The following is a 72,089-nucleotide window of genomic DNA, read 5'->3' as shown; positions in this document are numbered from 1 at the left end:
CAACTAAACTGAATTCAAATACATTGTATGGGCAGGACGCAAGGCGTGGCTAACGGTTGAGGGAAGCAGAGGCGAACGATAAAGAACAATTGTATCGCTCAGTAGCGCACTTAGTGACGTGCATTAAATCGGTCACTTTTGAAAGTGACGAATGTTTTGAAAAGTATACTCCGAAAGGGAGGGAGAAACGGTTAGCTGAGCGATACACAGTGAGTTCTCCACTAATAGTTCGTGGCTTCTCACAAAAGGGAAATGTCGCGAATTGATTCGTGACAGTAGTAATATTCCATTATTGGTGTGTGCAGACTATTTTGCTCTAATTTGGAGAGCATCTTAGTAGTCAGTGACGTTACAGGAGGCTGTATTTAAACCCCACAGGCTGAATGTATCTTATAAGCTGAAGCAAATCGTCTCAAGGGAGGAAGAAGGAAATGAGAGAGACGTGATAGAGTATAGGGGTTGTTAAACACCACAAAACCCGACGGGTCTAGGTATCTATGTAACACACACACACACACACACACACACACACACACACACACACACACACACACACACACACACTCTCTTTCTCTCTCTCTCTCTGTTCTCACTATCCTTCCCCCTCTTTCCCCCACTCTCCTATGCTGCTTCTCCCCATTATGTGCTTCCTCCTCTTGTCCATCCTTCCCACCCCTCTTTGTCCCCCTGACTCCCTTCTTCCCTTACTACATCTCCCTTACCTCTCTCCCTCCCCCCTAGTCTGCCACTCCCTTCCCCCTAGTCTGCCACTCCCTCCTCTCGCCTCGCAGTCCCCACACTACAGTACTTTCCTTTCTCCTTCTAGTCTATGTCTTTCTTTCTTTCTTTCTCTTCTATTTTCTCTCACCCTCTCCACTCCTCCCCTTCCAGCGCCATAAAACAGAAAGTAACTTGAGCCCCAGTCGAGCTGTGTCATGTGAGATTCATGTTCTATATTTCCTCCCTAAATTACAATTCATGGACTTAGCCAGCAGCAGCCAGTGCAACCTGCTGGCACAGAAAATACATCCCATGGTTTCTCTTCATCATTCTCTCCATATTAAGCTGTGGAATGGGTTGCGGTGCAGTCTGGAGATGTACCATCCACCCGGGAATGGGAAAAATTATGTACTGATTTCCAGCTAATTCCCAAAGAAGGTAAGAATGGAAAAATAAAGTCCGACGCAAAGACCGGGAATCAGCAACAGGTTGGGATGTTATGTACACGTGCTGTACTAGTAAGAGTAGCAGCCTTTTTTTTTTTTTTTTTAGAGTACTCGTGATAAAGTATTACAAGTTGTGAGTGCTTAATATTAGTATGTTTTAAGATTGTTATTAGCTACTTTGTGTTGAAGTGACGTGTTTAGATGAAAGTTGTTTTGTATAAATCTGTGTACTTGTGGTAGGTGTTATAGTTATTAGTGTTATGATGTAGCTATATATTGAAGGTGTTATGATGCCTAGTACGTATACACATTTGTGATGCTATGGTGAAATGGATGTGTATTTGGTGGTGGTACTATGATGTGATGTAGTATGATGTGGTGTGATGTTGGTGCTTTTGGTACACGAACAAGATGAATAGCAAGTGAGGCTAAGTCTGGATACTGTTATTAATATATCTCATCACGTACTCAAATAATCAGTGGCAAGATATTCACAGAAGAAATCTGTGCAGCATGTGAGGTGGTGTGTGGGGTGAAGAGAAGACGACAGCGGATGCAAGGAACAGCATGGTGCAATGAAGAGGTGAGAGAGGCTGTGGCGCAAAAGAAGAAAACATATATTGAGTGGATGAAAAACAGGGGCGTGAAGGAAGTTGAGAGACGGAAGAGTTATATGTAGAGAGGTGAAAAGATTAGTAAGATAGAGTAAGGGGGGAGCGGATGAGGAATTTGGAAGGAATTTGAGGGTAAAGTGGAGGGAATGTAAGAAAATGTTCTGGAAAGAGGTAAAGAGGGTTAGACAGGGTGATAAAGAAGTAAGCCGGGGAATGAAAGATATAAATGGTAGATTGCTAGTGGAGAAGGGAGATAAAACGAGCAGATGGAGAGATCACTTTAAGGAATTGTTGAACATAGAGAATGAAAGTAATGCGAGTATAAGTGGCTGGGGAATGGATCAGAGAAGGAGAGAGGTGAGAAGAAAAGAAATCAGTAGGATGGAAGTTGTGGAAGGAATGAAGAAAGTAAAAATGGGGAAAGCCCCAGGAATTGTTGGAGTGTTTGGTGAAATGCGGAAGCATGGGGAGAGATAGTAGCAGAGTGGATATGGAAGATGTGCAGATTGGCCTGGTAGGAAGGTGGAGTCCCGGAGGATTGGAAGTCAGGTTCAGTATAATTATTCTCCTGTACAAAGGAAAAGGGGAAAAAGAAGGGGCATTTGTCTGCTTAGTATAATAGGAAAAGTGTATGGTAAAATACTTATTGACAGAATTAGGGAAATAACAGAGGAATTACTTGCCGAAGAACATGGAGGTTTTAGGAAGGGAAGAGGTTGTGTAGATCAGATAGTCATTCTTAGGTCTTTAGTGGAAAAGTTTCTAGAGAAGGGAATGGAGTTGTATTCAGCCTTCTTGGATTTGGAGAAAGCATATGACAGGGTGGATAGACAAGGAATGTGGAAAGTATTAAGAATAATACAGTAAATGGGAAGTTGTTGAATGCCTTGAACAGTATGTAGGAGAGTGCTAAGGCTACAGTGCGTGTGGAAAGTGAACTGAGTGAATTTTTCTGTTTGAATGTTGGATTGAAACAGGGATGTGTCATGTCTCCATGGTTGTTCAATCTGTTTATGGATGGGGTTATGAAAGAGGTACAAGGTAGGGCAGTAGATGTTGGAGCAACCCTAATGAGAGAAGGCAGTGTTTGGAAACTGCCTGTACCGTTGTTTGTACATGATACTGTATTGTTAAGTGAAGACGAAAGGAAACTGCGAGACTTGGTGGATGAGTTCGGGAGAGTGTGTAAGAAACGGAATCTAAAGGTGAATGTAGGGAAGAGTAAAGTAATGAAGCCACTGAATGTACAGTGAGGCTGGATAAGGGGGAAATGGAAAATGCGCGTGCGCTTAAGTGCTTGGGTAGTGTAAAGAGTAAGGATGGAAGTTTATAGGGTGAAATGTTTGAAAGGTACAAAAAGGAAGAAAGGTTGCTGGTTCTTTGAAAGCAGTGATAAGAAACAGGGAAGTGAGCATGAAAGTAAGAAAGTCGCCGCATGACAGTATTGTGTTACCAACCCTAACGTATGGAAGTGAAGCTTGGACTTTGTTGGAAGGACAAAATCAAGAGTAGCAGCAGTAGAAATGAGTTATTTGAGAGGAACATGTGGCGTTACGTGGAGGGACAGACTGACAAATGAGGAAGTGAAGGAGCGTTGTGGTGTGGATGTGGATGCAATAGAAAGCGTTAGGAGAAATACATTGAGGTGGTTTGGCCATGTGGAGAGGATGGAGAGCTAGAGACTCACGAGGAGAATGTATGCGAGTGAGGTGGAGGAGGGGAGAAGGTGGGGGAGGCTGAGGTTGAGATAGTGGGATGGAATGGAGAAGTATATGAGAGAGGGGGATGTGAGCTGGGAGCAGGGCAGTGAAACGGCGTTGGACAACGCGACGTGGAGGAGATGTGTTTGTTCCTTATTTCCCAAGTCGCCCCTACTGTACTCTCCTACCATTTTTTCCGACCGTCAGTAAAATTCCGAGGTAATTAGAGTACATCTGATTTGAAATGAGACTGTGTCAGGGAGGAAGCAGGTAATTCAGTTATGTCGCCGTGTAGCCTAACGTGATTAAGGATGAGTCAGGCCTTCAGCGACGGGCTTGCCTTTCTCCCGCATATGCTGATAAACATTGTGTGGTAACAGGAACATAATTATTATTATTATTATTATTATTATTATTTTAGCATGAACTCTTCCCTCCCATTTTGTGTCAGACGATGTAGTGTACTGCAGTGCGGCAATTTCCTGTTCTTCCACGAGCCATGGGAACGGATAGTATAAAGAGAATTGTCACGATATCAGCAGTCCAATGATTTTAGTTTACAGTATAAACAAAGTAAACCTATACGCAGTGCTATGGTGTGCCCCTCCCTCTGGGGTATGGTTATCACCCACATGCCCAGCAGGGAGTGTAAGTTGGTAGGCTGGCTGCTTCAGATGTCATTCTTGTATTACCCAGCACCCTGCCCAGATGGTCAGCATCGTACTTCCATTCTTATGGTGTGTGGAGATAGCGAATGTATTATGTTCTTTCTGAGCCCCATCTTTGTGCCAGGGTCACTTTTAACTGGTTACTTAGCGGGGGCAGTGACTTTTCATCGGGAATTTGCAGTTGCACTGATGGGTGATAACATGCAAGAATCGCTCTGCAAGTGTTATATCGATAGTTATTTTCCCCTTCCTGTTGTCTCCACTGGTCCCCGTTTGCCTTCCCCAGTCGCTTGAAGATTTACATTGTCGGGTAACGGTAGGCGTGGGTGGCCACATACACCAGCTGCACTTGGTTCATACCCCCTGGTCCTTCCCTGGCCCTACACACTGGGTCGGGCCTTGTGGAGTATTGGATCGGCTGTGTCTTTGGGTAAGTGCCTTCTGTGGAGCTGGCATCTTCCTTCCTTAATCCCAGTTCTTTGTCCTCTCTTGGATACCAATTCACACGTTACTGTTGCATTCTACCTTTGTTGGCCTAGTGATTAGGGGTCCGCCATGGCATTCATAGGCTTCCATTGTTTTTAACCCTTAAAGGCATATCTTCACCATTTTGGGATTTTGTTTTTGTAAAACATGTGGTACCTTGTCTTCCTTTGAAGATGCTGGCCAGGCCGTCCAGGTATGTGAAGTGTTTGCCTAGGCCTATTGTGTGAAGTAAGTGTGCTCCCTCTTGTTTTCCCATTGTGGGATTTATTTGCGTTTTTAGTCCATCAGACTCATCGTATGCTGTGCACGACACACGATTTTAGGACTTAGCGTATGCTCTACAAGTAAAACTACTATAGGAGTGTGCCATTATTTTTTTGGAAATATATGTGTATGACTGTTTTTTTGTTATGTATCTTATGTTATTATATATTATATATATTATTTACATTATATATTATAGAAATACTATATATATACTACATATATTACACTTTATATTATACTTTATGTACTATATTATTTTATTGGGTTTTTCCTATTTTTTTTTTTATTTTTTTTGCTGATTATAAGTAATATTATATAAAGACTAAGATAAAGGTGGAACAAAAGACTAAAGTGAAGACTAAAGTGAATATAAAGAATATATCGAAGGCAAAGGACAAAGGAAAAGGAAAAGGAAAGACACTGCTGTCAGACATAGAACTAGAGACTCTTGTGAACACCAGTGCATCAAGTGTGACCTCTCAGTGTGTCTCAGCCACAGCTAAACCCTGTGTACCGATTGTGAGGGGATGTAGGTCAGTAAAAGAAAACTAAACATTGTGTCTTATATTATCGTCATATTATCGTCATATAAAGTATCAGTCCTCATCATTTGGGTCTTAAAATCATAGTTTAGTGTCAAACGAAATTTACAAAGTCATTAGGGTGTATATACAGGGAACCATAACGTCATAAAAAATTTGTATAGTGAAATTTTTTTTTTTTTTTTTTTTTTTTAGGGTGTCTTCCCACAGTGACCCTCATGAGCCAGAAGTGTGAGCCACTTACAGGATACGGCCACGGGACCTGAGAAGCAGCATATATAATCTCAGATCTTAAATCCTCATACGGGCCGAGTAATTAATTTTTTATTCAGTAACGTCAAAAAAAAAAGGCAATTTTGGTTAGGTTCCTTTAGTCACCCATAAAACATTTTTATTTTTCAATAATTACTAAAGTAAGTATATCACAGGAAAGTAGAAGAGTTGTTCTTTCTTTTCATGGCCAGAAACCCAATAAAAATTGATTACAACCATGTGTTTTGATTTTTCAAAAAAGGAGTTGGTTACACTCAACGAATGTCATACAAGACAGGTTAAGGGTCTTTTAACTGCGTCTGGCATCTCCAATGAACGAAATCACTAGCAGTGTACCAGAATACATTTTTATAAGTAACATCAGCATAATGGAAAGATATTATTTTATCCTTTTAATCGAAGTATCCTTCGATACGGAAGAAAAATATCAGTAGAAAGTAAGTGTACAATAGCTAAGAATGACTCACACTTGGATAATTAGAAAATATTTAAACCTTGTATTTATTGTGTTTGGGCTTCTCAGTACTGAATATAATCGTCAGGAGTTAGTGGCGATGTAGTCAGGATTTAGTGGTAATATAGTGACTAAGTATGATAATTACAACTGAGTATCAGAGGGTGAGGTTGTGAGGAGAGAGGGGCGGGATGAGTACAAAATTCGCCTTTCCCACGCCTAGTTTGTACATTGACAACACAGCCAATATGAGCGAAATTCACAGAAAAAAGCTCATAAAATATGTATATATGCATCCTAGAATTGTCAAAACGATATGTTACCCTGATATCGAAATATTTTAAGATTAAAAAAAAAGTATATTTAAGAGGATTTGGACATATCTTCCCAACGCTGCATAATTCTCCTTAATAAATGATTATATGTGAATGTATGCGAATAACTGTGATTCTGAGTTATAATATCCGTTTTGTCTGTTCAAAGAAGAGAATGTATGGGCATGTGTAATTTAAGTGAATATTATGATGTCTGAATGTAAGAATTTATGAATGGAAGTTTGTAATGTCACCTGAGCCATAGACAAAGGTAATAATGACACCTAAGGGTTGTTTTCCCATTTATTTAATTATAATTATATTATGCTAATGCTTGCGAACGTGTGTGTGTGTGTGTGTGTGTGTGTGTGTGTGTGTGTGTGTGTATGAGAGAGAGAGAGAGAGAGAGAGAGAGAGTTCCTGGCCTGGCCTCGGCGATGGCGTCCCTGTTTTCTTTGTCACAGTCAGGTCACTCTCTGCTTCAATTTCTGTACCACACTTTGGTTGCTTTCTGTGTCTCATTCCTTTCTATTTTACAATTAGGTCACTCCGTGCCACACTTACTGCACTTTCTGTGCCACACTCAGGTTGCCTTCTGGACTCTATCTACCACATTGAGACCACTCTGTTCATCGCTGGTTACTTTAAAAAACTCCTATTCAGATCTTCCTTTGTTAAACTAAGTCATTTTCTGTACCGCACAAGGTTATTTTCTGTGCCACAGGAGGTCACTTTCTGTCACACTGAGATCAGTTTCTCGGCAACAAAAACCTGTTGATCATTTTCTCAAACTTAGGTCACTTTCTATGACATTCAGGTCTTTCTTTACTACACTCTCTTTCCTCTCGATGGGTCAGTTTTTATTTTACGCAGGGTCACTTTCTCTGTCACGCTGGGCCACTTTCTCCCACGCAGAATCACATTCTCTGCCGCACTGGGTCACGTTGTGTCACGCTGGTTCACTCTGCCTCATGTTAAGTCACTTTGAGTCAAGCTGTGTCACTTTCTTTGCCAGACTTATTACTTTCTGTCACACTCTTTTAATTGTATTAACTGTGATAATTGCTTGGTTTATTTCAGTCACTATCCCCGCTTAGTAACTACCAGGCACTTTATATTCTGCTAGTACACTTTTCAGTACTTTTCAGTCTTGTCACGTTTCATTCTTGCAGTTCACTCTGCCACATTGGTCGTTCCACCTCATTCGTTACTCTCACAGTTTTCTCGCTCTTCCTTACTAGAGTAACTTCCACAGTCATTGCATTCTTTTATTTATTTATTTATTTTCACTTTGTGTACGCATACCCCAAATCCTCAGCCTTTCGGGCGTGGGCTGTAGTAAGGGAAAATGGGTTTGAAATATATATTAAGTTCATTGCTTAAGGCATTACATTCTTGCTTATACGAAATTATGTAATTCAGCCGAGAAATCCTTACACAGCTAAAGCTGTGATGGATGAACATGAGTGCTTTACTCTTGCCAGTGCCAGATGATCTTGTTCAGCTTCGATAATTCCTGAACAACTAAAGGGTTAAAGTTGTAATGGTTGAACTTGGGTGCTTGTTCTTGCTGCTGCCTGATTATTGCTTAGAGAATCCTTATGCAGCTGAAAGGTTAGAATCAGTGACGTGTGAAGTTGGGTTGTATATTCCCGCTAATGGCAGACAATATTAGGCTGGTGGGTTATAGGTGTGTGGAAAAGGGATTGGTGTTAGTGATGTATCGGATGCCAAATTTTAGAGCTCGGCGGAGGTGGAGCCGGATATCTATTTCTCATAAAATGCGGTTGCGGATAAAACTGCGGAGGTTAAGATATTATTTTTTGCGGACGCGGACACAACTGCGGATTATTTTTACCTCCATGTCTGCGGTTGCTGACGCGGATTTTTTTTTTTTTTTTTTTTTACACATTACGGTACGTTCTTGCAGTTTAAAATGACGAGTTTCAGCCATACCTAAGTGACTCCAGATATGCCTATTTATTAACATAGTAGATGTAACTATTGCGACAGATAGATAGATAGAGAGAGAGAGAGAGAGAGAGAGAGAGAGAAGAGGAACAATGAGAGACGGAGGGAGGAAGAGAGCTAACAGAGAAGAAAACAGAAAGAGGAAGAGGGATTGGTAGGTGAGAGGAACGGAGAGGAGAGTTGTGGATGAAAAGAAGAGAGAAAAAGAATTATGACAAAACGAGAAAAGAGAAATATTGGATGGATGGAGATCAGCAACCTCCGCGGTTCTTTGACGCGGAGGCGGATTATTATGCGGAGCTTTTATTATCTGAAAGCGCGGATGCGGAGCTTTTGTTGTCTGAAGACGCGGACGCGGATAGTAATGCGGACATTATTTTCGCTGCGGAGGCGGAGGTGGATATCCGATACATCACTAATTGGTGTGTTGCATGTGTTAGTAAGGTCCAGTATTCACGTGGGGTTGGCAGGCTCACTAGCGTGTTTCTTACCAGTGTATATTGGGATATTGCACGTTAGACATCGTTACACTTTCGTTGGACATCCTCTCGTATGTTGTGCAGCATATAGCTACCTATATTTAGAAGATATAAATAAAATAGAACATAATACTGGATAGTACTAAGCAAAATACATCACTAAGAAGGTGCCAGGGAGCTTTGAGAGTCTACGAGAACATAACCAACAGTGATGTTAATGTAGTTGAGAGAGAGAGAGAATAACCTGTAAATATGCATAATAGATTACAAAAAAGGTGCCATGGTGTCTGCAAAACCCCTGAGGATAACCCCCCCCCCTTCCTCCCCCGTGTATACCCCCCGGGGTCCGTTGTCTGGCCCGAGGAACAACGACGTCTTGCTGACAGTTTGGAATGTTTGCCACGGAGTTTGACTGAGCTTCGTGTTGGCAGCAGATATTAAAGTTGCCGCACAAGTTTACCAGAGCACTGATTGGTCTTATGTTTATGCTCCCAATATTTACGTTGATGACAGTAGTAAAAAAAATAATGTGTGCACTTTTTAATCTTGCTTCTGTGGTTGGTGATTTTTATGTGTACATGCAGGTGTTTTCGTAAACAGATGGAAGGTAGACACTAATTTAAAAAAAACATTAGTGCGTGTGTTATTGAATGTTTATCTATGTCCATTCTCTTCACAGCAGATGATTATGTTGCACAGACAGATAAATAAATATGTTCGCAAAGTGTGGCGGATACGTAGCGATAAAATCGAATCATGTACAACACGCACTACTGGAGATACAGCTTTCATTGTATTTCACCAGTAATTATGTTTCGTCAGACGGAACTACGAATATAGTTCTTTTTTCACTGTACATTAACAGTTCACTTGCGTCATTGTCTCCAGGGTTACATGCTTTTCTTCATTATAGGACTGTATGCTTTCATCAGACATGTACACGAAGTGAAAAGAATGGTATGACACTGTCTGGGGAGATGAAGCATTCCTGTTGTCTGTCTGTCATCAAACTTCGCCTTGACACTTGCCATGCACATAGTATTGACCAGTGAGTGTCAGGCAGCAGCCAGATTGGTGGGGTATCATGTCTCTTGTTTCTATGAGTTATCAAATTTCTAAATGACTGAGAGGAATATAATGGAACATGACATGACATGCTGAAATAAACACCACACCACCGTAGCAATGAGCCTACCACAGCGAGGAAGTAACACAACAGAAAACCCACATGATGCTTGACCTTCCTCTCCCGTTGTGGTAGTACTGCAATAGTCATTGTTGTAGTCCCAGGTTCAATTGAAATATGAATTCATTGGACTGCAGACTTTAGTGTCCTTATCCTGCAGTCTACCATCCTCCTTTTGAGAGAGAGAGAGAGTGGAATAAGGGACATTTGTGTGACTGGGCAGCTCGACATCCCGGTTATATCAGTGCCATCACATGAAGGGATCCCTTTCATCACCCCCTCTGTGGTCGAATCAGGTAAATGGATTGTCAGGCTCAGGGTTTGGAGAACAGCCCGTGGATTATGTTTATATTCCACTGAGTGTCGAGAACCATGTTGCTTCAGTAAAAGTTGCATCAAAGGAACTCCAGTCAGCCAGCCATTTAGGACTGACATACTTTTTGTCAGTGTCATTCACCCTACTGTGAGAGCAAGAGCCATACTACGCCCACAGTGCCACCATGTGTACCATCCCCACAGATCCCGCTTATACCCTTAGTGCCATATTACACATACGACCCACAGTGCCATTTCATGACCACTCACACATACTCATCATCATCATAAATGTCAGACTCACCCACAAACTTCATTGTCCTCCATGATGCCCGGTTTGTCACCAAACACACCGAGGACGCAGCTTTTGCTGCAAGATAAGACCATAACAAGGTGCCTTGTGCATATGTAACGTCCTCCAGCAGACGACACCAGAAGAGGATCCACAACTGTAGGAGAAAGACATGTTTAAGCTCCTAGCAGAGGAACTACTATCTTTAGACAGAGGTATATTTGTGCATTTAGGTTAAGCTGTAATGTCTTGCAGCTCTAAACTGTCATCTGTTTGACCACCAGTTTCAGTTGCACCACATTGTACACAAACACTTATTTTTTGAAGTAAGCCCCTTTCACTTTCTCATGTGCCCTCCTTTCTCCTCTAACAAGAGGAACTATGTTTTTTTTTTTTTTTTTTTTTTTTTTTAAATATAAAATCACAGCCACAGTTGGATCAACCTTTCTGGAAAATGTATTGACATTTGAACGGTTTCTCAAGTGGAAGTTAGTCACTTGAGTTAATTGGGTATATTTCTGAATAATTTACAAATGTTGCTTCTAACCAAGGCAATAATAATTATTAAAGTAGTTGTTACAGTAGTAAGTATAATAATAACGTATATCCAGTTATTAATGTTACGTTATTTTTTTCAGGTAAGTTGTTTTCTACTTTCGCCACAGTTACGACAAAACCTGTAAGTATAAGAGCACACAATGTTGATTCATTAGTGTAATGCTTCCCCAAGTTCTGTGCTGTCACTCTGTTATCCAGCATTGTCTGACTCCTAAACATTGTGTTGTCACTGTGATATCCAACACTGCCTGAACTCTGTGTACTGCACCTGTCACACTGTAATTCCTGACTCCCAAACACTTGTCCTTCTCTCTTTATTACCCTCATTACCTAACTCCCAAACACTCTTCTCGTCACTCTTTTCCAGCAGGACCTCACTCAAAAACTCACTCTTATACATTGTCTTTGTCACTGTTTTCCATCATTGTTTCCACATGTCCATACCACCTCATTGTGTGTGTGTGTGTGTGTGTGTGTGTGTGTGGAGTGGTTGGATAGCTGGCACTGATGGAATATGTGTTTGTTGATAGGCTTGTGAAGGATTGGCGGCATGATGTGCTGGTACTTTGGAAGGCAACTGGATGAGTGGCTGACCATCGCATGCTGACACTGAAAATAAGTTAAGGTAATTTACGAAGGACATATGTTAGTATGCGTGGATTCAAACACATTATCAACCCGCTACGCCCTCGTGGGGAAAAAAAAAAAAAAAAAAAAAAAAAACCAGAGGAGAAAAATCTTTCGACCTTGACCTATGATATGGAATGAGATCCGAATGAGCGTGGACAGCTCATCAGGGACGAGTTAGGATCAGCGACATGAGCGACAATGTCTCAACAGAGTCAGTGTTTATAAGGGATCCCAACATTACAAGATAAGCAGATCTCCATGACACATTTTTGTTATTATGGATTGTTTGTTTGTATTTTGTTTGCATAAATATTCACTCATACTTTGATTTTGAAGAATTTGTTGGCTGCATGAGCGAAGATAAGGGTATAAACAGGCAATCCTCTGCACTACTTATAAACAGGCAATCCTCTTCACTACTTAAGCTCAGGAAAGTTTATAACGGCATCCGGTGGTCATCAGCTCACCAGAACAACATAACCTAATTGTCGCGCTGGGCGTCCTCGTTGCCTGTGTCCCCGGCTCGGCCATGATGTGCACCAGATAATTGTGGCCAAATGTGTATGACATTTTTGTCGATCAGGACTTGCAGTTACCTTCTCTGTCTACTGGTGCTGCCTCTCGTCTCCTCTCAACATCATTCCTCCTTCTCCATCTCTGCCATTATCATTCTTCCCTTTTAATTCTCTCTCCCTCTCCTCAATACCCCTTCCTTTCCCCTCACCGTCATTCAGACTTCATCTCTCTCCCCTCAGTACCCATTCCTCAACCCTCATGAGCTCCACCCTCCGTTTGGTCCCTTCCTCTCACAATATCAGCTGTATTTCAGAAATATCAATAGTGAATGGATAGTAAGACGATGAGTACTGTCGTCAGCTTTTAAGTTTGTGGTTTATACTCACTCTTGCTGAAATGTACAGACGATAATAACATGGCGTGATTGATTCTGACTCCGTTCCGAACATGATCACGTGGCCCGTGTTGTGGTTAGAACTGCTTTTTGTGACGTAACACATAGGTCATTAATGCCCGTATCATTGATCATTATAAATCCAGGTTATATTCTCTGTGCTGACGTCAGCGTTGGTTTTCCATGCCATTTTCTGCTGTATATGTATCAGTTTAAAGGCTTGAATAAGGTGACGTGTTTTTCATGATATTCTTGGCATCTAAGACGATTCTATCTGTACAGCTTATGAGACCCATTTCGAGGTGGAGGGGTTGGGTACAGCCAACATTAACCCCTTCACTATTTGGTGGATCTCCTAACCTGACTAACATTGTGTGGAGGCAGCAACAGTGTAAGGTTTGTGTCGCCATCAGGCTTTTAGTGGTTCATTGATTATCCCTGATAGTGTAAAGCAAAACCTTAATTGAATAGAAGCGTATGCAAATATCAGAAGTAAAATAATTAAGAATTATGTCATCATTCGAGGGTAGATTATCCTTGTTTCTGAATGATGATAACCATAATAATACTAATAATAATAACAATAATAACCACCGCCGCCGCCGCTACCACTGCTGTTTTCACCTTAATGTTCATCCCAACTCCGACTAAAAAGCAGCACAAAACGAGCACCAATACACTGGAGTAGTATCGTTTGTACTTACTGCGTTTTTGTTGCTGCGACATCGAAGGGAAACTTGGCATTAGTGAAAAGATATTGAAGTCTTAACCGGACAAGCGACTGGGGATCCATGTTGTGTGAGATCGATGAGGAGTACACACGTGTGTGTGTGTGTGTGTGTGTGTGTGTGTGTGTGAGAGAGAGAGAGAGAGAGAGAGAGAGAGAGAGAGAGAGAGAGAATCTAAATATTCCTATCAGTTTGGAATATTGTTTGGATTAGTGAAAAAATGTTGGCTGTTCCTTCTATTCTTGTTACAGCCCTAGCAGATAAGTTCAAGCCTTTTTTTCAGTCACTTTTGATCCTTCAAAAATCACTTCAGGTACATCAGAACAGTTTCGGTCAGTGGACGGTACATCGACACAGACAATGTCTTTGTAGACGTGTTGAAAAGATCAGGCCTGCCGGTGCTGTGGTCTCTGTGACAGTGTAGGTCTTTCAAGTCCCTTCAGATCCGCTTGATCCAATCAGGTTATACTAATGAATGTGTCGAGTCACACATGTCTGCTGCCTGGGATGGGTGGAGTGAAGTGGGGGGCATGGGTGTAATGTGTGTGAGGTGCAGGATAGGGTAAGCATAGCCTGTGATGGTGGGCATTGTTGGTCGTACGTTGTGGTGGGTGGAGAGGAGTGGACAGGATGGGTGGGGTGATGGTGGGTGGTGGGTCGTGGTGGGAATCAGACACTCTGGGAAGATGGGTGTTGCAGGTTGGCCGCGATTTATTTCAAAATTCGAAGAGAAGAGCATGCATTACTTTGATGTGCTTGGCATCCCACGTATCAGGTTGTTGTTGTTGTTACTTAACCCCGGTTGGTGAGCAGACCCGTCTATCACAGGTAAACAACTGCTTCTGTATGGTCATTTTACACGTACAGTGCAGTACATACCCTGTGTAGAGAATCGGCGGCCAGTTGTGGTAGTCAGCTCGTCGTCTGGGTTGGACCAGGTTCCTACTTGTGGGGAGGTACAGGGAAATATGAAGATTGGCTCCCGGGTGGACGTCGTAGCTGCCACAACGTGTAGGCTCTTCGTCAGCGCCTCTTTATGCAGGTAGAATTAATAAATGGTTTGGCCACATCGTTGTTGGAATACAACCATGGTAACTAATTGGCCACCCTAAAGATGGAGTGAGAGGAGGATGCAGACAGAATCCCTACCACATTCTCCACCACACTACCACCATCCTCACCACCACAAAATTGGAGGCGCGGTCCTGACTGACGGATGTGAAATATTCGAGTGGAAGTTTTTTAATAAAGAACATTTTGTCACCCCGCCGGCACCACCTCTCTCGGGTATTTGCCCAACTTCTTACATCCAGCACGACCTGCCCGCCAGTCCCGTGGCAGGCAGGCAGGCAGGGGGGAGGAGGCAGGAGGAGGGTAGGCAGAACCGTGATGGGAGAGGAAGTCTGAGGGTGCATGAGGGTGGAGAGGCAGGCAGACAGGGAGGCCGTTGGACAACTTAGTGATGGAGGATGAAGACTGAGGGTGAATGAGTGACCTGAAAAGGAAAAAATGATTAATGCCCATCTACTACACGAGGTTGACTGAGACAGACAGCGTGTGTGGTCTTAATTAATTTTTATTTGGCCATCTTGGTTATGAATGACACTAAACTGATATCACTGGGCCAGTTGGTTGTGAAGGAGCTCAGTGAGTATGAGTATTAACACCCTGAATGAACCCACCTGGCCCTGTATGACCCGGAACCTATTTACTGCACATACTTGGGTAAATAACATTTTCTTCTTTTATTATAATTAATCATTGGTCTGCCGAAAATACAGGTGTGTACCACCACGCTCCCCCCCCCCTCCAAATCTGAGACTGTGTTGTGGAAGAGGACGAGACAGACCATGAAGACGGTGAAAAAACTGGGATGTGGAGGGATGAGGAATTTACTCATACTCTGTCTTTCTCTTTGAGTACCTCCCACCTCATTCCGGGTGCCTCACACTCTCTGCCACTCCGCGATGCTCATAATTTCTCAGTCTAACTTCCCCTCAGCTTCCTCTTCCTCTTCTGTCTCCCCATCTTTCTTCCCTCCCTGGCATTCCCACTGCCTCCAGTCCACCAGCAATTTACACTAAATCGTGACCCCAAATTACTTTAAATTATACTAGAGGCGGTGGCAGAATCGGTAGAGAGGCGGCCTGCAGTACGAGTGTATCCAGGTTCGAAACACGGCTGGGGCAGGGAACAGTTTAAGGATTTGAATTTCTTAAAAAGCAGACTTTTCTGATATACCAGATGACCTGCCGACATGTCATAAGAGTACCCCCGCTAATACCAGTACACCAGTCCTGGGAGAGACTTTTCACTGAAGGAGTTAAATCCCGCGTTCAGTAACCACTTTCAGTACACCACGCCATTACAGTAGTTGAATAAAATCATCTGGAGGTAACAAAGATAATATTTATAAAGCGCAGTTTAGCGGAAGAGGATAATGACATTTCACGGGAGGTGAACATATTAAAACTCCCAATACCGTCCATGTCCTGCTGATAAACAACACTCCAGAACAAAACAGTTTCACAGACCAAGTCCTTTGGTTTTCACAGCCAGCCAAATAAAACCCGTGACTGTGTGTACCCGCCTTGGTTGCAGTGCCAGTGCAGCCAGCGTCAGTCTCCTGTGGTTTATTACCCACTAAATACTGATGTCAAACACATGTATTAACCCTCAAATGGACGCCACAACTCTTTTATTCTATTTCAACCACGGCCGGACAATTTTCTTCTGCTGAGAGTGAATCACAGGAGACGGTATCAAGGCTGGCACCATTAACCTTCTCATGGTCGGGTCAACTCTACCATTCTACTCCATCACTGCCACATGATTTTACTTGTATCAGTGAGCCAAACAGTATCAAAGGATTACTCACAACATAATGTTGTTGTTTTTTTTTTTTTTTACGTGCCTGACCCTAGGCAAAGGCTTCAGGGCCTATTCCCAAGTCCCAGCAGTCCTCCTTGGGGCCCAGTAGTCCTCCTACATTTCCACATGTCACCACTTCGGCGCTAACACCCACCATCCATTTTGAGTACGTGCTAGGGCTGTCTCATACAAGACTTATTCAACTTTGTTCGTCTAAGAGAACCCAACTGAAGTAAAAGTATGTCATCCCACTGGAGGGTTTGAGGAAACAACAGTACAAGTGTAGTTTGGCAAGACAAACACCAACAGAGAGAGAGAGAGAGAGAGAGAGAGAGAGAGAGAGTTGATGCGACTGTGCAAGGGTAAAACATGTGAATGGAAACTACTCCTGCATGAAATGATCGACTTTAGGAGAGAGAGAGAGAGAGAGAGAGAGAGAGAGAGAGAGAGAGAAAGGTGAAGTGTATGATGAAATAATGGAGGGGAGGGCTGGAGAACTTGTAGCTCTGAAATATTATTTGGGTTTTGACGTGCAAGAATCTGATAACAAAAAATAAAGTATTCAGTGAAACATATCACACAGTGGCTGGCGCTTGCAGACTTGGGGAAGAGAAAGGATGAAGCGTATAAGAGCGAGCCTTTATTGTTTTTCTGTCGGCAAGAGACAAAGCTGCCATTTCTCGTTGGGTTATTAGAGTCACATACAGTATACGCTGTCTCCTCCCTTCCGGTATATTTCTTGCTAACCTGGCACGTTAACAGTGCCAAGTATGTCCATATTGAAACTTACATTATGTTGACGCCTTTTTCTTATTAATGACACTACTACTACGGGATTTTATTAAGCGATTTTCTTCAAGTTTAGTATGGATGACGCAAATTTAGAATATATCAAAAGCCTTCATATTTCAAATTCTCCTAATTATATTAAATGAAATTGTCTGAAGATGCCAGAAATGAAAAGAAAATGAACTTCCTCGTAGTCGAGGGATAATTACCATGAAAATAGCATAAAAAAAGACGCCACAGAGGCGTAATGTACAACATACCGCTAAGGAGGTGGGGCAGAAAGCCTTCGAAGAGAATGAGGCTCCAAGACAATTCGCTGATGAAAACTTTGCCTGAGTCGTCTTACCAACGCACACCCGAACGACAGTGGAAACGGGAAAACGCTGATGAGTATGCGGTATATTTGGTTCACAAAAATTAATAATATTTCCTTGATCAGTCATATCAGTGAAGTAAGGAGATTGGTACTGTTGTCTCAGAGTCGTCCCCCATACCATATAGGGATATTTAGCATGTGTGTCTGTGTATCATCAACTCCTTCACAGCTGGGAAGATCGGAATGAAATTTGGCACATAATTGTTTTTGAAAAATCTGTGTCCGTCAGAAATGGATGTGTTGTTGTGTCCCCCGTGGGCTGACCACCATCTTCTGACAACACACATAAATATCAGACACACAATATATACATAATTCCAAACTCACTCGTTCTCACATTCGCTCTCACATTGTTTCGTACTGGCAGTAATTCACACACTCGTTCACCGACTCACCTTCTAACAATAACATTCATTCCCAGACATTCACCCACTTACACTGTCTCACATTGACATTCAGTCACCCACTTACATTGTCTCACAGTAGCCCTTATTCACACACTCATTCACCTACTCACACTGTCTCACACTGACATTCATTCACTCACTCACATTGTCACACGTTAGCACTTATTCACACACTCATTCACCCACTCACACACATGTTCTCATATTGGTATTCATTCACATTCACATTCTCTCAGAAACTTTCTTATGCCAAATCACTCTCTCACACTCACTGTCACTGGCTTACACACCTACAAACTCACTTTCTTACTCTCAGAGTCACTCCCTCATACACTTACCATAGTTTTACTCTCATTTTTTGTTCATTGTGTTCAGATGGGAGGGTATGTGACTTGTTTCTCTCTTTCTCTCTCTCTCTCTCTCTCTCTCTCTCTCTCTCTCTCTCTCTCTCTCACACACACACACACACACACACACACACACACACACACACACACACACACACACCGCTCGCTGGCTCAGTGGTAACGTTGTCGCTTGCCATCTGGCAGACGGGAGTTCGCGCCTCGCTCAGGCTGCGAAAAGTTTCACTGACGAAGTGGGCGGTTACTGTCCCCCCTGAGCAAGGGGACGGACTATATGAGCTCTCAGCTCCCTTCCGGGAGGGTAAAAGCTGACGATCACGACCATCAAGTGATTCTGACCGACCCGGTGAATTACACACACACACACACACACACACACACACACACACACACGGAGTAGCGGTGGGACTTAATGTTGTTGTTGGTGCCTTTGTAATGATGCACCAATAACGAAGGCTAAAGTTAGCACCCTTTTTTTTTTTTCTCCGTCTGGCCCCTAGCGTTGAATAGCTGGGTGAGCAGGTCAGACTTCAGTGTCTGAGTTTGATGATAATGTCATGTTAGTGTGTGTGTGTGTGTGTGTGTGTGTGTGTGTGTGTGTGTGTGTGTGTGAGCAAATAAAATAATATGAGGGCTTACGTCAGGTGATCGTAACATCAAATTTTGGTCAAGCACCCTCTGTCTCAACAAGTTTCCAGATAACAGCTGTTGATGCATTATCAGCCGCCACCATTCCTTCTCGTCTGATCTGCCAACACGGAACGACCATAAAATAAAACTTATATTACATTTCAAATACATTGTGTAATATTGTGTGGTGAGGGAGCCGTTCCTAAGCCACACAAACAATACTCCAGACTGTTATTTTCTCATAATACATTTTTTTTTTAAATCACGTAGAAATTAATCACATTTTCACTCATTTTCATTGATGTTATTACCCCGGTAATGTGCACGGAAACAGTCACCGAGCACTATATGTTGGCTATTGCTGACAGAATTGCATTTTTATTGCCTTTTGCAAGCAGCACACCGGCAGAAAAGTGGGAAGGTGGTAACGACGGAAGGGTGAAGTTTGCAGTCTTTCATAGATACTTACTCTCGTTTCCAAACATGGGTGAGGTTTGGGAGGGAGCTTCCTGGTTTATGAAAGATGTGAAATGTAAAAAGTAAGTAGAAACACAAAGGAAATTTAACTGTTACCGACTAGTGGAACTAATAACCATCAGAATGCTAAGCTGGAGGTATACCGTAATTATTATACTGGTATTGATATTACATAGCTATTAACTAACTCACCTTCATAATGTCAGCTGCTTTTCGTCCGCTTTCCCACCATTTTCCCCACTCCTTCCCTTTCCTTCTCATTGAAATTTCTTTTCCTCCTCACCTGTTCCTTGTTCTCACTCATTTGTCCCTTCACTCCTTGGCTCTCTCTCAGGTCTCCCTTTCTTCTCCCTCATTTTACTCCTTCCCTCTCATTCCCTCAACCATATGCTTCCCATGTTTCTCCTCCACCATTCCCCCACCTATACCAACTTCCACTCTCAGTCATTTCTTTTCGTTATCCCTCTCATCTCCTTCAATATATTCTTCACCTCTCCCTCTCTCGTCGCGTCCACCTCTCAGTTTTTGTGTCAGAGGTTGGTGTGTCTGGCCGGTGTGTCTTGGTGCCGTATTCTCATCAACATGTGTTAAAGGACATAGGAGTAATGACACATAAGGAGCGACATAGGACCGTACAGGTATACTGAGTGGTATGAGAGGCTGGTGGCATCTTTTTCTATTGATATGTTCATATTTCATCCTAAAGTCTCGTTCCGTTAATACCGGTATCGTTTTAATATCGAGATAGTTTGCACGAATGACGCGCAAGTAGACGTTGTGGTGTAATGTGCAGAATAAATCGCTCAGGCAGAGGTGCTACACAGCCTGCTATGCCACTTACAATACGACCCACAGTTAGTAATACCTGGTATTGGCAGCTTCCTATGCCACTTACAATACGACCCACAGTTAGTAATACCTGGTGTTGGCAGCTTCCTATGCCACTTACAATACGACCCACAGTTAGTAATACCTGGTGTTGGCAGCTTCCTATGCCACTTAGAATACGACCCACAGTTAGTAATACCTGGTGTTGGCAGCTTCCTATGCCACTTACAATACGACCCACAGTTAGTAACACCTGGTGTTGGCAGCTCAGGTAAGTACACACAGCCAGGTGACACACGGGCAGGGACAGACGGGCACAACATCCGCTGCTTCACCAAGTTATCACCTTTAACTCAACACTCGTAATTTTGCCTGATATTTTCCCTGGCCAAAGCACCTTGAGGAGTCAGACGGGGCGAGGCAAGGAGCGTGTCGGTGCTGCATACCATCACGTCATTGCATCACATGGCGAGGCAAGGAGCGTGTCGGTGCTGCATACCATCACGTCATTGCATCACATGGCGAGGCAAGGAGCGTGTCGGTGCTGCATACCATCACGTCATTGCATCACATGGCGAGGCAAGGAGCGTGTCGGTGTTGCATACCATCACGTCATTGCATCACATGGCGAGGCAAGGAGCGTGTCAGTGCTGCATACCATCACGTCATTGCATCACATGGCGAGGCAAGGAGCGTGTCAGTGCTGCATACCATCACGTCATTGCATCACATGGCGAGGCAAGGAGCGTGTCGGTGCTGCATACCATCACGTCATTGCATCACATGGCGAGGCAAGGAGCGTGTCGGTGCTGCATACCATCACGTCATTGCATCACATGGCGAGGCAAGGAGCGTGTCGGTGCTGCATACCATCACGTCATTGCATCACATCAACGGTTGCCAGTGTATTTTCTCTGAGCAGTGACCCTCAGAATCGCAATTTAATGTTCCGAGCCGAGCAAACTTCTAAAGATATGTGTTTCATAACTCTTAAAGCAAAACGTGGAGCCATATTTGCTTAAACTAATGTATACTTAGTCCTCGTTATAAATCACTGTTAGACGCATTCTTTTCTATATTCATTTATTAAATATTAAATGTGAGGGTTAAAGTAGGGGTAATTGACAGTATCAGTTGTGTATAAAAAGCTGATATGATTGAACTTATCCCTGACGTATGATGATGACTGACAAGATTCGAATTCCATAAGTGGCCTGAAATTTTTACCTGCGTCTTGAGACACCAAAGTATGAGTGCAACACGTACGTATAGTGTTGTTGTTGTTGTTTTCTCAAAATGCAGCCAGGTATGTAGACAGGTCTGGTATGGCTTAAATGATCTGGATTATGATGTGTATCCTGTGACCCTCCCACTCTCCAGAGAGGTAACACGGAAGTGGCTGTTACCGTGTCAGAGCACAGTTCTACGGGTCAGGTCACAATATCCAAACATTAAGCCAAACTGCCAAGCGATAAAGTGTTGTGGACAAAAACGCGGCGCCGAATTGGGCCGTATTGACAGCCGTGATTAGCAGTAACGAAATTTGTCCAGTCAACATGGCTGCTGCTACGCCAGGTCTCCATGGGTGCGAAGATATTTCTTTTTCATTCTTTCATTTTTCTTTGTCATTTTTTAAGACCCGGAAATTTTCCTTCATTTTCCTGCATGGAGATGAGGACTAGCGATCCGGTGCACGTGGAAAAAGCGAAATGACGTCGTGAAGGAAACTTTGACGAAGTATAAACACAAAGAAGAGGTAAAAGAAGCTACGTGATAAGGAACTTTAGCACTCTGCTTTCATACTGGCGGGATGGTGGACGGGGGTTGGGGGAAAGGTAAGGGAGGAAGGGCGAGGGAGGGATAGAGAGAGGGTTTGGGGCTGTGGCTTGCAGGGGAGTGGGGGGGGAGGGGGCAGCATACAGCAGCATACGGGAGAGAGGGAGGTTGGAGAAGGTGAGGTAAGGGAGGGATGGCGACGCGAGAGGGGGACATGGGACATTGACTTGGGGCAAGAGGGACAGTGACATGGGAAAGGGGAAGCAGAACAGAGCAACACTTGGTCACTCACACAAGCTCACTCTGTACATGTAATTAATTACCATACGAGATGGGTTGACACCTGCCGGTACGCCATCACCTGATACGATCCAGGTGGATCCTGGATTCCAAAGGATAATATGACGTTTGTAAAATTGTGTGGGTCATTTCACAGGGCAATGGGGAAGATGTTTAATTGCTCTCCTAGTTTCCTGCTTTCTGTTTCTTTGTCTGCGGATCTTACCCGGTAACTCACGATATTATTCAGATCGGAATTTGGGTTGGAATGGCGATGCTGATGATGATGACGATCACGACCAGGCAGAATTTATATAAAACACTCTGCGTGCTCTGACACAGAGCCAAAATTATGACATATTTTTTGCAAATTATTCCTTATAAAGGATAATAATTCAGCAGCAGATCGTAAATGTATGAGAAATGTTTGCCCCGCCCTGCCAGTTGGTGTTACCGCGGACGTTGTATCGTTTCTGTGTAAATCCCTGGTAACTGCAGCCTGGACTGAACACATGGGATTTATAGCAGTGGATTTTGAATGCACGTAAGCCGTCAGCCATGCATCACTCACTACACTTAATAGTCTTCGCTTATATTCACGGTTGGTTCTACTCTGTAATTCTGTATTATTTTAACACTTCATTATTTTCACCATTATTTCCTTGAACGAAGCTTTTCGAAGGCAATGTTGAAGAATGAATGGAAGCGTAGCCCATTACACTGCCCACCATATTGACATCATCATCATCATTATGATTTTTTTTATGGAAGGAAGAAGGAACGAAAGGTCAGTTGCCCTCAGGATTGTTCCCTTGAAGAAACAACAAAAAACAAGAAAACAGAGAGCCAGATTCAAGATCCGTTCATTTCGAGATGCCTTGACACACTGCGTTTAATAGACTGGAGGTCTTAGGCGGGAGGAAATACAGACAGAGGAGGACAGAACCAGAGTTGACCCCTTGTATACTCGAAGGAGTGGGAGTAACGGCTAACTCGTGCATTAGATAACTAGACAGATAAGGGATGATAATTTGTTGCTAGACGGGTGCTACGATTCCGCCAGCTGATGTGGTGGAGGGATGCATGCAGACAGTTCAGAAAAGCAGTAAACATTGAAATAGCGATAGAATAAAGATGCAACAATGCGGTGAAGAGACAGAGGTTGATGGGACCCAGTAAGAGGAGAATTAAGAGGAGAGAGAAACCTGTACTGTACACAGGAAAAATCTTCTGGTAAATTACCAGTATGCTGGGAATCGAACCAGGGACTCTCAGGTGAGAGCCATGCAGCATATCACTACACCACGACCAGGTAAAAGTTAATTCACGTTGTCACAATCTTGTAACCAACGTCCCTCCGCCCCCACTGTGGGCATCAAGAGGATGAGTTAACCCCCTGGCACTCTACTTGCCCGAGTGCCAGGGGGTTAACTCATCCTTTTGATGCCCACAGTGGGGGCGGAGAGACGTTGGTTACAAGATTGTGACAACGTGAATTAACTTTTACCTGGTCGTGGTGTAGTGGTATGCTGCCTGGCTCTCACCTGAGAGTCCCTGGTTCGATTCCCAGCATATTGGTAATTTACCAGAAGAGGAGAGTTAATGAGACGAAAAGCCTTTGACTTCACCCTGTTGAAAAGAGCTGTATGTGGGGATCCGCTCCACACATGAGAGTTTTACTCTATACTAGCGAATAAAACCCGTGTATAAAGTCAATAACTGTGCAGGGGTATAGAAGGCAAGGAGTCAGCTTAGCACACCTAATCTATTGGAAGCAGATTTTCCGAGACGTAATATGATCTTTCCAAGATAAATCTTGGGAGAATGTAACCTCAGGTATGTTTAAAGATGATGCTGGATTAAGCTTGATATTGTGTAAAAAAAAAATTAGAGGATACTCGTGGGGATGATTTTGATGGGTTGAAAGGTGTAAGAACTGAGTTTTTGATGCTTTAAAAACAACAAGATTACTTTTACCCCAATCATAGGTATGAACCCAAGTCGACATGATTCATGCCATAGCCTCCCATGTCTGTTGACGTATTTGCTGAGATGCATGCTGCGATATACGAATGGAAAGGTGAAAGGTGGAGTCATCAGCGTTTGAGTAGGGTTAGATGCACAACTTAGAATGGCACTGATGAATAGAAGGTGAGAATTGGTGATAGGACAGAGCTCTGAGGAACACCACTGTTGATAGCTCTAGGAGAAGAACGGTGGCTGTCAACAACAGCAGCTAGAACGACCAGAAAGGAAGTTAGAGATGAAGGCAAAGATGGAAGGAGAGAAACCATAAGAGGGCACTCTGGAAATTAAAGATTTATGCCAGACTCATGCAAAAGCCTTTGAGATGCCAAGTGCAATGGCAAGGCTTTTGCCGGAGTCCCAGAAGGAGAATGACCAGAGTCTGGAATGTAGGTGAGAAGATCGCCAGTGGAGTGTCCCTGGCGGAACCCATACCGACGATCAGAAAGAAAGTTGTGATAAGATAGGTGCTATAAATTTTTTTCTTAAGAATAGATTTAAAAACTTTAAAATACAAGATGTTGAAGCAATTAGGTGATAGTCAGAGAGCTGGGAATGTTCACCCTCCTTTGGTGCAGGCTGAATGAGAGCAGACTTCCAGCAAGAAGGAAAGGTACAAGTTGATAGACAAAGGCAACTAGGGAGGGTGTAAGCACAGAAGCACAGCACTTGAGGACAACAGGAGGGGCCCCATCAGGCCCATATTCCTTGTTGGTATAGTATTGAGACCAGTGATGGCAGAAAATACATCAGTTGAAGAAACTTTAATGTCAGCCATGAGGAAGTCAGAGGGGGGAAATGGAATTAGAGGAGATAGTGTGTGTGAAGAGTTCAGTTTTAGCAGTGGCAGAAACAGTTACAGCACCATCAAAGTGGAAACGAGGAGGGAAGGATGATGAGTTAACGTTGGTAGAAAGGTTTTCGGCAAGGTGCCAGAACGAGCAGGAAGAATTTGAGTTGGAGAGTTCAGAGCACTCAGAAAAATGAAAGTATTTTTAGCAGAGTGATGAACAGATTTAGCACGATTATAGGCAAAAATATTAGAGATGAGATTCAGGGATGAGTTGACTCCGGTACTTTTTATAGGCCCTCTGCTTGTTGTAGACAGCATTGGAACAGGTGTGATTAAGCCTTTTTTTTTTTTTTTTGCATGAGTCACAGGATAAGAGAAAGGAATGTATGCTTCCATGCCTAAGAGAATAGCCTCCACAATGCACAAGGCACACCCTGATGCCTGTCGGTCATAGAAGCAATAATCATTCCAGGGAAACTCAAAGAAGTACTGCCTGAGGGCATCCCAATCAGCAGCTCCAAAGTGCCACAGCCACTGCATCTTGGGAGGGTCCACAGACGTTACTGGAGCAATAGGACAGGATAAGGTGATTAGGCTGTGATTGGGGGAGCCCACTGGAGAGAGAAGATGAACAGTGTAAGCAGAAGGATTCGTTTCTAATGAAGAGGTCAAATGTGCTGGAACTTTCTCCAAGGCGGTCAGGGACACGGGTAGGGTGCTGTGCAAGTTGCTCTAGGTCATTAAGGATAGAAAAGTTGTAGACTTGTTCACCAGGTGGAACAGTGAAAGAGGTGGTGAGCCAAAGGTGATGGTGAACATTGAAATGGCCTAGGATGGAGTTCAGAGAGAGAAGAAATCGATAGGTTGTGTTCCATCTTAGACCTAAGATAGTCGTAGAATTTTTCGTAGTCAGTAGAATTAGAGGATAAGTAAACAGCACACATATATCTAGTCAGAAAATGACAGGATAGCTGAAGCCAAAGAGCAGAGAATATATGAGATTCATGTTCAGAAACACGAGAGCAAGATTGGTTGTTGCGTACATATACACAACAGCCACCTTTGGCTTTAAAGTGAGTATTGAGAAAGTAGGAGGATACAGAGAAGGAATCGCCATCAGTTGTCTCAGTGAGTTGAGTTTCGGTGAGGAAGACAAGGGAGGTTTAGAGGAGAGGCGATCATCGTCTCCACCACCACCACCACCATCGAAGCATTATTTTCTTCCGTGAAGACCATGATAGAATAGCTTCCAATGTCTTTAAGATTTTTTTTTTTTCATCCTGGTCCCTCGCCATTCAATTCTTTATGTGACCTTTAGTCTAAGTGCATTCCTCAAGTATTTCTGTGTCATCTCATCTCTGCTGATTTCCCTTGATCCATTCAGAGAATCCACTATCTTGATCTTGTTTTCTGTTTTTCCTTTTCAGACTGGTCATGAATTACTCTTCTAACTACATCCTTCCTGCTTATACCCGTAGCTGTAATGAAAATTGTTGTTTCTACAAATTGGAACATTGAGAAATTCTTTTGGTACTTCCCAGCTTTCATTTCAACAGTTACACATTTTCACACGAGTTTCCCTTACTCTCCAAATCAGACATTTTTTCCATCGTATTATTGTCATGTTTTCTGTATTCTTCTCCCCTGAACTGATCTCTCTTTAACTTAACACTAATTTGGCATTTTTACACAATACAGCTGCCATATATTTAACACTATACACCGCCTGAAGTACGTCACCTCCCATTAACTCTGCTGTCATAAAGACTTTGTAGTTACTTGTAGAGAAGTTATATATATATTAGACTTGTGGACGAGCGGTTGTTATACTTGAGTAGCTTTGTAAGTAGATAATCTTCTTTCCCATTTGTCATGTAGTGACAGGAGAGGTAAAGAATAGTATGGGACTATTTTTATTTGTCTTGGAAATATTAACAAGTCTCTCACACAGAGCGAAGTATAAAGTAGAGTCCCTGTCTCCCTGTCTGTTCTATGGCTAGCTTCTTTCTGAGTTCTCTTTCCTAAATTCTGGTGAAACAGGAGTCGTATCACGTGTATTCCCTGTGATTGGAAAGTTCTAGAAGCCTGTGTGTATGTGTGTATGTGTGTGTATGGTCAACAAGGCTTTGTTCACCGGTGAATTGCTGACAACTAACTGCATCATCTCCTTACTGGCTACTTCGTAATCTGTCGTCAGCTTTTCCTCAGTGTAACTTGCAAGATCATTTCCCATTCCCAGGCTCGCATAGAGCTGTCTATCTATCTATTTATCTATCTATCTATTATGATTTGTAATTATAATATGGAGTCCTAATATATGCTCGGTCACGCGAAAATGGCGTACCATCGACAGTTAATAGTCATAACATATTAATACATATTATATACACATTATAATGAACTTATAAGCTAATTAAGTGAAATACATAATATTGTAAAAGTAACATAATTGTATGAATAGTGTATACATATAATATTCATAGTAAATAGTGATTATTCAGTAATATTACATTTTAAATAAGTTGTATACATATTTGAATAAATGCATTAAAAGTAAATTATTTAACTGTAATACAGTATGTACTTGGGTTATTGTAGTGAAATGCATACATGCAAGAAAAAAAAATAGTTTAAAATTAAGATTATGGTAAGAGTTATTAATATTTCATTTAAAGATAATGGTACTGGTATGCCATACATGGGTCATTCTTCTTTGCATTTTTTTTAATTATATATATATATATATATATATATAATTAATACTATATACAAAATATGTACACTTCATTCAGGGGGGTTAACTTGGATGTTAACTCTCCCCCCACTAAATAATGACTCCAAATTAGCAATTCTTGCATGCATTCTGTGCATTGCGAACAGCAGTACTGCAACTACAATGAAGACTATTATAAAGAGAGTAGGTGCTGGGCTATACACATAATATGGGTTGAACATACTCAAACTCAAATCTTCCCAGGGCTTCATTGTTTCATTGATCAGTTGCATAGTTTCAAACTTAGGTGAAGTCAAATTAATACTTGTGCTCATGTTTAAGTCCATATCAGGCAGTGGGTGGAAATGTTTGTGTGTATGATTGAGAATGGCGTAGTGATTGATGGTGGATAAAGTAGACATGGCTGGTGTAAATACCGCACAGTAGTCTGGTGCTATGTATAATCCTGATGCTGAAGTATGAGATGGTGGTATATCTGGACAGACTATGTAAACTGATGTGTTATGAGGGAAATAAAAAAACTGTGAGTGTCCAATGCGTTGATGGTGTACAAGTTTATCTGGAGCAAAAGTGAAGTTGCAGTGATGATGAATATTGTCATTTCTGATGATAGCCATTTCACAAGGGACTGTATCAGTAGGCTGAAACGTGAAAATGTACGCAGGACAAAGATGAACAGCATGTAAGGATGTGCGGCACTTTCGTTCAATCGTTGATTCACTTGCGATAGTGACAGTGTCCCGTCTCTTGGAGACCATGATGAGTTCGGTGTCTGTGTTGATGTTGATGATGACCAAAGTGTTGTTATTTTTATAGGGGAAGGGGTGTATTTGGTATACTGTGAACAGGTCTTCATTGATGAATGGTACATGAACTACTACTGATGTTGGTGTTAGTGTTGCTTCTAAATATGGGTAATATTACATGAATTCCCTACTGCGGAACAACGGCTTCAATTTATGTTTATGTATGCCTTGACTAACTATCTGACGTAGCTCATGAACTGGGAGTAAGTCAATTGTGATCTTGCCATCACCAGCATTCGAAATTTCTTGCATAAGTGCCCTGAAACGATCTCTAGTGTTCTCTAATTGTAGTAGAATCGTGTGTATGTTATGTGATGATGGAGAAGTGTTGGAAAAGTGTACTGTTTCCCTCCATTTCATTTATTTTATCTACACTCGAGAGAGCTATGTTTTTTGCTTTTTTCAGATTTGTCACAATTGTCTTCATTGCTGAGTTCTGTCCTGTGATGAATTTATCTTGGTATGTTAGTACCTGAGCTATCTTATTAAATTTGTTGTTTATTCCTTAAAGGTCATCCTCTGTAGCCAGTCCAAAGATGTTTCCAAGAACTGCGCCACCCAGGTCGAACAAACCGCGCTTTTGGCGAGTACGTGTGATGATGTTCCTGTCGCTCAGTACCTCCGTTCCTTAAGATGGGAGATCTTGGATCATGATGAGCATAGTTGACTTTGCCTGTTCTAGTTTCCATTTCGCTAACTTTACCATTTCATTCACTTCCTTGGTGTTATGTGCTTGTGAAACATAATTTCCTATCATGAAGTCCAGAGTTCGCATCGGCGTTGCAAGTCTGTCTAGATAGGTAGGAAATTCATACAAGTAATCTAGACTTATTTCAGTACTCATGACGTCCTTAACGATTGTAGTCGTGGTCGTTGGAGCTATGAGGCATCCTTGTCGTACTATGTGTTGGGGGTCTAAGTGCGCATATCCGTTTGCTATGTAGAGGAGAATCCATAGCATAAGTCCCTTCATCGTAACCTACCGAAAAAAAAAAAATATTAATTTCTTAATATGGTCATGCTGTGGTCGATGATAGTGATGATGTGCGTTCCGGTTGATTGTTATTTCATTTATAGAAGGAGTTTAAATCGATATTTAATTTTCGTAAATGATGTACTGTAGATTTGATTGGAACAGTTGCACCTATGTTCGATTGTTTGGTATATGACCTTAATTTCTTTTTGTAATCATTGTTGTGTTCTTGCTTGGTTTCTTGAGGTACGTTCGCCTGTTCGGTTGTATCCGAGGCTGAATAATTATGTGATAATTCCCTTGAAACTCGTTTTAAATAGTCAATATGAACTTGTTTCTCCTCGCCACTTGAAAGTGACTTAATTAAAACTTTGTTTGCTTTTATGTTAATTACTTTGTATTGGCCCTCAAATTTTGGGGATAATTTATTGTCTCGTATGAATGACACCGTAAACAATGTCTCCTAAGCTGATAGGTGAATCTTTTGCCTTCTTGTTAAATGCCTCCGTCATTTCTTCCTTGGAGATCGTTAATTGTTTTTTAACTCTTTTGTGAATGTCCTGGAATTCACGTAAACGGAGTTTAGAGTAATCATCGTAATTGTATATAGGCATGCTGTCACCTTCTAGGAGCTCATATGGTAATTTTTTATCTGTGCCATATATAATGAAATGTGGTGTGTCACCGATGGATTTATTTATAGACCCATTAATTGAGGCTTCTACTCTGGGAATCCAATCATCCCAGCTTGCATAATTTTCACTGAGAATGTGTCGTAGCACATCTAATACTTTTTTATTTTGTCTCTCTACCAACCCATTCGATGCTGGGTGGTAGGCTAAAACGTTAACCTTTTTGATGTTGTATTGTTTACATATTTCTTGTAAGATCTCAGAATTAAATTCTCCTCCATTATCACTTATTAGTACCTATGGGGTAGTAAAGCGACATATTACATTATCTGTTATTGCCTTTGCTGCTGTCTCTGCTGTCTTATCTTTAATTGGAGCTAAAATGACATAACGGGAAAAATTATCCGTTGCTACGAATAAGTATAGGTTATTATTGTATGATAATGGCATCTTGAGTAAATCAACAGCGACAACGTCCCATGGTTGATGTGGTACAGGGTAATTACCCATCGGTGCAGGTGTGATTGGGTATCCTTTGTGTTTCGCACATGATTCGCATTTGTCTATATGATTGTTTATATCTTTTCGTAATGAAGGCCAGTAATATAACAGCTGGGCTTGGTTGAATGTCTTATACTTTCCAGGATGTCCTGCATGTGGGCTGTCGTGTATCAATCGTAATACTTGGGGTATCATGTCATTAGGTACTACCAACTGGTTAGTATTTCTTTGGCGTTTTGGTTGTTTAGAGTTAATTTTGTATAATGTATTATTGACCATTGTGAATTGTTCAAGTGGGACATGCAGTTTGGGTAATTGTATGTCATCTCCACTTTCTAACTTGTATATAACTTTAGACCATATTGGGTCAAGTCTTTGTGCCTTTACGATATCCTCTTGGTTTGGGATATTTCCTTTGAGATCTAACGCCGCGACCTGAATTGTGTTCGAGTTCCTAGATAATGCGTCAGCTACTATGTTCATTTTACCTTGTATATAATGAATTTGTACATTGTAGTTTTCAACTGTACATTTCCATCTTGCTCTCCTCCCAGAAAGGAGTTTTTCATTAAACATACCCACCAGTGGTTTATGGTCGGTGAATAAGTGCATTTCGTAACCATACACCAAATCTCGAAACTTTTGTAATGCAAAAACCACTGCAAGTGCCTCTTAAGTCTGTAGTGCAATAATTTTTCTCTGCACCTCTTGTTTGTCTGCTGGCAAATGCAATTGGTTGATTCTTTCCTCTTTTATCTTCCTGCATCAGTAGAGCCCCTAATCCTCTAACTGATGCGTCTGTACAAATAAGAAATGATTTTGTGTAATCTGGATATGCTAAACAAGGTGCATTTGTTAGTTTAATTTGTAGATTGTTAAATGCCCTTTTTTGTTCTTCTTCCCGTTGGAATACAGCATCTTTTTTGAGTAGTTGGAATAGAGGAAAGGCTATATGAGAGAACTGTGGTACGAATGACCTATAGTACCCAGCCAGACCTAAAAATTGTCTAACTTCGTCAGTCGTAGTGGGTTCAGGAAAATCTCTCACTGCCTGTATTTTGTCATCAGTGGTGTGGATACCATCAGAACTTAATTTGTGGCCTAAAAAATTTATTTCCTTAAAGCAAAATTTGCATTTAGAAAGTTTAATTTTTAAACCAGCATCACTAAGCTTTTGTAAGAGTAAATCTAATTTCCTGAGATGATCCTTAATATTCTTCGTTGCGATTATAATATCGTCAAGATAAACAAATATTCCTTGTCGTAAAATTCCGGACAATACGTAATTCATAAGACGCTGGAATGTGCCTGGGGCTATCCTCAGTCCCATTGGCATTCTTGTATATTGATAATGGCCTCTGTTTGTTGAAAAGGCAGTGTATTTACGTGACTCCTTAGATACCGGAATCTGATAATAGCCGTTTAGGAGATCGATGGTCGAGAATATATTATTCTCAGGACCAATATTTTGTAGAACATCGCTTAGCAATGGCATGGGAAATCTGTCTGGGATTGTGTGATTATTTAGTTTACGGTAATCTACTACCGCACGCATTTCTCCATTTCGTTTGGGCACGAAGAATAAGGGGGCATTCCACGGGGAGACTGAAGGCTCAATAATTCCAAGTTTTAACATTTCATCGACATACTGATTTGCAGGTGTACGTTGGGAGTGTGGTATGCAGTAAGCTGGTACGAAAATTGGTGGTGTTTCTGGGTGCACATTAATCATGTGATTAATCAAGTTAGTACACCCTAATTGTTCTCCGGGCAATGCTACGGTGTCCCTGTTTGTTTCCAGCAGGGTTAACAAATCATTTTCTTCATCAAATTCACCTGAGTGAATTAAATTCTCTTTTATTCTTTCTCTATCCGTAGATTTTATTTCGCTTGTCACTCCAGCTATAACTATTTCCTTCACAGGGGCGGGACATTTTTCAATATTAACTATGCAAGTTCCCTTTTTCAACTGAACTTCCCCATTCATGTGATTAGTTATGAATATCTGAGTTTGCCCTTCGTCGTTCGTATGACATAATGCGTTTTCTACTGACAGTCCCTTTACTTTACATAATTCTTCTAAGACAAGAACAGTACTATTCCGTAATTTGCTCTTTATGGTAACCTTCATGTATGAATTAGGTGGTATAACTAAATCATTAGTGAGATGGGCTGGAAAAATTGATAAATCAGTACTGTTATCTGGGTCACTAATTCTGGAGGATGGGGTTGGTGGTGGGAGAGGATCTATACACTCATCTGTTTGTGTATGTTTGTTTAGGCCTTTAATATTACCAATTCTTTTTGGCTCTCTTCTACCAATCGGTGAGGGCTCTGAAGTTATTTCCTCTATGAATTCATTATCAAAGTCTATTCCATTCATTTGTGAGAGTATGGTTATGTTCTCAGCTCTCATGGATCTTAAGCCCAGTAACATATGAGCTTTAATTGCTAAGTTTTCAACGATATAGAACAATGCAGAGAATGGTCTTGTAGTTTCTGTGAAACTGATATTTAATCTTATCATACCTTTCACTGTAATCTCTTGTCCATCTACTGTGTATAAATCTAAATCAGCTTCATCCAGAAAAGTTACTTTCTTTTTATTTTTAAGAATTCTGTTTAGTTCTTCATGTGTTATTAAGTTCACTGGAGAGCCTGTATCTAAAAATAAGGGAACGTTTTGATCCTCACATACAGCTGGTATCAAGATACACTCATTTCCCAACATGCCTCCTATGTGAAGTTTAGACTTGTTTTTCTTTACGTTTGTTCGTTTTTTGTCATGACCTGGTCTTCCCCCGATTTGAACATAGACACAATATTTTCTACTGTTTTGCAATCACTAGTCCAGTGCCCTTGGTATCTATGATGCCTACAGTAAGGACCAAATCCTTGTGTCTTTTGTTTGTCCTCTTTTGCCTTGATAAAGCATTCATACCTTGTGTGTCCTGGTTTTGCACAATAATGACATAGAATGGACCTATCCCTTGACTGTGACCTACGATGTGATTTCCCATAAGAAGTGTTGTTTATGGCGCGAGACCTGCTCGGGCTGCGTGAAAACTTATGAAACTGCCTGTAGCCTGGCGTCAGTGAGCGAGGCCTTGTCATGTTTGGTTGTTTGGTCTGCCTGCTTTCTGGTCGCGATCGATTTTGTTCTCTGTTTGGGGTCGGTGTAGATGTTTTCACAGCTGATACTGTCTCAGGTACCCTCATTCTACCAGAATATGCATGTGTGTCGACCATACCTGCTTTACTGCACTGCATCTCTACCTCGTTCATTAAGTCTAGCAAGCACATTCCTGGGGCGTACGCGATCGTCTTGGCGATCTTAAGGGTCCTATCAGGTAATTTACACAAGGCAGCTACATAACCAATGATGTCCACGACGAGGTCTGGGGACATCTTTCCATCATCTGTTATCCAATTAGAATTTTCCAAAGTAACTAATAATGTTCTCTTGATTGTGGAGACATCAGCAGTTATTTCACTGAGCACATGGTTTGTAGTGTGCTCCCTTACAAGATCTACAATTTTATGTAATTCTGGAATTATACCTGGCAAGAAGTTCATACCTCCAGAAAATTTCTTCAAAAATTCAGTTTTAAATTCATAATATGTCCTAGGACGATGGAGCTTGTCGGAGCGAAGCAAATTGCTCGCTGGACATCTTTCCTGGCTTATGCAAGATGAAAAAATAGCAGTTTTCTCTTGTTCATCTAGTATGTGGCGCTTGATGAACATTTGTTCGCACTGACTGACTAATGAAATGACATCAATGCGATCTTTGTCTGTGCCAGAGATTTTGGGGCAGTTTTATCCTCGTGATACACAAACACTTGGGGTGTGGTTGTTAGATCAGCGGTATTTGTTTCTTGATTCATTTTCACTGTTTGCTCTGTTAATTCAACTTGGACGTGTTTATCGTTGTGTGAGGGAATGGTGGAATATGTACGACCGGACCGGTGAACTCTGTTAAGTATATTGGCATACGTGTGCAAGTCAGCGACAAAGTCCGCACTTGCTACGTCAGAAGGGGTTTCCCACTCATCATCTGAAACTGCCGTATTTATTCCTTGATCTTTAGTGTGTGGTGAGGTTTGTACAAGGCGTGGGTTGCCTTGGGGCTCTCTTAATTGTGAGTCTGTTGTTGTGGCGAATTGTGTGTCATCTGGTGTGTTGCCTTGGTGCTCTCTTAATTGTGAGTCTGTTGTTGTGGCAAATTGTGTGTCATCTGGTGTGTTGCCTTGGTGCTCTCTTAATTGTGAGTCTGTTGTTGTGGCAAATTGTGTGTCATCTGGTATTAACGTGGGTGGTGGTGAAAATATTCCTGTCATTAAGATATGGTTATGAAATACGCCTCTTGTTTATTTATGTCCTAACAAAATAGATGAGTAAATAAGTTGAAATAAATGATAGATAGTGAGTGTATAAGTGTATATATGGAAATAAATAAATAAAAAGTTGAATATAGCTAATTTTAGCACTGAGAAGAAATGAGTAAGTATAATTTTACCCACTTGATACAGATCGTAGAGGTGTGTCGATACAAAAGTCGATCTCGGAAGAAAAATGCAGGTTTGATTGAAGATCTCTTGATAATTCTAATGGTGTGTTGATGGACGATATTACTCAGGAAATTCCATGGCCTGGTGCTTGTGGTGGTTAACAGCTGTCCCAGGCAAACCTCAGCATAGAATTTCCAACTCAACTGTGAAAATAAATGAGTATGAGTAGGAGCTATGTGAATAATGAGTAATGAGTAGTGGGTGAGAGGTGCCTGGTGTCAGTCACACGTTGCTTGGCAAGGCAGACTCGCGTTGTGATGTCATCTCAGCACATGGTGACGTCGGCTTCCCACACTGGTAGCTATGGTGAGTAAATGAGTAGCGATGAGTAACTTGAGTGAAGATGAGTGAGTAAGATGAGTTGTGAATATGGACTTGGTATTTGCTTCGTCGTCTTGACCTCTTGACTCCTGCGTCAGTGTCGGGGGTTGGGTGGATGTAGCAGAGAGAGGAGGGAGAGGTCTGGTGGTTACGAGGTATGAGTCGTGTCTCACTCTTCGTTTGTTTGTTTTGTTTTTCTTTGTCGATGTTTTCTCGGTCCATTTCTCTTGTGATTTACTCGTTGTAGGTTGAAGACTGCCACTACTTGTAGGTGCGTGTAGAAGATTATACAGACGACTCGTAGAGTTGTTACTTGTAGTTGATTGTAGATGGTTGTAGTTCGCTGGTTCGTCGTAGAAGTTGCAAGATTGTTTGTATCAATATATTGTTAAACTACTTCCAAGGCGTCCTGTGACCTCTTCACCTCTGCATCAGCGTGATGATCGGGGAGACGGAGGGGGCTGGTTGGAGAGAATACTATCAGGAGCTATTTGTGAGTTGTTGGTTGTGAGAGGTATTCTTGTTTTCAATCTTGATATTTTGTAGGAATTCAATGTTGATTCGTAGACGAGGTTCGTATACGTTCGCTGCTACCAAATGTCATAAAGACTTTGTAGTTACTTGTAGAGAAGTTATATATATTAGACTTGTGGACGAGCGGTTGTTATACTTGAGTAGCTTTGTAAGTAGATAATCTTCTTTCCCATTTGTCATGTAGTGACAGGAGAGGTAAAGAATAGTATGGGACTATTTTTATTTGTCTTGGAAATATTAACAAGTCTCTCACACAGAGCGAAGTATAAAGTAGAGTCCCTGTCTCCCTGTCTCACTCTCTCTCTCTCTCAAGTTGCTAAGCCCTTCTCCTTACGACCTGTCTGTTCTATGGCTAGCTTCCTTCTGAGCTCTTTCCTAAATTCTGGTGAAACAGGAATCGTATCACGTGTATTCCCTGTGATTGGAAAGTTCTAGAAGCCTGTGTGTGAGTATGTGTGTATATGTGTGTATGGTCAAAAAGGCTTTGTTCACCGGTGAATTGCTGACAACTAACTGCATCATCTCCTTACTGGCTACTTCGTAATCTGTCGTCAGCTTTTCCTCAGTGTAACTTGCAAGATCATTTCCCGTTCCCAGGCTTGCATAGAGCTGTCTATCTATCTATTTATCTGTCTATCTATTATGATTTGTAATTATAATATGGAGTCCTAATACTGCCATTCACTATTCTTTGTCTGTCCTATCCTGCATATCGTAAGTTGTTATATTCCTTCCTTTCTCATTCCTGAATCTTGATAGTTTGCATCCGCCTTCAGCCTTTTTTTTATTTCACAGACTCTCTCAGACTAATTCATTACCTTCTGCAGATATCCCTTACTTTCTGCCATCATCGTCACCATCATCATACGGGCAAGTCGATAGCTTTCATTTATCATTGTACTTACCTGTTTTTCCTTTTTGGTTGTGGTAGGTGGGAGCGCCCACTTTCCACTTACTCGATGTAGTGCTGCCTTTGAGTTACTACATTAAATGACAAGACAACTGGTTTCCTGTAACCCAGTAAACCAGCTACTACGCTGAGTGGCAGCCATATAACCAGATGACGTCTGGTAGTTCAGTGGGTAAATGCGCTCCAGCTGGATTTTGGTTGTAAGGGTTTATATCTGAGGGTTGGTTGGAGCTTACTGGTCTCATAATACTAACCCAGGGGCGAGTGAGGCTGGTCACCCTCGCCTTAAATGTCGGGACTGTGTGGCGTAGCCGCGGGCTACTGGGTTTCTGATGGGCAAAAAAAGATTGGATGATGGAAGGTTTATAGATCTTACCCAACAGTCAGAAGTTCCTTTACATATTGTAAAAACCTTATCAGAACCTGATGAGATATTGCTAACCAATGAAGTTCAAGCGAGATGAGAATTGGAATATCACTTGTCTCTCATAGGTTAACATTAATCATGGGGATCAGGTCAGACTGTTAACTGGTTGTTTTTGTTAAACTAACCGTCCCACACCAGGATCGAACTTGGGCCTGACCGTGTGTCACTTCCAGTACAGTTCCTATACCGCACCAGCCGCAACAAGGATTGGCCGTTCCTAGACAGTGTCCTCCTTGACGCCAGTGATAGTTTGCAGAGGCGAGTGTACCCATAGCAAAGCATCGCTGTGTGATAGTATTAGTTACACTCTTACGGTTAAGTTAGTTTAGTTTAGATTAGGTTAGATAAGAGCAAAAGTAAGTACGATCATCAAGGGAAAAAAAGCTTAAGCTCAATTGACCTTTTTCTTTCCTAATTACTGGGAGGAGCTGGACTTAGAAATGGGTGACAATAATATTACAAAAAATAATAATAATAATTCCAGCCCAGTTTTCCACGTTTGTTTGCATAACTGAGTTAAAGTAGCGGCCTGTGATATCACTTTTCGTTCGGTACGTGGTGAAACTTTTATATACAATAATCTGCTAAGTTTACTGGACTCCTGGGAGAGTATCACCGAGTTCTGAAAGTAACTGCTGCCTGTCTGGTTGTTTACCGTCATGGAATTATTTAGTATCTATGTCGCAACTGTACACTTGCCAAATGTGCATGTGTGACAGTCCTTCACACCACACCACACCACGCCACGCCACGCCACGCCACGCCTCGCCACGCCACGCCTCGCCACGCCACGCCTCGCCACGCCACACCACACCACGCCACACCAGCTCTGTGTGGTGGTGTTGGCAGGAGAGGCACAAGTTTGACAGTCCCCCGAATCAGGTGATTTTCTTTTTAGTCTTGCTACGTTCAGACGATTTTTATTCAGCCCATGAAGAACATTTCACACTGGAGGGGTTACTGAACGGCTGTACCAAACACTACTAGTTCGAATAGTCTCCTTAAAGGTAAATAAAGTTGTCTGGAGGTTGCAAGAATAAAATAGAAAATGCGTCATCGAACTGAAAGGGTTGACCAGACAACTGAACTCCCAGTCAACACTTTTGTTACGCTGCTGTGCATTGGAAGGCGCAGCGCATTAAAAAAAAAAAAAAAAAAAAAAAAAAAAACGCTGGAGTTGTGTGTCCTAGTGCATATTGAAGGGAGAAGGTGTTTTGTGCACAGGCAACGGTGGCACGGCCACGTACATACGCGACACACTCACCACACCGTAATATACATACGTACAGAGGGAGAGAGAGAGAGGAAACGTACAGTTGCGCCAGCAGTTCTTTTACATTGTGGAGATTACCTAACCAGTAATATTCAAGGGGGTTGGAAGGGACCTCGCTCAGCAAGTATGGATCCCAACACGTGTTAAATAATTTGTTACCACGACTGTATCTGTTGTAGGAATGACTCGGTGAGAGAGAGCCAGGGTGTGTGGGATTGACGGTGTGTTATGGGGAGGGAAATGTGGGAGGGAAAATATTCCCTTCTTTCCACTCCTCCTCACACACCATCCTTCCCCAACTTTCCTCCCGTCCCTCTGGATGCAAGGGTACTGCCATGTAACCGCGGTAAAATTCATGATTGCCAAGAGGACCACTGTGTCCAGGTAAATATTCCAGGGACCCCCTTGGACCCACGTCCTAAACTAAAGAGGGTATGCCAGCCTATCCCCTGCCTGTTTTTATATCCCGGTGTAGATAACATAAGTCCTGATCGTGTAACTACTTTACTGTGTAATTATATATTAGTAATTCGTCAGATGTATATAAATATTGTCAGCCTCATTTTTTTTTTTTTTTTAGTTTGCTGAATCTGCGGTTTAATTGTTTCCTTAGCAGGAAAATCAGTTGGCAAATTAGACTAGAAAAAATGGAATTTAAGATTCACTTGGTTAATGAGTCAAAGTACATGTAAAATTTAAACAAATCAAGTAGAATATCAGAGTAATGTAAGAGAGCAATGTATACTGTTTACTGGCTTAAGGACCAGCATGGTTAACTGTCTGTCAAGCAGAAAACAAAAATATATTAACACTTCAAAGTATAAGGACAAACTACTTAGCTGAATGTGACGGGAACTTTTTCTTGTGTTCTAAATACAAGATCGTGACAGGATGTAGCCAGACATCGGTCAGAACTTCAGTATTGCTGGTTTAATTTTGTTCCTAAATATCTTGTATTTACTTACCTACAAGTGATAGACTAATTACTTCAAATATTTAATTTCAGCCGCATCTTAAGTTACCCTTCCTTTCACAGATCTTGCCTAAGACTATAATTGTAGACATTTAACAGTTAATATACTCATATGTTCGCATGCCAAGAGATTAGAATGAATTCAGAGGAAGTAAGTTTTCCCCATATCTTTTCGCTGTCTCTGTTAAGATAAACATCAGTCGATTGAAATGAATGCAGGTGCGAGTGAAAGTGACAGTACAAGAAGCGCGATATGGTAAACTTAGGATTAAAGAATGCCTCTCAGCTGTTTTACGGTCCACCGGGCAACTGTCTGCTGCCCCGTTCTGGTTGGCGGACCCGAGTGAAAGACGCTGCTGTACATGCGTGAATTATTATAATTATGACATTCAAGAACCATTAGGCAGGAGAGTGGAAAGTAAATACGACGGTTGAAAGAAAGTACTCCAAAAGTCCTTTATGAAGCAGTGAAAATTATCACTATTCACCTAAACATGGGAAAAAAATAAACTAAATCGAAGCACCGAAGGACACAAAAAAATAACGATGAGAATTATGGGAAAATTATCATTTTAAATACGGCTTAACGTGGAAAAAATGAACTGGCATCGAGACGCAGTTAAAATAATTAATCCATGATAATATAATCGTTTCAAACACCGTCGGAAGTGTGAAGGATATAATTATAAAAAAACCTGAGGCTAAATCAGTCGTTTCATTTAAGTAGTTCATTAACATGTGACAGCGTCATCAGGGACGTCATTCCACTGTAATTAACGCGAACTAATAACTGGCTGGTCTCAAGCGGGAGCTGGGCGGGGGAGGGGGTGAAAGGTGCTTGAAGGAGAAGGGGAGAGAGAGATGAAGTGAGAATTGGAAGGTATAAAGGAGAGGAAATAAAGGAGAGTTTGGAAAGGTGGAGGTAAAGATGGGAAACTTTTAAGAAGAAAGGAAAGAGAGGAAGCGGAAGAAGACGAGGGAGAGGTAAATGAACTGAGCGAACCAAAGGAAATGAAGGAAAGATTGGAGAGAAGATGTGAGGTGAAAGTGGGCAAAAGAAAGGAAGTAGAGGAGAGAGGTTTAGGGAGGAAAATAAAAGAAAGAACATTATCACGAATCAATTCGCGACATTTCCCTTTTGTGAGAAGCCACGAACTATTAGTGGAAAACTCACTGTGTATCGCTCAGCTAACCGTTTCTCCCTCCCTTTCGGAGTATACTTTTCAAAACATTCGTCACTTTCAAAAGTGACCGATTTAATGCACGTCACTAAGTGCGCTACTGAGCGATACAATTGTTTCTTTATCGTTCGCCTCTGCTTCCCTCAACCGTTAGCCACGCCTTGCGTCCTGCCCATACAATGTATTTGAATTCAGGCCGAGTGTTTGTTGCGACGGAGAGAGGTCCTGTGCCAGCAGTGTGAGGTCAGCTAGTACCCAAACTCCACAGTTCTTCAGTACTTCCATCCTAGTTCAGCTTGGGTGATACGCAGCATTCATTGACTAGTATTTCCTTTTTGTATTTTGTAGTCATAAGAGTTTAGTTAAGGTGTTTTTTCCTAGGCGTAAGTATTTAGCTTTTGTGTGAGTGAGTGAGTGCGTCTCATTTAATTTGATTTGAATTGTAACGTTAAATTTATTTTTTGTGATTAATAAATTTAACAGTTCTTTTCCTTGAGCTCAGTGAAAAGTAAAATCTTGTTTCATTTCTCCATAATTAAGCTTATTTTCCATATAGCTCCTAGCTTGCATAAACGTTGCTTTCATAACTGGTACTGAGACCAGTCTTGTTGTATTAACTTAAAATCCGTTGTGCCAGGAGTTAATGCATCAGCAAGAACCTGATGTTATTATTATTAGTATTAGTTATTTATTGTCAGGGGTGAAGTAACTTTCTCCAGAGGCTAACAGTACAGTAATTCAGCAATTGTGAGTAATTAGTCTCTGCTGTGTACTGTTGAGAAAGTTTATAAATTCTCGTTCTTAGAGAATCTTAGCAAGTCAGCGTAAAGTAATCGTTGCTTGATGTAGCAAGACAACCATTGTCTCTGCTCTTCAATATTATTGAATATTATTATCAATTTAAATAATATTTAAGCATTTATTTTAAAAACCCAGTGATATTATAAAAACCCCGTGACAAACATAGTGGAAGGAACGAAGGATAAGAAAGAAGATAAAAATTAGAGAGGGAACAAGTAGGAAGAAGAGACGAGCGGTGATGGTAGGATGTGGAAAAGAAAGGAGGAAGAAAAATATTGGAAGGATGGAAAAAAAATGAATGATTTGACAAAGAAGGAAAAGAGAGAGAGAGAGAGTATAGGAACACAAAAAAATTAGGAAAACTGAAAAGGAAGGCAAAGTTGGAGAAAACCAAGAAAAGGTCGGGGATGGAGGTGAGGCAAGATGGCGGGAGGAAAGAGGGAAGTAAAAATAGTCACGATGAAGAGAGGAACTGGAATGGCCGAAGAAAAGAGTAAACAAGGGGAATGTAGGAGAGGGAAGATGGAAGAGAGGGGTGAGGGAGGGTAGGTGGGAAGGAAATAATGGAAAACTGATAGATATAGGAAGGACTGGAGGGAATGACGGAGAGGAAACAAAGACATACGCCCGTGTTCTCATCGGATTTGTAAGCTTCATGGCACCTCTTCCTCAGCGATTTATTTTTGGGTACGGCTGGTCAGTATAGTTATGTACTTTATTATGAAAAGTATAGGGATATTAGAATGGTTTAAATACAGTAACACGCAGGAGGATAGTAATGCGTAATAAGGGAAATAAATTGCTTAGGAGGGGGTGTTATGTAGCTTAACCGACGAGAATACGGGCTATAGACACGATGATGATGATGATGATAATGCAAGTAGAGTAAAAGGCAAGGACAGATAATGGTGAAGGGAAGGAAGGTAAAGCCAGATTAATTATATAAAGGCCAGCGTTGAATGAAGTGACTGTGACTGAATGCCTGGTGATGGAAGGAGTAAAAAAATGGAAGGTCATGATTATAAAAAAAATGCCGAATACCACAAACATTATAAGAAACTAAGAATGGCTAAGGTGAAGGAGTGAGAAAAGATCTGAGAAAAGGGAGTGAAGGCAATGTGATTGAAGCAGGAATGCCAGAAATATAATACAGAGGTAAATGTCAAGCACAGAGTCCTACCTATTGATTGCTGTTACGAAGGTGAGATCATACAAACTACAGTAATGGCCTGTTTGCAGGTGTATCTTTCACCAAACAGTCTTATTTATGCATGACAGTGTATTGCGGTAATTTGTTTGGACTGTATTTGTGAGCGTCCTCTGTCTCCATCTCATACATATCCCTACCATCTCTCTTGTCAGCTGCAGCTCTCTCACATTCTGCCAACAACACTGCAGCACCAGCATACACACCTGGTTAACACAAGCTTTTACACACCAGAAAAATACCTCTTAACCATCTCTTGTTTCTGTATACCATACGGATTATGTTACTGAACTTCATCCGTATATCATCGTCGTCGACGTTGTCCAGAGCCCGAGCGTGCGACACACACAACACACACACACACACACACACACACACACACACACACACACACACACACACACACACACACACACACACACACACACACACACACACACACACACACAGTTCACAAAGTATATGGAGACACAGTGAGAGAGACAGGAAGGAATAAAGAATAAGATGCAAATATATAAGGAGAGGAGAGATTGAAACAATTAATATACAGGAGAAAAAAAAAAGGGGAGGACATTTGAGCGGAAAGAGAGACTGCAGAGGAAGGACTATCTTAGCTGATCCCATACGTTTTCCATATTAAGCTTTACTAGGCTTAAAGAGTAACCAGAAAAGAGAGGGAAGAGACAAAGGAAAAGGAAGAATGGTGAAGGAGACAGGAGACAAGGGAAGGATGGAGAGAGAATAAAGAAACAGCGAAAAAAGGAAAAGTGATGACAGGTGAATATGAAAGGGAAATAAATGCGAGATGAGAAAAATGAAAGCCAAACGAGAGGCGAGAAGGACATGAAAACAAAAGGAATGAATGAAAAAGTGCCGAAGACAGTGAATGAAAGGAGAGATAACGATTTAAAGAGAAATCAAGAGATAAGGCAAGAAATTAATGAAAAAATTTAAGAACAGTGAAAAGGACGACAAAGTAAAAATGAAAGAGTATTGATGGAGACAAAGGTAGAACAATAAATACATAAGCTTATAGAGGAGAGAAAACAGAATAAGCAGTAAGTAAAGACAAAAGAAGGACTGTGAAAGGCAGCGAAAGACAGAGGCAGTGGTTGAGGGGAAAAAGACTAAGAAGAAGGTAAAGAGAAGACAAGACAAGGAAATCAGGAGGAATATGTGAAGATCGAGTGAGTAAGAACAGAGGATGCAGAGGGAGGGAGATATCAGTGATACATTTCACATATTAATCTTGAGAGAAACTTCCTGAAGCTCTGACAGTCAACTTGAGTCCATATCTACCTTCTGTCTATCTGTCTGTCTGCTTATCTATCTATCTATCTATCTATCTATATATATATATATATATATATATATATATATATATATATATATGTTTTCTTTCCGCATATCTCTATCAGTTTGCCTGTCTGTCTTCCTTTAACGACAGGCAGTCCTCGTCGTAAGAAAGGATTTTTCTTTTTTTAATATAGCAACATTTTTCGTACAATGAGTACTGTACGTCGGGGAAGACTGACAAATCAGGATTCTAGGTAGCAGTGGAAGTTGACCAGGCAATTTTTTCTATGTTTGTGGACCTAACGGCATCTTTCTGTCTCCATATAGTTACAGCAACAGTTACATATAGCCTTGTGTTAGCCCATAAGCAAAGAGAGTTTCATTTAAACAGTTGAAAGTAGAAAGAATAAACCTAATTGATTATCCTATTAGAGGGGCCATAACGTCAAAAAGGCAAATTGTAAAGGGGTCTTACTGTAGGAAACAGAGAAAGCCACACACACACACACACACACACACACACACACTCTACAAACCTAAAGCCCCCTTCACACCTACACGATCTTTTAACCGACCGCAGCGCGATTAGGGATCGTGCTGCGGTCAGGTAGTCATCGTTTGGCATCGCAACGCAGTGTGGCACATGGCCATGGAGTCCTGGAACTTCAGGATTTTTTAATGCTTGCATAAAAAAATAGTGGACCTAGGCGATTGTCAAATCCATCAGAGAGCAGTCGGGGTACAATCGGGTATCATCGTGATACAGTCCATTTGCAGTCCTGATAAATCGTGGTTTCATCGCCGGGAAAAAAACCGTTAACGAGATGTGGCAACAGCGTATAAACAATTGGCATAGGCGTACACAGCCATAAAATGTGTGGCGTGTGACTCCCTCAAGTTTACAGTCTAGTGCGCGTTCCCTGACCGTAACATACGTGTCTGTCGGTGTCGCCATGGCTATAGATTGTCATGATGGCTGGCTTAGGGACTCTTGCTAGTATGGTGGTCACAGCTGATCTGATTCAAGGAGGGGCATGGGGGGCTTTTTATATTGTGCCGGGGCTTTCACTGATGGTCGTCTCATAATCGCAGTGTCGTCGTCCTATCGACTTGATGCAATCGTTCTTATCCATGCACTGTCGGTGTGTAGTCGGGAACCGGAAATGACCGTTATTTTTCAATTTTGTACCCATCCGGATGCAGGCGTAGGGGGTTCCCAGTGCCATCTGGACACCATCGTCATTCGTCTCAGTGTGCGCGTAGTGTTATCAGATTGGGTCAAAAATCGCACGATTTCAGGGCGATTTCAAGTCGCTGAGCTGTCGTTATCACAATCGTGAAAGTGTGAAGGGGGCTTAAGGGACAGCAAACCCCTCATTGCCACGTCCAGACCACACCATAACGGCGCCAACAAGCTCACTGGTGGCCAAATGAAGGCGTTAATGGCGCTGCTGGTACCTTCATTCCCTGCGTCAGGTACAATACACTCCTTCAGTAACGTATATGGACTCCCGTTATTCACATTATCAAACACTGGACCAAACGATTGAAAATATTCTCCAGTAATTTCATATGCTTGTGTCTCCAGTTCTATCAGTATAGTATAACGAAGTAACTTTATACAGTACAAGACAATCAGTACAGTATAATGAAGTCATTTTATACAGCATAGGATATACACTGAGTGTTCAGAAATATCTGTCTATCGAAAAAAATGACCAGCAGCAGCCCATCAATCACCCAGTTAGAGGTAGCATACTTATTGATCGCGTGGACAGTCAGCAAAAGAAGCATGTCAGATCTTGCTGTGCTGTGCATTCTGAAACACAGGACGAAGAGCCTTGAAGCAGTGTGATGTGTTTATGTTAAAATAACCCATGTATGAGGCTTTCAGAGTCAAAGGCGAAACAACCAAAAGTAGTGATGAGACAATTGAGGTTTGTGTGTGTGTGTGTGTGTGTGTGTGTGTCAAAATAATGGCGACTAATTGTCCAAGGTTAGCAGTCAAGGAAATTATTAATTTATTACTCCACCAGTTAGGTGGTGCCTCTATATCTCTTTAATCGGTGCTTCCAGACTATTTTGAAAAAGACCTCTCGTATTGAAGGGGTTAATGGATGTTGTATCTTGCCACTCCAGTTCGCTTAGTCTCTCACAGCTGGGTGACATTGCCTGGTGGTAGCAAGAATCAAAAAGAGAGAGAGAGTTGTTACACAAACGGGTTTGCTGATGGTGAAATGTTGTATCCTTTTCATACAATACCACGTTATTCTTGGGACGATGTTATATAACTTTGCCGGTTGCTGATAGTGACGGGGTTAATGAAGTTTATATCGGAAGATCTCACTGAAGTCAGATAGAATTGCGTTGTGGTAGCAAGAATATACAGCAATATAAATAGGCGTTATCGTACTGAATGGGATATGTAAACACTGCGTCAACTTGTGTTATCATGTCCTCCAATAATTATCATATACCATAAATTAATGGACTTTCAGCGATGAGTCTGGGTCAGTCAGAGGAATGATATATGTAATGATTACCGTAATGCACTGACGTCTGTTTAAATTCTGGCTGATTGCTATTTTGATGGTTAATAACTGTTGAAATAATTGTACAGGGTGGCATTCAGCGGAGCTTCGGCCTGTGAATATGACCAACACAGTATAACTGCCATGACGGCTTCTGTGTGTATTCTCGCTGTGACATGCAAGTTTATTCAGCTTGGAAGGGACCTATGGTAATGAAAGGGTTAAATACAGTCGTTATTAACCTCACTAACTACTTCAACAAGATGGCGTCTTTTTATCAGTCAACTCTTGTTATCTACGTACGCTTAAATACAGTGTGGGAAATATAACGGGTTCATTTTGCCCTCCCACTCATTTTAGCTTAGGAAATGCCTCTGGTACTGAAAGGGTTAAAAGCAGCGCTGATTGCTTGGTTCAGCACTAATGAATGATGGTTTAATTGTTAACCTCCACAATCAACTCGCTGATGGAAATGTTTGCTGCGGTAACTATGTCCAGTCAGTGAAACGCTGGAGGTTTAGCATGAAACGATAATTATAAAATGGTTATAAAAAATATCATAACCAAATATATATTTGTAGTCGCCTGATTAGTACGATAACGCCTGTTCAGTTCAATTCTTGCCAGTCACATGATTCCACTCAGTGTGCGGATGGCATCACGCACTATGAAGAAAAAATGTTTATAAATTCATTCACTGCTGTAAGTCACCCTCCAAACATAGTTCTGATTGGATAGTTCTGATTGGTTTCGTTTCACATACTGGACTGGGCATGCTATTGTTAATTCTCCCCCTTTTGTTCTTTCTCTTTCCTTTCACTGGATCCTATCTCACCCTATCAGTCATTAGGAAGGAGGGTCAGAGAGTTGATGATGATGGTGGTGGTGGTGGTGGTGGTGGTGGCTGTGGCGGTGACGGAAAGCAATCAAAGTAACAAAAAACGTAAACTGCTCCTTGTAAGCAATATTTCAAGACAGTCCAAACACACGCACTGTGGGGGTGATTTTACTGAGTTGTTCAGTGAGACCACGAAGGAGTGACAGGATGAATTAGCTCGTTACCTGCTCATCACGGAGAGATGCAGGTCTTCCCTTGCTTTACCACCCTTATGAATAAAAATGGAGGTTGTTCTTGTTCTTTTCTCACATTTCACTTAATACCTTTGATCTGCCGATGAGTAATTTGCTTTATTTTTGACACAGTGATATAATTGTGTTTATCCTGGGGAACCTGTTGAAGTGAAGGGGATAATGACGTCAACACCTCAACCCTTCTAGTTCAGTAAAGTTTACCTGTCATCCAGTACCGTGGCTTCTTCATTTGCATTATTTTAGCTGCCAGCCTACGATTTTATTCATCTTAGGCAAAATATCTTGTACTGAAGAAACTACTGAAGGCTACATCTAACCCTTCAGTTGGAAATGTCTCACCAAATGGGATTATGATTACCATAGCTAATGATAGGAATAATGATAATAATTAATGTCCTTGTAGTAGTAGCAGTAGGAGGAGGAGGAGTAGGTGGAGGAGTAACAGAAGGACCGTTGTCGAGCAACTCTGGTCTGTCTGACCGAGCAGACTCATCTACCACAGGCAAACAATCGTCCCTGCAGGGTTATCCCGCGTAGTGAACCGATGTTCCCTTGCGGTGGACAGCGGTTTGCTACACCGTGGCGCGGGGAAGGATGTGGAGGTTTAGTTCTTTGATGGAACCCGAATTTGTGTCTAACACCCGGTTAACAGGGGCGTCACAGTTGGCTCGACATCACCCCATTATTTGGTTATATGGTTACCACCCAGCGTTGTAAATGGTTTCGTAAGACACGGGTATCCATTGGGCTTGCCACTCAGTGTAGAGTCACTCTAGGAAGAAGTAAGAAACACCATATTTAGTGAGTGCATGCTGGCTACCACCACCTACCACTCACCAGGGCTGGTCCCGGGAGGTTACATGTTATCCTTTGCATTACCAGCTTCAGTAAACAACTGTATAATGTACTGGCAGGGGTACCCTGCGTTGCCGGGTCAAAAAGGCAAACACTCTGATCCTATTTGTGCTAGTGCAGCCTTTTTTCTTTTTTTTTCTTTTTTTCTACTCCAGAAAGACCATGTACCTCTTATGCTTTTGAAGAGGGATTATAAGAGGTCCAGGAACTTTCTGTTTCGGCTTTGGCAGACTAACGCACAGTATTTTTGCGCACTTGTTTACTATTACCGGTGACCTCAAATGACCTCCGACCAGTGACCTCAAAGGATCTCGGAGGTCAACCTCACATAGTCTGTGTCTGAACTAGAGGTCATGCGAGTCTTCATGCCAAAAATTGGGCTGCAGGGGTGCCCGGCGTTGCCCCGGCCAAAAAGGCGAACAATCTACCGGTGACCTCAGATGACCCGGATATTAATTTTGATCCCACTAAAACCATCCTTGGGTCACCCTGATTCAGATTATTTATGGGTCTGGGGGTCTCTGGCCCTTGGTTTGAGCGTGGTTGAAGGACAAAGAAACAAACTACGCCGCCCTTTTATCTATGTAGATATTTGTAATGCACTATATATTGTATTGTTTTATGCACTGTATACTGTATTTGTGTGATGCACGACTTATTGTATATATACTTTATTGCAGTATATGCTTTATTTTTGTAATGCACTATGTAGTTTTTTTTTTTTTTGTAATCTAGTATGTACTGTATTTTTTTTTATTGAACGATATATTGTATTTTTGCAATGCACTTTTTATTATATATTTGTAATACACGATCTTCCCATATCTACCTTAACCCCCTTTTCTTCGCAATAAAATATATACAGGACATCTTGTTTGCTGTAATTTTGCCAGTCATTCAGGGTAGGTGACTTTTTCATCAGCAGAATAAAATCGTTGGTGGCAACAAAAATCATATAAATACGTCATCGTGCTGAAGGAGAAAAAATTACACAAAAAAATCAGTACACCTCTGTCAGCTGGCCATTGGTACAAAAGAATCGTTCATCGTTGTAGGCAGTCGTAGGAACCTCCAACAGAAAGGATTTGAGAGAGAGAGAGAGAGAGAGAAAAAAAAAAAACTACTTATTGTACTATTTTCAACGCTGTTGATACACATCTTACGTATTATCAAATTCACTATTTCTTCCTTATTATCAAATTCACTGTATTTCTAGGAGACCACCGTACTTTACTTGCACACCTGTTTTCATCCTCACCGTCATATCAGACTCTCATTACCAGTATTTCATTTACATTTTTAGTGATAATAAAGAACAGTTCCTTTCAGTATGGTGTGTAACTCCAGCGCCAACAATTACTGAATAATAACTATAAGCAATACTTATAAAGAACAAGTCCTTTCCGTATTGTGTATAACTCATCATAAATGATTTTCCCAATAATAACCACGAACAAATCTTTTGTTACACACCCTTATTCAGTTTGGCTCCAATATCAGACTCACTCTTCACCAATTTCACCTGCACATAGTATTTAAAAAAAAAAAACTGGTTCCTCGCTGCCTGCTGTGGAACTCTAACACAATGGATTTCAGAATTTACGCCACGAAATTAGCGGGAACGGTGAGTACACAGACTTGCTTGGGAAAGGATTCGGAGGGAAGAGGATAAGGAAAGATGAGGTAGGCTAATGTCTGTCATTCCCCCCCCCCCTCTCTCTCTCTCTCTCTTTCTCTCTCTCTCTCTCAGGGATCCTTTTTTATGCAAGGAAAAAGGAACCAAAGGCTAGAAACCAAGATTATTCTCGTCAAGAGAGAGAGAGGGGTGGGGGGGTCGCTAGACTTCCTGTAGGTGGCTGATGGTGAAATGACAGAAATTCAAGATGTGGGTTGGTGCCAAACATTAAGTCGGATATTCCCATTCATTTACTACTAACAAAATCCTGGTCTGTCTCCTCGTGAGCAATTTGATGTCATTTTTTTTTTTCCTTCCAGCATATGGCAACACAACAGTATGTATTACAGGCTGGCAACACTAGACCTTTGCTCACCTAAAGTTTTTCTTTTTCCACACTTTTACTGCACACTGACCAGCCTTCAACCTTCCCCCCCCCCAGCACACACACACACACACACACACACACACACACACACACATTCCGTATTCCGTACCGCTCTGAGGGATTCCAGGACGTTCTCTGGCTTCACTTTGGATTTTCTGTTTTCCTGCTTCCTTGTGCCTCCAGCCTGTGTTTACGAGGCTCGGAACCCACTGACTACGGTGACGTAGTTTAGTTTTGTTCAGACTGACTCCGGACGATTTTATTCAACTAATGGAAGACTTCTAGTCGTGATTGTTTTCTGAAGATTAATTGGTAGATCATTATAGATAAATGGATATAGGTAGATAGATAGATGCTGAAACATACATAAGTTAATAGATAGATATACAGAAGTAGATAGATTTGTACGGTATGTATATATGTATGTTCGAGTATGTACAGTATGTGTGTCTGTGTTGTGGAACACAGAAGGCAGTTTCCATTACTAAAATATATATAACTGAATAGCTATAACTTGTTTTGTTAATGACAGCTTAATTATACATACAATTATTAATGAAATTAATAATGAGGCAGTCTAAAAGGTTGTCATTACGGAGCCTCATTAATTTGAGTGACATCACTTGTACTTCATTGTTAATTACTGTATAGTATATACCACTGACGCTGACTCGCTTATAAACGCCACACTGTTTTACACTTTGACCTGTGACAAATCAGCACTATTATTCATGATATTACCAGACGGTTTTATTTAACTTAGGAACGACCTGTCGAGTAAATGTTAATCCCAATAGTTGGATGATGTTTTCTGTAGTACTCCTGCTGTCACAGATGATTATATTATGATCAAGAGAGAACTGAAAGATTTAAGTACAGCCTTTACTTACCCTTTCACAGCAGATCTACCGTAAAGTGAATAAAACCGACTTTAAAAAATGGTCACCGGACTGAAGGTCCAAAAAGTTTGCCGTAAACCATATAAGTCGCGCTAAATGTTAATCGTTTGGTGAGGCGAGGCCACTTGTTGGCTGAATAAAATGGTGTTTGGGCAGCAGGCGTATAATAAGCTGGCGGCAGCAGGAACAAAATACTGGTGATCACGTTGTGAAAGGATTACTGGAGACTGATTTTAACCGATAGATGACGACAGACAGCTGTTAGGCCAAATGTAATGGTGTTGTGGCATCAAGATATGAGTAGTTAAGCTTTGTGACCTGCTGAAGGCTGACCTGTTTTATTCTGGGTACCGACAAACAGTTTGACTCGCCTTAACAATGGCCTCTCGTCGCCTTGGCCTAAGTTCCTATTGCAAGTCGCCTCGGAGGTTTCGTAACACCTCTTCCTAAGCGATTTATTCTGCCTATTACTTTAGAACATTGTCTGGTATGCCGTTTATATCATGTTAATGTGGACGTAGTGTGCATCAGTTACATACTACACGATACTGAAGTGCAATGGAACAAATTAATTGCTTTAAAAGACGTGTGACGAAATATTCAGTCACTTAGAATATTACAAGGCCTGTATTCTCATCAGTTAAGGAAGCTCCCTAATTCCTTTTACTAAGCGATCTGTTTAGCTTATTACACCTTGTTGTCCTCTTCTTGTTGTTTAAATAACTCTCATGTCACAATATTCAGCATACAAAACGTATAAAATCATATTCACCAGTCGTATCCAAAAATAAATCTCTAAGGGTGAGGTACAAGGGAGCACCTTAACCGACCAGAATAGGGAGGTAAGCCAGCCAAGAGCGTGTTGTCGTGGACCAACCAGGATACCCCCCATGAACAACACTGCAATTTACACCTACACAGTATACTGTGTCGTGGACCAACCAGGATACCCCCCATGAACAACACTGCAATTTACACCTACACAGTATACTGTGTCGTGGACCAACCAGGATACCCCCCATGAACAACACTGCAATTTACACCTACACAGTATACTGTACAGGCTGGGCTGTATATAGCGCTACACTAAAAACTTACCTGCCAGTAGCTTGTCTGTTGCGGGGACGGCTCAGTCTGCTGGTGTGGGCGTGGGTGTGGCACTGGGAATAGTAAGTGCAGATAAGTAAGTAGTAAGTGATGCAGGATAGGCATTGACAACTCTGACTGAGCCGTCCCCACAATACGGGAAAAGTCCCAGGTCGGAGTGGAGGAGGAGCGTTATACAGTATATGGACCAGCCTGTACACTGTGCATTAATTACACCCATAAAATAACACTTGAAGCGCAACATTACCCTTCACTATGTATACGAGTACATTACGATTATTCACAAACAGCACATGTATTAGTATATACTTTATACAAATTATGAACCTTATTACACACACACACACACACACACACCAGACAAAAATGTATGTAACAATACACAGACCATACAAAAACGAGGCATAAAATCGGTTAACTCTAAAGCATATAGACTGGAAACGGAATAAGGGAAAGGGAAAAAAAAAGTAAAAAACGGGACTACAAATACAGCTGCTATAACCTCCTCAGTACAGTGACTTCTGTGTTTTATTCATGCTCCACCATGTAATTTTATCCAGGTGTCGGCAGACGGTTTGTACTGGAGGCATTATATGCAGGTTTCGTTATTACATGGAGGGTTCAGTATTACATATTCTTTTTCACACAGGCACAGCTGTTCGTTCTTTATTTTGTATGCTTCCCTTTTATCCCTTGGGTTTTTCTTTGTCCGCCGCCTTTCTTCTCACTGCACTTGGCTACCGCGACGTAATAGGTAGTCAGAATTTTGTGGTCGTGTCCCTTTTGCTTTACCCATCCGACTCCGTCTGTTCGAGGTCCAGCTCTTGAAAACCTTGATGTAGAAACCTCATTATGTTTAGGGTGGTAACTGTCGACCACAACTAGGTAAGGTTTGAATATGACAGTCATGACAAAAGTCAAGATCAAGGAAATGAAAAGAATTCAGTCCCAAGCGGGAGGTTGGTCACCTTCTTGGGAGCATTGTTGTTGTCTCTTTAACTTCACCACCTCTCCTACACACTGCATATACCTCCTTGCACTTCCCACACCCTACCTTCTACACACTGCACACACCTCCGTGCCCTTCCCACTCCCTACCTCCTACACACTGCACACACCTCCTTGCCCTTCCCACTCCCTGCCCCCTTAATATCTTCCATACTGCAACCACTGTATTACTTCCCCTACTTTATACTACCCACGGTGACCACTTTGTAACTCAACCCCCTAAATTTATCAGAATTTTAACTCTTTGACTGAAGAAAATTTATGAGCAGAAGAAAATCGCCCAGCGAAAGCTTGAATCTAATGAGAAACTCAGTACTTTCGATGAAAATATCAATGATGATAATCTTAATATTTTTGGCGGTGTAGGCTTCCGTAGAGTATAGTAAGACAATTTGGCGTTAACCGTAGTAAATTACAAACTACGTGTTCTGTAGCTAAAGGTTAAACTCAGTGATCCTATACACAACCAGGGATCTGCACAATAACCATACCCAAAGTTGATCAGTGAACTGCATTTAGGAATGTGGTTGATGATCGTGACTTTTTGACACCTCATCCTTCTTATTGATTGGTTGCAGCGGGCCTTGTTACTTGTGTGTGTGTGTGTGTGTGTGTGTGTGTGTGTGTGTGTGTGTATGTGCGTGTGTGAGAGAGAGAGAAAGAAAGAGAGAGAGAGGGAGGGAGGGAAATGTGGGTGTTGGTGTTGATGAAGGTAATGGTCCCCAGAGTAATATAAGGAGCAAGGAGTTGATTTCTTTCCACTGTAGTGACTCAGGTAGGGGAAATGGGAGGAGGGGGAAGGAGGAAAGGGGGTTGGAGTAAGGAAGAAGGAGAGTGTGATGGAAGGAAGAGAGGTAAGGTGGGAGAAAAGAGGAATGGGTGTGGAGGATAAAGGGGAGGATGAGAAATATGAAAAGGGAAGTAAGGAAGTAAAAAAGAGATAGGAGGGAAGGTGGGGCAGAAAAGGATGGGAAGGAGGAAAGAGAGTAGGGGGGAGGAAGAAGAGAGTGTGATGGAAGGAAGAAAGAGAGGTAAGATGGTAGAAGGGAGGAATGGGGTCGGAGGATAATGGGGAAGATGAGAAGTATAAAAAGGGAAGAAAGGAAGGAGAAAAGGAGATAGGAGGGAAGGAGGGGCAGAGAAGATGGACATTGCTTAAAGAAAGAAGTCAGTAGAATAAAGGGAAAGAAGAAAAACAGGGGATGGAAAGAGAGGCGAGAGTAAACAAGGAGTGAAGGAAGAAAAGAAAGGAGGAGGAGGAAGGTGGGGGAAAAGATGGAAGCCATCTTACTTTGCAATCTTTACCTTCATCTCATAAAATTAGTTATCTTTATTAGTCTTCTTTATAACAAAGAGCCCTGAAAGAACCATTAGGTCTGTTGCTGTTTGCTGTCCTTTGTATTCCTTTGTACTTTGTAAGGAAGAAGAAAACGAGGCAGAAAGAAGGAAGGAATGAAAGGACATAATGGAAGACATTGGTGAAGGGGGGACCAAGAAAGGCTGAAGGTGGAAAAGATAGGAGGGTATCATAAGGGAGGGAAAGAGGGATGGGGCTCAAGAGGGGAGGGAGAGAGGGAGGGACACCAAGAAGGATGGGAATGTAGGAGGAGGGGTTAAGAGGGGAGAGAAAGGGAGGTTCAAGAGAGGAGAGATGGAGAAAGACAGTTCAAGACGGGAGGGAAAGGAAGATGAGGGTTTGAGAGGGGAGGGAAATAGGGAGGGGGTTCACAAGAGTAGGGAAAGAGTGAGAGAGTTTAGGAGGAGAGGGAAAGAGACAGGAGGCCCAGAAAGGTTCAAGAGAGGAAGGAAAACTTAGGAGGGTTAGGAGAGGACCTTCTAGTGAGAAGGACGGGAGGAAAGTTCTGTAGGAAAGGGAAAGAAGATAAAGGTGAAAGCAGCGTCCTGATAGGAGGCTAAAATTGAATTTGGTAGCGAGGATGATAGGAGGTACATAAGAGGCAAGTAAGGTGACAGGGACCAGAGACACGGGGTGAGGAAAAATGAAGGGGAAGGAGGAAGCCGGAGAGAAAGGAATGTGGGATAAAAAAGGAAGAATATATTGGGTAGAGAGTAAGGGGGCGGGAAAAATGTGACGGAGAGAGGGAGAATGATGAAGAAACTAGAGGAATGCTGGGAAAAGTAAGGGAGGAAAAGTTAAGATGGAGAGGTGATGAAGGTAAGAGGAGGAACGGAGGGAGAGGGAGGAGAAAGATGAAAGCCAATAAAAGTAGAAGGAAGAGGGAAGGGAAAGCAGTAAGAATTGAAAAAGTGAAGGAGGAGGAAGAGGGAAGGAAAACGAATATGAAAACGGAAGGAGAATGAGGAGTTGGGTAGTGAAAAGGAAGAAGTAATAGGATGGAGGGTTGGAGGGAGTGGATGGTGATGAGAGAGAGAGAGAGAGAGAGAGAGAGAGAGAGGTGAAGGCGCGTTCCCGGATAAATAATACATAATTGACGTAGGACAGAGCAACATTGCAGAATCGACATACAATTCATATCACGTTACTCCGTCGTTCGATATAACCATAATCATCATTTCTGCTCTGTACTGCCTGGTAATTTTCACATTTTGTTTTCCGTTTCACCTGGTGCGATTACTGAGTTGGGGAGTTACGTTTTTTTTTTTTTTTTTTGCCTATCGACCATTGAGGCCGAAGCCTCTGGTCATTAAGGCAAATATATATATATGTATATATATTGACACATATATACATATATATACAAACATATATATATAGATACATACATACATACACACATCCATGCATATGAACATACACACTTTCATGCACACGTACATATATATATAATAATTTTTATTTTATTATTTTTTTGTAGTTTTATTTTTATTATTTTTATTTATTTTTTATATTTTTAACCTTATATTACTTATAATCAAAAATACCTAATCTAAAGACCCTAAAACTAACCACCTAACAGACAAATCGCTAACCTATACTAAATCCTAAGAGACAAATAACTAGGCCTACACTAATATTCAAAAAGCCTCGACCAAGAGAACACCATCGACTGCAGATATGTAATGCTTTTCTACATTACATACCTGCACTCATCACCTGATGACTGTCAGTCGAGGCACAACCTAATATAGGGGACATCAATATATGAAAGGGAACCAGACGAGTCAGGAACATTTCCATATACGTCAGCTGTCGTCCCTAATTAGAATAACTTAAGCAAGATAATATAATGTATTTACATAATTTATACAAAAATTGAAGAACCTCGCCCAGCAGACTACCATCGACTGCAAGTGCCCAATACCTTCCTATATTGCACACTTGCACTCATCAGCTGGTGACTGTCAGGCAAGGAACTTGGCTTAATGTAGGGGACATCTATATTAGAAATAGATCGGTGGGAGGAGGAACTATTTAAAATATGTCAACTGTCAACCCTAATTAATATTACAATATATACATATTTACTGTTCATAAAAATCATAACCACACAGTAAAAAAGTCACATCACTCTGATCAGTCCAGTCTCTCTCAAGAAAGCCATCAATTTATCAGTCATAACAATGTCCCCATCACCCAGGATGGAGGAAAGGGTGAAGGGGACGTCTACTGCGCCGCAGTAATTCATAAGTGAAGCGCGTTCACGAATAAATCGCCGACAGCGCAGGATGATATGACTGATAGATAACACCGCGTTACAGATGTCACAGTGCGGTGGGAAGCGTCTTTCCATATATGGTTTTATGTGGGTTAAAACGGTGGCATTCAGCCGTAGCCGTGCCAACACTTTTTCTTCTAGGCGACTGGGACGGTTGGCAGTGTCCCAGTCGCCCAGGTACGGCTTACAAGTTGGAATATTTAGTCTGGTCCACTGACCTTGCCACAGAAGATTTATTGATTTCTTTCCGAGAGATAGACTCGACCGTAGATCACGAGGAACGTCCCAAGTCTCCTCGAGCTCCACAGCCGACTTTGCAAGTAAGTCAGCCTGCTCATTGCCGTAGATACGACAATGACCAGGCACCCAGATCAGCGTGAATGACTTGTTGCATGAATGCAACTTATTAACGATGCGGCCCTGGATCTCATGAGAGTCCGTAGTGCAAGATGCAATTGCCTGAAGGGCTGATTTTGAATCTGAAAATATGACAAATGAGTCATGTCTAGAATTGAGAGCATAGTCTATGGCTTTGTCAATAGCAAAAAGTTCTGAAGTAAACACAGATGTATGAGTCGGCAACCGATACCTGAGGGCACATTCAGTCGACCACACACTTGCACCCACACATTCACTCGACTTGGAGCCGTCGGTGTACAATTGATGGGACCCCAAGTGACGAACAATGATGTTACGAAACAAGTGGTGGACCTCCGCCTCCGGCGCCTTGGCCTTTGGTGCTGGGAGCCATGTAACATCGGCAGTAAAGCCGGGTGGCTCCCAAGGCGCTATATTTTTAAGCACCAACTTGTCACAGTCACTGGGGTCCACATCAAGCTCCTGAGTCAGTAAGTGACGCAGGGGGGTACAGGCCACATTGCCGATATTACTTTTTCTTAATGTCCTTATGCCGTAGGACAAGGCCAGGTGATCACGGCGAATACAGAGGGGAGGCACATTCGCCTCCACTTCCATACGAGCCACACGGGTACACCGTACAGCTCCAAGACACATTCGCAAGCATTTATTCTGTAACACATCCAATCCTTTCAGCGTGGCATCAGATGCCGAGCCATACACCTGTGCGCCATAGTCTAGCTTTGATCGAATAAGGGACTTATACACCATTAATAAAGATTTTCTGTCGGCACCCCAGGTAGTACCCGCTAGGTACTTGAGGACATTTAACGGTTTATCACAACGAGCAAGCAAAGTATTAACGTGAAGTTTAAAATTCATTCTACGATCAAAATGTATTCCTAAAAATTTTACAGAATTTTGAAAAGGTACCGCCTGATTATCCAAAGTTAAGCACAAATTAGGTACGTTACGATTAGTGAAAACTATAGCGGCACACTTACGGACGGAAAACTTAAATCCCCACTGCAAGGCCCATTGGTGGACGGAGTCAAGGGCTGCTTGAATCCGCCCAGCCGAAAATTGTGCATTACGGGAAGAGTGCCATATTGCACAATCGTCAGCGTAGAGTGAGTATTTAAGATTCCTCGGGATGGGAGCTGATGACAGAATATCATTGATCATAATACTAAATAAAGTAGGACTAAGCACACTTCCCTGCGGCACCCCGTTTTCCTGGATAAATATATCCGATGTTACGTTACGGGGCAATTTGACAGAGAAAGTTCTGTCCCTTAAGAAATTTGAAATAAAAACAGGCAAATTTCCTCTTAAACCATAAGCATAGAGCTTCATTAGTACACCGTGTCGCCAGGTCATGTCATAGGCTTTATGGATGTCCAGGAACACCCCTATCATGAATTCTTTATTGGCAAATGCCTCTGCAATACAATGCTCCAAATTCATTAAATGATCTAGTGAACTTCTGTATTTATGGAAGCCACATTGTTGATCATTTAACAAATTCTTCGACTCTAAAAAAAAAAGAAGCCTATTGTTAACCATTCGTTCCATGACCTTACATAGACAAGAAGTCAACACAATAGGACGAAATGAAGTGGGATTCATAAGACGACCAGCCTCTTTGGGTATCGGTATGACGTGCGCAAAGTGCCATGAGTTTGGGAACGTTCGAGACGCCCAAATCTCATTGTACAATGCTAACATCTTAATCAGGTTGTCCTGATTAAGATGCTGGATCATACCGTACGTGATGGTGTCTGGTCCAGGGCTGGTGTCTTTACAGGATTTAAGGGCAAGGAGCAGTTCATCTAGCGTAAACTCTTGGTTGTACGGGAGTTTACGTCTTCTGTGGCAAAGTCTAATATCTGTAGCTCAGCCGTGCGTTTATGATGTTGGAAACGCGGGTCATAATTGGCTGAGCTACTTACATGAGAAAAACTCCTGGCGAGGATGTTAGCAACGTCCACAGGCTCGTCATAGATGTTATTATTTATTTGCAAGGTGGTAATGGGGAAATATGGGCCTTTATTATTTAATATTCTTATGGTGGACCAGACTTTACGTAATGGTGTCGTACGAGTCACCGTGGACACAAAGGACCGCCAGGAGTCACGTTTGGCCCTTCTTATTATTCTCCTTGCCTCAGCCCGTGCCTGTTTGTATGCAATAAAATTTTTCTCAGTGGGCTGACTATCAAAAATCCTGTATCTCCTATTGCGTTTTCTTAATGCTTGTCGGCAATCCGGCGTCCACCAATGTGCTCTATGCTTCGCATGAACTGTAGAAGTCTTGGGAATAGCAGCCTCAGCTGCGTGTAATATGGATTGGGTTATATTTTCGACCTTAACGTCTATGGTCTCCCCAGATATATCTAAATTGGCGATCCTCGAGAAGGATCCCCAATCTGCTTTCTTATAGTTAAATTTTGGAGGTGGAGGGTCCGAAATGATGTCGCGTGTATAAGAAAGACAGATGGGTAAATGATCACTTCCCAAGGAGTCGTCGTAAGGGTCCCATGAGAGATCTTGATGTATACCAGGGGAGGCCAAAGATAAGTCAATGGCCGAAAAGTTACCAGTACGATCATCTACACGAGTCGCTCTACCATCGTTCAGAAGACAGAGGCTGGACTGTAGTATTAGGTCGGCTACTTGCTCCCCACGACCATCGATCCTCAAGCTACCCCATTGATAGTGATGGGCGTTAAAATCGCCCAGCACTAACTTATTCCCAGGGAGATGTTCAACTAGTGAATTTAAAGCATCACTATCAATGGGGCCATGTGGAGGACAGTACAGAGAGCAAATAGACAGATACGTGTTATTAAATTTTACTCTGCACGCGACAGCTTCCAGAGTAGAATTTAGAATCACTTCCGTTTGTGGGTGTGATTTATGTGTGTATATGGCAACTCCGTGACCTTCATATCTTCTATACGAGTGATAGTGTCTGAACTGTGGAGGATCAGGGTGATCCTCCAGGCGCGTCTCCTGTAAACAAACAACGTCTGGCCTGTGTATAGAAAGCAAGATTGCTATATTGTGTAACTTATTCCCAATACCTCTACAATTCCACTGTAATACAGTGAAAGCGACGGTTTAAGATTTTCGTTGGGGGCCAGTGTGCTTTGTCTTTTTCTGTCACCCGCCGGCAGGCGAGCGACTACCGGGATACCTATCCTGGTGCTTGTTAATGGAAACCTCCATATTGTCATCAATAACTAGGTTCCCAGCCTCCCCCGAGGAAGAGCTAACCTTTCTCTCCCTCGCTGGAGTAGGAACCGGAAGGACATGAGGACGTGACTGTTTCGTGAGGGTGGTCATGTTACTTTTACTAGACTTGTCAGGCTTCGTTTTAGGCCGTACCGATGAAGAGGCAGCAGCAGCCTGAGAGTAAGTTGATGCCTTAGGGATGTCAGTGAGAGAGTTGGAACGGACAGGAGGTCAAGATGGAGATGTACTGTGAGTGGCAGGAGGGAGAAAGACAGGGTCAGTCTGGGTCTCTACAGAGCACATCACAGGACGGGACATTACCGCCGAAGCATAGGACCTATTCGGCGTGGGAGTTGCATGCAACTCCTTCACCTTTTTCCTAGCTTCGTAATAGGAAATGCCCTCAGTTGCCTTCACTGTGCAGACTTCCTTCTCCTCCTTCCACTTGGGACAATCCCTAGAGGAAGTGGAGTGAGCGCCCTTGCAGTGAAAGCAACAGACCGTCTCAGATGTACAATGTTCCGCATCATGACCCTGGCTTGCACACTTGCCACACACTGGCTGGGAAGCCCGACAAGTCTTCGAACCATGCCCATACAACTGGCATTTCAAACAACGGAAAGGGTTAGGGATGTATGGTCGAACGTGAATGATTTCATAACCAACTTTGACTTGACTAGGAAGAGAAATTTTGGCAAATGTCAAGATAATAGTTGCTGTCTTCGTCCTTATGCCTTCCGAATAACGAGTTATGAATTTAGCTTCAATTACATCTTGCTGCGCCAATTCTTGTACGATTTCGTCCTCGCTCATCACCATGAGATCCCTGCAAGTGACAACACCCTTGCAAGAATTCATGGAGACTGGGATTTTGGCTTCGACATCGTAACAGTGGAATTTACGCAGTTTCAGCAAATCTCTCACTTGTGACGAGTTAACAGTTTTTACCAGGAGATCTCCGTTAGCAAGTTTGTTCACTTGTTCGACTTCTCCTGCACAGTGGTCAATCACCTTCTTGATAAGGAAGGGATTGAGACTGGACAGGGGAGTCGAACCTAGAGCATGGATAATGACAAACGTGGCATTGTCAACAGGAACGTCAAGTGGGGCACGAGTTTGGCGTCCGTCAGTCTGGGGGTGGTCAGTCCGGTCGTTACATTCGTCAGGACCACCTCCCCCCCTGAAGGGGGGGGAGGCAGCAGGGGCGTCCGTCATAGCAACCACTTCCCCCTCACGGGGGAAGTGGGAAGAAGGAGAAAAACAAGCAAGGGACAAGGTACCTGGGAAAGACACACCTAGTCTGAGATTACCCTCTCAAACCACTCTCGGGAGGACGCGCCCGTGTATAACTCACACCCCAGAGCGATCAGTGGGGGGTACACTCCAGAGGTGAGTAAGCAAAGGCAATCTCAGGAAACAGATATAGACACTTACTATATCTCTAAAGGGCTGGGAGGAGAATTAGTACTAGCTAACCTAACTTTATTGAAAAACGCCCTAGTGGCGGAGAAAACAAAGCTAAAGCCGGTGAGGCAACCCTGCAGCTAGAGGAGAGCCAGAGAAACACGTCTGCACACTCCACGACCATGCATCAAAGTCCTCTAACTCGGAGTTACGGCTGTCTTGCTTTGCTTTTATATTAGACTGGCAGTGGATTCCATAGTTATAGGTCACACCATAACTAACGATCTTCAAGGGACAAAACAGATCCATTGCTGTATGCTTTCCTTTGTATTAGACCACCCAAGCCTGCACTCCAGCCACTTTCTGCCACAACGTCACCCTGAACTTCACTCTCACCCATACATCCCCGTTACTCTAACCCTCACTCTGACCCATACTTGGTCCTCACCCTCACCCTCACTCATCCATACTTCCACCTCATCATACTAACCCACACTCCTCCCTCACTCTCTGCCACAGCTTCACCCAAACCCCCACTCTCACCCGTACTTGGCTGTCACACTGTCCTTCGCTGTCACTCATACTTCTCCCTCTCCCTAACCCTCACTCTCACCCACGCCTCCACCACACCCAAAGCCACATTTATCCCTTACCCAAACCCTCGCAGTCACCCATACTTCCCCTTCACCCAGATCCTCGCTTGCTCATACTTCCTACACACCCTTACCCCCACTGTCACCCGTACATTGCCTCACCCATATCCCCACCCCTAACTCTCACCCACACATTCCTTCACCCAGCCTCACCCACATGCACCTTCACCCAGCCCCACCCACATGCACCCTCACCCAGCCCCACCCACATGCACCCTCACCCAGCCCCACCCACATGCACCTTCACCCAGCCCCACCCACATGCTCCATCACCCAGCCCCACCCACATGCACCCTCACCCAGCCCCACCCACATGCACCCACACCCAGCCCCACCCACATGCACCCTCACCCAGCCCCACCCACATGCACCCTCACCCAGCCCCACCCACATGCACCCTCACCCAGTCCCACCCACATCCACCCTCACCCAGCACCACCCACATCCATCCACAGCGGCAGCACAGGAGAGTACTGGCATCAGTAAATACAAGGTGCAGTAGTGGATGGTCAGCGTGATGTAGTGGCGTGATTGGCCCCCTGTTGGCCGGTGCACTTATGGATGGTGACTGCCCGGGGCAACACTCACCAGCGTACATACCTCACCCGGGATTACCACAGCCGCTGTTGGCACTACCTTTACCGTGAGAGAGAGAGAGAGAGAGATTCGCGGAGGAAGTGGAAAGGTGCCGAGAGGGCGGGGAGGGAGAAAAGAGGAGAAGGGAATAAGGAGAGGAAGTGGAAATAACGTAGGGAGAAAATTATGTAACGGCAGAGGAAGGGAGAGGAAAAGACGGGAGAAAAAGAGTGATGGAAGAAGTGGGAAAGGAGATAAGCAATGGAAAAGAAGAATAAGTGGGGAGGGAGGGGGAGAGAGGAGGAAGGTAAAAGAGGGGATGGGTTACCGAGGGGAGCCATCAACCGCTGTAGTTCCCCCACCACCTGGTACTTAGCTTAACCCATTTGCACCCAGTGTCCCCAGTAGAGGACGGAAGTGGGCATTTTCAAAGGTTAGTAAACAAGGGAACCCCGGGCTAGGTACCTATGAGCCTCGAGACTTAGCACCTGGGCAGAATCCTTACCCAGGAACCCTGGGAGCTAATGGGTTAATATAGTTCATCCTTTACTCTCACTCCCCCTCCCCTCTCACCAGCTTCCCCTCACCTGCCTCCCCTCTCCCCTTATATCAGCTTCCTCCCTCCATTTCCCTGCACCTCGCCCCATCTCACCACCTTCCTTCACATCATCTCACCTCACGTCACGTCCCATATTAGTAGTTACCGGGTAATCCTTCATCTCATTTCCCCCCTCACCTACGTTGTCCATCTCATCAGCCGTACGTCATTTATCAAACCTGCTTCAGCCTTATTAAACCCACCCTGACCTTATTTGACATCAGCAGACCTCACCAACCTCCACTATACCTCACCAACCGCCACCACACCTCACCTGACCCTTAACTGTTCTAATATGGAATTATCTTCCTTAATCTGTCTTTCCCACTGCCTGTGACCAACTGTTCTTCATACACAGTGTGTCATGTGTTCAGCCATCTCAAAATGAACGGATATTGGTCTCGGCTTTCTCCTCTTTAACTTTCTCTAGAAATAACAACTGTTCCAGGCTGTTAGGCTTTTTTTTTATTTCATGGAGACTCGTAGCTTTTATTTATTTATTTATTTATCAAGAAACTGAAAGTAGCCACATTAATGTTCAGGACTGTCAGCATCAAGATTCTTGTCAGAGGAGAGGCGAGATGTACAGTTACGATCCCTAGATTCTTTACCCCCTGGAGGACAAGGTTGTACAAACACCAGTGGAACATACTGACATCTCACCAGACACACACACGTGTACATGTACACCATTGAACCACCAATATCCACTCACCTGGCCTTATTTTACACTGTCTTTCATCATCTCACCATTGGGGGGGGGGGGTAGAGAAACTAGGGATCGTGACTGCACGCACTGAACATTTTAGCATTTTCAGAACTGATTCAGGGATATAAGCTGAAATACAGGTTAGTACACTGACACCCTGAAGGGATGTGTGTTCATCAAGCAGATCTGGCAGAGGGATGGTTCACCTACTCCTGTGACGTCATCAGGCGGGCCGCTCGCTCAGGCTCAGGCTTTGGCCCATATTCCTGAAGGTTAGGGAAGCTCCCTAACACCTCTTCCTAAGCGATTTTATACCTTACTGTCCTCTTCTGTGTTATAATTATATATCCTTACAAGATCGCCATACTCTGCCAAAAAAAAAAAAAAGTTCAAAAGACTATTAAGCACCTATATCCAAACTAAATCGCAAAGGAAAAGGTGTTATGGAGCATCCTCAACCGACGAGAATACGAGCCCTTGTGTTTTAGGTGGCTGTTACTCCGACCCCATCTGACCTCACCTGCCCCAGCCGCCCCACCTGCAGCTCAGCACGGCACCAGCGCACCGGAGGCTTCCTTTTAAAGGCGATGTGTGCTCTTAAAATTGCCGTAATAAAGTGGGTGTTCAGACGCCGCCAGGGAGTTGCCCTTAAAAGTCTGGGCTCGGGAAAAACGGCTTCATCCGTAATGCAGTGGACGCCGCTGAACTCAGTGGGTGAGGGGAAGGGATGAAAATGAACGAAAAATGTAATTTTGAGAAACTTAAATGTTGAACTGTGGATAATAAATATAAATGGGGGATTTACGTTTGAATTTTGGATGAAAATGTAGGATTATTGGATGAAAAATTAAGGAAGACAAATAATAATGGACGAATAATGTATAAAAACGATGAAAATAAGAGCTGGACCAAAAATAAACAAGTCCTTTCATGGCCATCGTACTGGACCTGTGTCATGGCAACAAATCAACTGGCATAACAGTCAGCCGGCATACACGTCAGCCATCGTAACTGTCACCAGGTAAATTCCTTTGTATCTTATTCCGTTGACTATTGTTTCTATGAGATGAATGACATCGTTCGTCGAAAATTTAAATTAAACAAGTCCCAGGGAGATTACATTCCACCTCATTACAACCTGTAAACCTGTGTATATTCCACCTCATTACAACCTGTAAACCTGTCTATTAAAGGGTAGGAAGTATAAAGGATTTAAAGTTTCAAAAATAGGAAATTGGTCATAAGTCAGCCATCTTGGTTTTTTTTTTATTTCGAAAAAACGGCCATCAACCTCCTATATGGCCCTACAATCATTCGCAATATGAAAAAATTCCAACAGATGGTTTCTGAGATACAGCGTGGAACGGACGTACAGACGGACGGACGTGACCTAACCTAAGATTCCACTTCGTGAGAACGAAGTGGAATAACAAGTGTTGTACATTCTCGGTAAAATTAACCGTGATAGTTGTTAACATTTTTATTGCCCTAGGGTTCTCTTGAGCAATGTTCATTCCTGTGAAGTTAGCCGAAATAAAATGAAAAGTAGGTAGTTTGATCATAGTGACCATTGTTTTCACAGCTCACGCTGACCCCCATCCACCTGAGTCTCGTTATTTTATTATTGCACGATGTTTACAGTGTGAGTGGGTTTGCCGTGATACACAGCACAGCTCTTGATACTGTCGTTATTCATACTAGGTAAAATGTGTGTTTCCTACTCTGTGCGACACCATATCTATCTGTGTATCTGACAGATACACATCATTAGTAATATAATGTTTGTGTAGCTGAAAACAGCAGTCTGCTGTAATGTTTTCACTTTCAGGTAAGCAGTTGTGCAGTACCTGGTCTACGTATGTAAGTTCTGTACAGACATGTGTCTAATCCATTGTTTTTTTCACTCACTGGGTATTCACATCATTTGTAGCAACTGAAGCCCATGGTGGCTTCGAACCGTATTGTATTCAGCATTGTTATTTTCTTGTCAGGAATGTTTACACATATTGAAAAATATCAGAGATTTTTCTCGCCAGTAGTTACAAAGATATTACACGCCGACGTTTGGACCGAGGGATGCCAAGGCTTGAACCAGATGATGCCAATGACAGGACGGAAGTACCCCCAGTGTGACAGTATAAATATAAGGCATCATCGTGGTGAGGTGTATGCCAGTGCTGGTGTGACTTGTACCCCAGTGTGACAGTATAAATATAAGGCATCATCGTGGTGAGGTGTATGCCAGTGCTGGTGTGACTTGTACCCCAGTGTGACAGTATAAATATAAGGCATCATCGTGGTGAGGTGTATGCCAGTGCTGGTGTGACTTGTACCCCAGTGTGACAGTATAAATATAAGGCATCATCGTGGTGAGATGTATGCCAGTGCTGGTGTGACTTGGGTGTTAAGTTCACAGTGAAGTGTCCAAAGAATAGAATTATACCCGCATCATGAAGTGGTGTTCGTTGCCGAACACACACACACACACACACACACACACACACACACACACACACACACACACACACACACACACACACACACACACACACACACACACACACACACACACACACACACACACACACACACACACACACACACACACACACACACACACACACACACACACACACACACACACACACACACACACACACACACACACAGGAAGTGTTGTTTGCCTTCCATCACGGCGGCTGAGACAAATTAACGCCTCAGACAAATGTACGGTTTTGGGTCAAACTCCACAACTGACAGCCAGAGGAGCAGGAGGAAAGGGCAGAAAAAAATATGTAACAAGGAAGCGGAAGAGAAGTAACACGAAGAGGAGGAAGAGGATGGTGGTGAGGATGATGGTGATGATTTAGAAGAGTCCGTCGATGACGGCAACGATGAGAAGTTATTTGTAGGAGGAGGAGCAGGAGGGAAACCAGTAGCCAGGAACGTAAACAAGAGGGAGGAAGAGGGAAATTAGGAGGAGGAAAAGGAAAACAAGGGAGAACAAAGAAATGCTATTGGCAGCAGATGTACTGGTTCTTCGGGTGTTGTTTGTCATTTATTTCATTCTGTTCACAAGGGCTGGAACTTTTCTGGACCTTGTGTTTATTGTACAAATGTACTGACCACTACACTGTAAGCACAGTCGAGGAAAAGGTGGAGTTTGTTGTTGTTGTTGTTGGAGGAGGAGGAGGAGTATGATGAATAAAATAGGAAGAGAAGGAGCAAGAGGGGAAAAACAGTGGACTAAAGTTGTCACAATGTGGGAGAAATAGAAAAGTATGAATTCACACGGACATCCCTTTACAACAAGAGGAGATGGTGAAAGAGAATAGCAAGGAGAAGGAAGAAAAAAAGTGAGTACACCTAGGAGACTGAGGTGTGTACCCTCGTCATTTAAGGAGGCTTCCCAGCATCTCTTTTTGAGCAATTTATTTCTGCTTGTGGCAAGGAAATATTCTCGTTATTTTAATTATGCAGATATGTCGACATTAACCCCTTCACCCTTTGATGTATATGTTTGTGTGTGTGTGTGTGTGTGTGTGTGTGTGTGTGTGTGTGTGTATATATATATATATATAGTTTCTATTCAGACGATTTTGTTGACTCTAAGATGAAGTTTTCGAACCAGAGACGTTAAAAATGTACATCAGTAACACCTTCACTATTACTGATTCGTCTGAAGTTAAATAAAACCGTCTTGAGATAGAAGGGATACAGTAAAAAGCATTGAATTCAAGGGGTTAAAAATGCTGCACTATCATGTATGAGAATCATGCAAATCTAATCAGTATTGCAGAGGTGCTGGAGTGGCTCCTGTGCCGACGAGATGCCAGTCCAACCACGAAACGAGAAGGAAAGTAAGGAAAACGAAAAAAGAAAATATTGCAAGGACATACTTGAAAATATCGGCTTTTGAATAAGGAGGAGGTAAAAAATTATATAAAGGGAAGTTTTGTAAGGACGAAGAAGGGCCGTAGAACACAAAGGCAGAGCTAAAACTAAGCAGAAAAGAGGGAAGGACACGAGGAAACGTTAGTAGATGAAAATAAAGGTGAATACAATAAAGGACACGAGATATAAGCGAAATGGTAAACCAGAGAAAGAATACAAATGGAAAAAAGGGAAAACAAAACAGAATTGAGACTTAACTGAAAAACGGGGAAGACAAAAGAATTACGAGAAGCAGATATGATATCAGAAAATAATAAAGAGTAGGAGATTAAAGTCACGATGATATTAAAACGAAAAGCAAAAAGAGAGAACAGAAAAAAATGAAAATCTAGACTGCACGTTTACTACAGAGAGAGCTAGGATGAAACTCCAAACTCACAAGAGGGGGAGGTGGAGAAGGACGAAAGGTGAAAACGACTGCAGATTAATGTGAATGAAAGTGGAAGAGGGAAAGCTGATTTGGATGTGTGGCAGAGAATGATAGGAGAAAGAGGAAAAACATTAGGATGAGAGGATGCACGATTAAAAGAAAATAAACACAGGAATACCACTCGAGCTAAAGAACAGATTGGATGGAAGACAGGGATATTATGACCATGGGAAGGGAATTGCGCAGGAGGAGAGAGAACGTGCTAACCTTGAAAATGGGAGGTAAGGATAACAGAAACACATTACAATAATAATTAAAGAAGGGAATGACAGAAAGAAAAATAATGTAAAAAAGATAAAGTATGAAGGAAAAAAGGCTATGCAGGAAGTGTAATTTAAAAAAAAAAAAAAAAAAAGACAGGCAAGGGATGTAGAAATCAACTACAAAAAAAGAGGGGAATAAGAAAGGTAAAAATGACAGACAGGATCTCCAATAATTAGCGAGAAAAGAGACGAATACCAGAAAAGAAACGCCAATAACTCGATGCCGGAAGCAACGAGGAATGAACTATGAGTCGAACGATCAAAGACGAAACTGAAAAAGGATGTAGGAAGGAAGGAATGAGACGGACGAAGAAAAAAGGGCAGGGGAGGGGAGGGGGTCATAGGCGATGAAGGCAGTGAGGTGAGAGAGCGGAGAGGAAGCGCCAGTCAGGAGTATGGCGGATATTAAAGTCATCCATGAAGTATTTTTTACCGGCACCGTAAGACGCTGGATTAAAGGTGCCGACTGGATTTCTTGGTCGTCTTTTTTATTTAAACATCAACACGTCTATATTGGTCACTCTTCAACGTCCTTTCACACGGGGTACACCATTCTTCCACTCATACACGTAGCTATTAGGGGGCAGGAGGGGCAGTTTGTCCCCCCCAGGAAAAATTTTGGGGAAATGCTAAAAGGGATTTTTGGCATAGTTCTTGTATGACAATACAGTTTTCCTAATTTTACCACTTGTATATTAAACAATATAGTATGCTTCCAAAAATATTTATTTGGGATTGATAATTTCCTTTGAAATTGAAAGCTAGACTAAATATTATAAAACCCTTGAGAAAACATGACCAGTTATAACTTAACTTAGAATTTCCCCTCTCACGTTAGATTACGTGGTTAATATTAGAGCTCTAATGATGTTTTGCACTTGAATCCTAATGAGGTGTAAAAATGGCCTTCCTGTCCCCTCAACCACATCCTCTCACCCTGCAGCCATATCCTTTCACCCTGTAGCCAGTTGCAAACAAACACTGCACAATTATTGTTACAAACAACTGAAACAAGCAGAATTTTTGAAGACTGCATAAAGCCAGTTTGATCACCTCAGACTACATCTTGGAAGGTAAGCAGATATAAATATGTGTGCCAGGGGCCTCGTTTGGGTGGGGGACAGGGGGACGAGTCCCACCCACTTTTTGAAGCCTGGGGAACAAAGTATCTTTTGTCCCCCCCCCCCCCGCTTTTCTAGGTGAAAATTTTCAGGATGAATAGCTTTACTCCGTTTTTCTTTTTTTTCCCTTAATGGAAAAATCCTTTCTATACAGTACAGTACAGTTCAGGTGATATGAAAATCATTCCCTGCTGACCGGGGCAGGTCGAGTGGTCACCTGAGTCAAGAATTAGGAGAAGTTAATCTCACCAGATGTATTTACTTAGGTCAGTCTTGACGTATGCACCACCCCTGATGCCTGAGCCAATGAGAATCACACTAAAAGATTAAGTAGTGGAAAACAGAATTTCTATTGGCTACCATGACAGCTGTAGTACAAAACAGAATACCAGACTGGGGGTGGGTGCGGCACAGAATTTTAATTTACACATACGTGCTAAGTGGAGAGAGAGAGAGAAAACCGCAAAGGAAAATAGAAAAAAGCGATAGTATCACCAATGAGGGAAAGTGTGTATGTTCGGTACACTCACGCCAGTGTGGTGACATATTTTGGGGAAATATTCGAAGTGTTTGTCCCCCCCCTGGCCAGAATCCTGGATACGCCACTGCTTCCACTGTTCCACCATCCACGATCATGCCAGCCCATCCAGCATGCTTGTTTCCGCCGTCCTCATCCATTTTCGACACATCATATCCATCAGTATCATACGCCACCTCTTATACATAGTTCATTTTCAAGGTGTACTCCTGTCCTGCCCTTGACCCACTATCATCCCATCCTGCACACTTGTCCACGCAGACCACCCACTGTTTGCTCACCAATCGAATTTCTGCGAGAAAGTCTGTCTTACCGACCGACCTACAACGCCAGTTTTAAACAGTCCGTAGTTCTCCTTTATGCCCCACCACATACCCACATCTCTGCCCATGTCACACACTCAACCCCCCTTTCCCCCCCCAAAAAAAAAAAAAAAAAAAAAAAATCAATATGCAGTATCTTGAAAACTTCTGCTCCGGAAGGGCGAATTTTTGGCACACGTCTTCCTAGGCAGGACCTGAAGTGATTTTAATTGACGTGAATCGATCTGATGGACCTTATGGCACATGAAAAGACCAGAGAGAGCCAGAGCGGCATGAATCATTATATCTTGAAAACCATTGCTCCAACAACTGTGATTGTTAACACACTCCATGGGCAGTTCATGCAGCGTTCTGTATTGATATGGATCGATCTGATGGACCTGAAATGAACTGAAATGACTTACATCAACAGAAGTATGCCTGAA

This window comes from Coenobita brevimanus, chromosome 84, assembly GCF_032717465.1.
Source record: "Coenobita brevimanus isolate Jiangsu-jjx chromosome 84, ASM3271746v2, whole genome shotgun sequence".
In the NCBI taxonomy this organism is placed as follows: Eukaryota; Metazoa; Arthropoda; class Malacostraca; order Decapoda; family Coenobitidae; genus Coenobita; species Coenobita brevimanus.
Note: the sequence above shows the minus strand (reverse complement) of the source record.